The sequence below is a fragment of the Cinclus cinclus genome, chromosome 1 (genome assembly GCF_963662255.1).
Source record: "Cinclus cinclus chromosome 1, bCinCin1.1, whole genome shotgun sequence".
Lineage (NCBI taxonomy): Eukaryota > Metazoa > Chordata > Aves > Passeriformes > Cinclidae > Cinclus > Cinclus cinclus.
The window spans coordinates 58,262,781-58,314,446 of record NC_085046.1 but is presented as its reverse complement, the minus strand read 5'-3'; the positions used below and the strand labels follow the sequence as shown (position 1 = coordinate 58,314,446).

General features: G+C 38.5%; 1 protein-coding gene across 1 annotated transcript; it reads left to right on the top strand.

Annotated features, from left to right (window-relative positions):
* The first annotated feature begins 365 nt into the window (after positions 1 to 365).
* TPPP (tubulin polymerization promoting protein) lies at positions 366 to 42,214 on the top strand. The gene is made up of 3 exons (XM_062498373.1): positions 366 to 820; positions 29,966 to 30,119; positions 41,889 to 42,214. The coding sequence occupies exons 1-3, from the start codon at positions 564 to 566 to the stop codon at positions 42,081 to 42,083; spliced, it is 606 nt and encodes a 201-aa protein (XP_062354357.1). The 5' UTR covers positions 366 to 563; the 3' UTR covers positions 42,084 to 42,214.
* The last annotated feature ends 9,452 nt before the right edge of the window (positions 42,215 to 51,666 follow it).

Genomic DNA, 51,666 nt, shown 5'->3' with positions numbered 1-51,666 from the left:
TAAACTTGAGAAATAAATGGTCTGGGTATCAAGAGAGACCTGTCTTGTACTTGTTAGCCCTTACATAATGTAACATAAGGATTCTAACATTAATATTTTTGCTGCATTTCAAAAGTATTTAATTTTTCAGTAAAAAAAAATTAAAAGCTAAAGTCCAGAAAATAAAGGGATGTTTATTTTTCCTTCAGAAGTACAAGCGCATAGTAATGCCTACAGTGTAAAGGACATACTTCTGTTCAGATCGACTGAGTGACTGTGATGATTGCCATTTAAGAAAAAAAAAGAGCAAATATTAAGAGTTCTCTTGATGGCTGATGGTGAAACTAGTTTTGTGTCCCTAGTTTCTTGCCCTACCTTTTTTTTTTTTCTCAAATGTACTAGAATTTTTTTCCCAGATGGGCAGAGAGTTATATAGTTCTCTGTTTAGACTGATGTTTGATGGTGGAGGGTGGTGAGTTCTTGCTAACTTTACACACCATTTATTCTTCATATGGACTTCATATGTTGTGACATGGACTCTAGCATGTAGGTTGACAGAAAGTAATCTAGTGCCAATTAATGTAATGAGTTTACCCTCCTTTTCTTGTAGCACAATGGCTGACAAATCGGCGAAACCAACAAATTCTCACGAGGGAGCTGGGGCTGGCGAACTAAGTGCTCTGGAAGAAGCCTTTAGAAAATTTGCCGTGCATGGTGATACAAGAGCCACAGGAAAAGAAATGCATGGGAAGAACTGGTCAAAGCTATGTAAGGACTGCCATATCATAGATGGGAAGAATGTGACAACCACAGATGTTGACATTGTCTTCAGCAAAATCAAGTAGGTTTATTTTTGTCATAATATCATTGTGTCCCTCCCTCACCCTCCTCTGATGTTTTGTAGATACCATCTAAATTTACCTTCTGTTACTTTTGATGTTGTGAGACCCTGACAAAGTCAATCTCTTTCTTGTTCCTTTACAAAATTTTCTTGCTTGATCTGAAGATACAGCTTTCAGCTTCTGACCTGCTATCTTAAATTGACTTCAGTTTCACAGGTGTTATAATATACCAAGAGTATGATGTGAACAGGATAAATGCAGGCTATTCCAATAAATTGGACTGCAGTAAGTGCTGTCAGTGTTTCCTGAAAGGTATCTGAATGAAGTCATGATGATCTTGCCAAAGCTTGGCCTCAGAGGACTGAGGCTAAGGTAGAATGTGTACTAAAAGTCAATATTCTCATAACAGTCATGATGTCCAGCACAACACCAGCTCGGGTTTGAAGTGTAGGGCCATGCCAGACTGATGGTGAATAGGGGATGGTGACCCTTGGCTGTGATGAATTATGATTGTCTTGGTCATCTGATCTTATTTTTGTGACTGGAGATTTAGTGAAATTTTCTCCCTAGTTGAAAACCTAGGCAGGCTTAGCTTTGAAACTTGTCAAATCTAAGAGAAGATATTAAAGGAAATATGTTAAGGAGGAATTAGTCTGTTATGGCATATTCTGTATGAAGCTCCAATTTTTTTTTTTTTGTTTTGCTTTATGTGTAGAATTGGATTATTTTCACCTTTCATATTTCCATGGCATCTGATATGATAATCTTGTATTTTCTGCTTTTTAATCCCACAGTAGTTGTTTAAATTGCCTCACATGTTGTTGTGTTGAGGGACATGCTTTTTAAAGTGATCTCTTAATTGTACTTGGAGCTTGTGGGAACACTTATTTGGCTTGTGCACTCAACTCTGGTGTAATTCTAGGAGAACATGCAAACTACGTTGCTTACAAGGTAGTTGGAAAATCTTGCTGCAAGCACTGACAGTTTAGACTGCATCAAAGTGGAGAAAGGCAGAGAAGAAAAGATCTTTAATCTTGAAAGTTGTCCAGCGTAACACACATAAATAGAATAACCTTACTTTTTTGATTGATTTCTTTCTTTGTTTCTTTTCTCCTTTGGGATCTTATCTAGATAACTGAAAATACTACATACGCACAATCCCACCCTCCTGGCCTTGTATCAGTCCCTACTTGTATTTTCTTGAAAAGTTTATTAATGGAGTTAGATATGCCATCAGAGAACTGTTTTTATGAAATGGATGCTTAGGCTGTAGGGTTTTGTTTGTTCTTGATCTGTGATATTTTCAAAATTTCTTTGACTTTCATCAGCTTAAAAATCTGTTCTATTATTTCCTGTTGATAAATATAACCTTAGTGCCACTTTCTCAAATCAGTTCTGGGCTCTTTAGTGACAGCATGACCCCATGATATGGCATAAACAGATGTGCAGCATTAGCAGATATAAAGAAATATCAGGTTTGGTGATTGTCGGGCTGGGAGGAATCTAGTCCCATTGCTCAGGAGTGAATTGTAAGGTGGCAGGTACCTGAGGCTCCAGGAGAATGTTAGCAAATCCCCTTGGGGCTGTTGAATGTTCCCAGCTCAGCTTGGGGGTTCTTGTCTCTGTCTCTTGAGGGGGAGTGCTAGCTCAGCAGTTTCTCTGTGACTCCTGTGACTGCTGTTAAGTGTTGTCATTTCTCTTGGAAGAGGCATGCCATCATGTCCTCTATCCAGTTGTCCTGGTTTAACCCCAGCCAGCAGCAAAGCCCCATGCAGCCACTTGCTCACTCCCCCACCAGGAGCACTGGGGAGAGAATTTGGAGTAAAAATTGGAAAACTCATGGGTTGAGATAAAGACAGGTTAATAGGAAAAACAAAAGCCATGCACACAAGCACAGCAAAACAAGGAATTGATTCACTGCTTCCCGTGGGCAGGTGGGTGTTCAGCCATCCCCAGGAGAGCAGGGCCCCATCACATGTAACAAGTTGGGAATAGGAGCACCATCACTTCAAATGTCCCCTGCCTTCCTCCTTTCTCCCTCCACTTTATTTACTGACCATGATATCGTGGGGTCTGGAATATCCCTCTGGTCATGTGGGATCACTTCACCTGTCCTGGTTGGGTCTCCTCCCAACCTTCCAGGCAGCCCCACATTCCTTGCCAGTGTGGCAGTATGAAAGCAGAAAAGGCCTTGGCTCTGTGCAAGTCCTGCTCAGCAATAACAAAAGCATCTATATTATCAACCATGTGCTCAGCACAAATCCAAAACACAGTCCCATAACAGCCACTGTGAATAAAGGTAACTCTTCCCTAGCAAAAACCAGCACTCTAGTATTTAATAGCTCAGTAGATAGCTGCATCCAATGCAAAAGTATCTTAAATTGTTTAATTTTTTGTTCATTCCTCAACCTGTACATGTACTTTCAATGTGTATTTTACAAATTCTTCTTTTAAAATTATTTTATTTTAAAATTATATTGCTTGCTTAAGTGGCATATGGGAGCTGAGATTTGCTGTCTTTATTAGGAAGGTCTGTATTTTTCAAATGTATGCTTTCAGTAGGTATACTTCCACATTTTCTTAGCTGTTGGGGTTTTGTGGACTTTTTACATTTTTGTTCTTGAGTGCATGTGTCTGCAATTCTTTTTAGTCTAGATCACATTTATTTCACATATAATATTTTAGGTTTTAGGTTTTAAAGAGGGAAGATCTAATGCCTGTAGGAGCTCAAGTGTTAGTAATATACTTTATCTTAGGAGGGTTAAGCGTAAGCTGGGTATACAAGATTTCTTGAGCATGTTCAGACAGCTGTTTTTCCTTGCTTTCTCTTTTACTTCACATTTAACCCTAAGCTCTGGGATAATGACAGATTTGGTAATGCATCAAAGCAGGCATACTCACATAATAAACTCATACTCATTTTTATTTTACAAGCAGCTTTTTCCCAGCAGACCTCCATTGTTTTTTTAGTTGTTTTTTTAAAAACAAACCAAGTTTTTCCCCATCTATGTTAAATGTAAAACCTTAAGTAGCATAGAAGAATCTTCAACTCCCTACTGAAGTGCAAAGTGCAGCTTCCAAGCCTCAGTAAGAATTCTGCTTATGATTACCAGAAGGCTTTGTGCTTCACTCTTGGTTTTGGGCTCTTGAACTAAAGTGTGTCTCACAAGATTAGGCTCAGCCTGGGATTCCTATGATCAACCTAAGTGATGGTTCAGTGGGATGGGGCTGGTGAATTTTAGCAGTTAGTAGGCTAGCTGGGGAACACAACAAACATTTTAAAAAGTGTTTGCCATACCCAGCTACAATTGCCATCTAGCATTGTGTTAGAACTTCCAAACTTATTTTCTGTTGGTTCTATTACTGGGAAGCCACTGTACATAGCAGGGTTGTTTTCTAGTAAGCTGTACTTAAGAGTTCATGACAGTGGCACATGTTGTTCAGACACTAGAAAATAATTAAACTAGTAGAAATGTTCTTTGGATTTATGAGTTACTATGTATAAAGCACACATTTGTTGTCTTGCTAACTTTCCCAGCCTTCATTTATTATTCTAGTAGATACTGGCAAAATAGATAGGAACTAAACATTGCTGCTAGAGTAAAGTAACAAGGAAAATTAATGAGAGATACGTTTACCTAAGAGCTACTGAAAAGGTAATGTTTTATTCACTGATCGGCAACTTGCTCTGCTCCAGGAGAGATTTTACCTCTGAAGTAATGAACACTTTTGTGGACTTAACACCCCTTCTCCACCTCTACCAAACCAAGTGAACAAAACTTCTGAAAGTTTTAAATAGTTTGTGATACTTCTTGAAAGCTGGGACCTATATGTCTTTCAGAGATTGGTTCATTTAAAGTTAAGTTTAATGTTGTTATAAAGGTTGAAGAAATTCCATTGAGCCGTTGTTACAAATAAGAAAATAAGTGTAGAATGCATGATGATGTCAGGTAAGACTGAAATGTAATTTGTCTGTTTATCTTGCATAAAAGGCAACTGAAGGCCTTCATGCGAGCACAACATTTATATGTGCTTGAGGATAAGTAGAAGGGATAGTCTAATGCAAAGAATCTGCAGTAGTAGACATGAAAGAATTATTGTTAGAACTGCATTCTTTGGTAAGGAAACATGTGAATTGGGTGATCTCTCCCCTCTCTCCCCCAAATATTTTTGGTTTAACAGTAATTTGTAGGGTTCCACGTGTCCTTCAGATTTGGTGGATTGTAATATAAGTTTGTTTGTTAAAATTGTCAGCTCAGAAAATGCAAGAAATGAAGCAGCTGAGAATTTTGCAATGGAATTGCTTGAAAGGAAAAGCAAAACCCTGCTTATGAGAGTAGCCACATGTATGAATATTTATGATTTGCATCCCTAGAGGGCAGAGTAAAAACACCTACATTTATGCCAAATATTTGGATTGCATTAATGCAGTTGGAATAGACTGCAGTTTCTGTAATGAGTAGAAGAGTAAACTTTTATTTTTTAGGTTTATAAAGCATACAGTAAAGCAATCTCTTACAATGTTATTAACTTTCCATTCATCCTGTACCTGGAAGAGCAAAAGAAATTGTGAAGAGTGAATTACAAAAGTTCTACCATCTCTTATGGGATGAAATCTGTTAAAAAATGCAGCAAAGGCAGCAGAAGTGTAGATAACTGTAAATGCAGTTTTCTTTTTTTTGTAATTTCATGGTCAGCACCTGAGATGTTTGTAGTCCTTTCTTCATATGTTCCTTGGACTACATAAAACAGTAACACCAGTTGTAGGGTAAATTTTAATTTCAAAGCTAGCTTTAAATTACCTGCTTAAAGTTATGTAAAAAAAAAATCCCTTCTACTTATTGGTACCAGGAAAACTTTTCCTCTGTAAATGGCAAAAATGAAGCAATCTCTTCTCAGAAAAATATGACTTATGTGATTGTTAAAAATAAAAAGCCTTAAATACTTCATAGGAAGTGATTTTTTTTAAGTGGCCCATAAATTCACTGCCATACTTGAAGACAGAGAGTAAGTCACAGTCATATTCTGTGGGAAAGGAGGTTTTCGTAAATTACTGTATCTAAAGTATTTGTGACAGGACCAAAACTAGTACTCCAACTTTTTATTATGACAATATCTTCAACTTCCCTGTAGCTTAGGTTTCTGCTGAAATGTAGGAGTGTAGTATAAATATCTTAGTAATATCAGATCATTTGAAGCATTGATTTTTCACATACTATCTGAACCATATATAGACATCTTTCTTTTATATTTTTTTTAATGAAAGGTGATAATGCAATCTGGGCCTACTGAATTTAGAGACATACAATACGCAGGCATGCAATAGCATATGAAGATGGATATTTTTCATGACAATGGGAATTCCATGGGATCTTTTCAGTAGCTGAAACACTTGCCTGCTTTCTTGGAAAGTTTCTTCATTAACTGTTTATTTTCTGGTACTTTTCTGGAGTTCCAAAAAGTTTGTAGGCTGTGTGTCTTGTATTTTGCTTGCAGAGTGCAAGTGTGGATTTAGTAAATCTTGTTGCCTTGGAGAAAGAAAGGTCATTGGTGACAGAGGAGAAGGGCACTGAAGAGTTCTGCATTTGGTATGAAAAACAACATGTGGTTGCATTCTTCTTATTCCAGCAAATTGGTGAGACACAACAGTCTAAGAACTTCAGGATTTTTGTATTAAGGAAAGCAGAACACCCAAGAATAATAGATGCTACTGAGCTCTGACCAGCATTCCGGCATGTTGCCTTAGGAACTTAAATTTCTTTGTTTATTGAGGGTCAACAACTGCTCTGGGAAATTTGATATGTTAACTATGCCATACACATACTCCACTTGCTGTATGTAGTTAACGTGGTAATAGTAATAGCCCCGATATAAATACCTCTGCTCTTTTTTTAGAAGTGTTACCACTCAGCACTGCAATAATATGTTTTAAGCACTACCATAAAGCTGCTAATTCTATGACATTATTAGACAGAAAAATAAAAATATTTCTGTTTACAGTGGCATGTTACTATGGTTGCAGGCAGGCCTGGGTGACGTCAGCCCTTGGATCCATTGTGAGCATTTATTTAGGTAGTCATCTCCATGGAAACATTTGTTTGTTTTGATGTTACTATGTGTTAAATTTTAAACAATTTTTTGCGGTTCTATACTGGATTGTTATTGCAGATTAGTTAAGCTACAGAAGCTTTGTAAATATACCTTACTCCCTGCCCTCTAAAATATTCTTGGTAAAAGATCAAGTGGAAGCATAATTGTCTTCTGAAATTCCATTAGTAGCTCCTGATGTTGCTTTGACATGTTTTCTTGTTGCTGAGGAAGCCATGTGTTCTAAAGGCCATAAAACATTCCTCCATCTTTTTGAGAAAGGAAGGTTTTGTTCCCATGGAAAATCTTCACAACACGCTTTATTGTGCCCTGACTTTTGAGCAGACCCACCCGTGCGCTGTCCTCACTGTTTTGCACACTTGTCTGTTTAGCCTGATTCCCACAGCCAGGATCAGTCAGATCTCTGCAGGAGTGCTTCCACCTGAGCACAGCTGGGCCTTAGTTCACCATGGCTGCAAGACTTGAAATGGGTAATGTTTGCTCTGAGAAGCTGGCAAGAAAACTTGGCAAAAATGAGTGCATGCTTTTCCCATTTGTCAACTGTAATATAATTGTTGTCTTTTCTTTATTGAATAAGTATGATGCTTGCTTTCTTATTGTATTTGAAAGGATTAGTACTTTGTCACCTGAGCTCATTCAAACAAATATCTATCCATGAGGTTTCTCTGAAGTAAATAGTCTTTAACAAAGATTTTTACTGAAGTCTCTTTTGAATTTTTGTAGTATTTAAATAGATATGCAGTCGTCTTTATATATAAACAAAGCACCTAGTAGTTGCAAGCTGTGTTTTACATCCCTACTGGAAACATTCTTTTGATAGTGACATAGAAAAAGATTTTTGTAATCCTACTTTATGCATGAAGTAGGCATAATAGTAAACATTTGTATTTTAATTTGTCTGCATCAGGAGATAAGTTTTAAGTGGATATAGAACAATATGCAGAGCAAAATCTTTTCTGGTAAATCTCAGGCAAATTGTGAAGCTGTGCATTTTTAGGTAGAAATGTAGGTAAGTTTCAACAGAAAGTGTTCTTTTTTGCCACATCTATATTTTAATTGAAATTAAGATCCAATTACCTTTCTTGCCTAGAGAGCCAAATGTAATGTTGCCATTTGCACTTTATCCTTCAAAAGTCTTTTATTTAAAAAAAACAAAGCAGCTCTTCTTCTGCCAAGAGGCATAAATTCTAAAAGTAAAACAGTGATTGCATATGAGAAGGAAGATGGTTTTAAATTCATTTGCTGTAACACAGGCTTGTTTTATGCATGTATCATGGGTAAATTTTGTGCCTCTAATGATTTTTGCTGATTAGGATTTTAAAAACACCATTTTACAGGAGCTGACATCACATGAAAACCTACAGATATGGTGGTGAGTGATTCATTTCCCAGCTGATATGGAATGCTGCATGATGTCATACACAGTACTGTATACAGCAGCTTGCTTGGTATTTGCCACACTTTGTGGCCTATTCCACTTATGTGCTACAAGAGCTTCTACCAGCTTAGAGTGGAAGTCAATTGTTTTGTTTGCTTTTTATGCAGGTCAGTCTATTGCACCATAATTTAAAATCACCGCTTTTCAGTTATAAAAGCAGCTAGGTGAAATCTTCCTTAGTTTTACTGACTAAATAAACTAAATTACAAACAAGTATTTTCCAGATTGTTAACTATCAGTTTTGATTTCATGGATTGAAGTAGAAGATGATTAAGATGCAGAGGACAAGGCAGCCTTGTCTGCAGCAACCATTGTAAAGTTTAAGATCCTGAGAGGAATTATCAAGATTAACAATAGAATTACAAGCCTGAACTTAAGAAGGGCAGATCTTGGCCTCTTCATTTTCTCTCTGGAAAATGCTCTGCAGAGTAGAGATGTCCAGGAGAGCTGGTTGGTCTTCAAGGCAGCTTCATCAGAGCATAAGAAGGTTTCATTCCCCTGTGCAGGAAGTCGGGCAAGTATGGCAACAGGCTAGCAAGAGTAAACATGGAACTTCTGACTGGGCTGGACCATGAGAAGGAGGTACACAAGAGACGGAAGCAGGGAGAGGCTTTGTGGGAGGAGTATAGCCCATGCATGAAGAAACGGAGTGAGAAGAGTTAAAGTTCAATCAGCATAACCTCAGTCCCTGGGGAGGTTATGAAGTAAATCCTTTAGGATGTCCTTTCTCATCTCAGAAAGGACAAGAAAGTGATTTGGAGCAACCAGCATGGATTTGCCAAGGATGAGTTATGCCTGATAGACGTTATTGCTTTCTCTGATGAAATGACTGACACTGTGGATAAAGGGATGTAGTTAGTGTACGTTGGTTATGGAAGGACTTGACCCCAGTCACATCATCACCAAATTGGTGAGGCATGGACTGGAGAGTGTGCTAGCAGTCTAGGAGGCATCTCTGGAGGTGGTGATGGTGTCAGTGACCCAGTTTAACCCCAGCTGGAAAGTAAGCCACCTGGACCCACTCTTTGTTTCCACCATCAGTGGGATGGGGAAGAGAATCAGAAGGATAAGAGAAAACTCATGGATTGAGTAAAAACAGTTGAGTAGGAAAAGCAAAAACCACTCAGACAAGCAAAGCAAACCAAGGAAGTAATTTACCCCTTCCCATGGGCAGGCAGATGTTCAGTCATCCCCAAAAAAGCAGGGATCCATATGCAGAATAGTGACTTTAAAAGACCATCACTCTGAATATCCCCCACTTCCTCCTTCCCAATGCTTGTATGCTGAGCATGATGTCGTATGATATGGAATATACCATGGGTCCGTTGGGGTCAGCTGTCCTGATTTCTTGCATTCCCCCAGCTTCCTCACTAGAGAAGAAGTAGGAGAAGTGGAAAAGGCCTTGAAGCTGTTGAGTGCTGCTCAGCAATAATAAAAATATCTCTATATTATCAATACCGTTTTCAGTACAAATCCAACATACCACTTCATACTAGTTACTGTGAAGAAAATTAATTCTACTCCAGCCAAAACCAGCACAGATGGGAAACTTCTGAAGGTGAGGTGACATCAGTCCTTGCAGTGAGTGTGACTTGTGGCAGCAAGGAAGGATAGCTACATCCTGCACTGCATGAATCAGTGTGTTGTCAGCAGGTCTGGGGAACTGATTATTCCTTTCAGCTTGGACTTGTAAGACAGTATTGGGAGGGCTGTGCTCAGGCTGGGGCACCCCTATGCAGGAAGTATATTGACACACTGGAAAAAGCCTGTTGCAGGGCCACCAAGATGATCAAGGGGTCTCTTTGTGGTACATGGTGACCTGTGGAATAAATAAATTTCTTTGTGCTTCTGTATAGGCAGTAGGAATTAACTTCTAGTTCTGAAGTTAGAGTAGAAATTTCATAGGGGAAAAAGTGTGTGTGTATGGATGTTATTTACTCCTAAAAGTAGATGTGAGCTAGAAATCCTTCATCTTGGGAAGAGGATTAATATACTATATATGTTGTAATTAGATATATTTAATCTGCCTATGTAAGTAAAACTGCTAAAAAATTTAGATGTAGTCTGTTTAGGGTGTGATGATTGTGAGTGGAAGTGTGCTCCATCTGATGTGGTGTTTATCATTCTTCAACGTTTTTGTTTGTCTTTGCTTAAAAAAACAAGAGTGGCTTGATCTGGAAGACCATAATTGATGTATTCTTTCTGTTATGGAGATGTTTAGGAGGACTTTTTTACAACTGAAATGGAACAAGTCTCATTAAAGACTGGACATTAAATCCTCAGCATGATTAGTTAGAATGGTGTTACTTTCTGGGATTGCTGAAGGGGAGAGGCTTGTTGTTTTTGTGTGAGTGTGTCCGTAGACATGCTAAACTGAAGGAACACGAAAGAAATGCAAATTTTATTTCAAGCTTGATCTCTGTTTCTGACTCTTCCGCAGACTTTTAATGCATGTGTATGTATTCCCATGGATTTAAAACCAATTATTAATTAAAAACAAAAAGTAAATACAGTTTTGTTAGAGAGTTCTGCTACACACTGCCCCCCCCCCCGCAAAAAAAAAAAAAAAAAAGGCAGACTATCACTTGGAAAATTTTTTTCCACGTTACAGTAATTTTTAATTTCTCACTTTTGCAAAGTGAGAACACCAGGTCAATAATTTTCAAAACCTTGCTGAGACTATGAATGTTGGTGCTGATTCTGCAGGCTCCCAGATCATCTTAATTGCATAAAGAAATCTCTGTGGCAGCTTATGCTAGGAAGGTGTGGTGTTAGATAGTGAAGTTTTGTGGTTGAAGGAGCAAATGTGGGAAGGCATTCAGGTGTGCAGCAAGGAAAGCTGCCTGCAGCTGACAGCGTAGGCAGGAGTAGTGTGGCTAAGGTGTTGTACCTTTCAGTGAGGAGTAACAAGAGCAGCTCCCCTAGTGCCAGTCACCCTTGATTTTGGCAGCGCAGGCGCTCCCAGCATTGATTGCTGAAAAGACACAGTCAGTTCCCCAGGCAGGCAGGGACTGTTCCTGTGCTATCTGGGCATTTGTAATTCAGGAAAGAAAACCAAGCAGAAACCCCTACTGCAGGGTGCTGCATCATTAAGTTTCTGCCTAGGCTGTGGAGCAGCTCTAAATCAACCCCGAATCTTTGTGGGTAGTGGCAAGCGGTGGAAGAAACCTTGAGGCAAAGTTGTTTCAGTGGAGCCAAGAGTTCATTGTGAAAGCGAGGGCACTGGGTGTCTGTTTGGAACGTGTGATATTCCTGAAGTCCAGTGGGTTTTCTCGGTGCTTTTCCTTCCCAGGAACGGGTTCTGGAGAGCTTTTTGGGGATGGTGCCGTGCTGTGTGCAGAGGTGCCCAGCACAGAGCTCCTGCGAGCTTTGCAGGGGCTGTGGTGCTGCAGGAGTGAGCCCTGTGCAGCTGCAGGAGTGTGGTGCTGCTCTGCCCTGCTCGTGGAGCTCTTTGCAGTGTGCCAGGTGCGAAGCTTTTGTGGCATTTGCTTGGGTTTTGAGCTGGGAGCTTTGTAGAAGGGACGGTGACGTGTGCTGACAGAAAACGAGGAGCGCCACCTTGGCAGCACTGAATGGTCTTTCCTCTTCTTTGCCCCAACTTTGTTGTGGAAGGAAAAGCCCTGAAAGTGGGGGAAATCTTCCAGTCTCACACTGTTACCTAATTTGCATGATTGTGGTACTAGCTTCAGATGATGCTTCTAGCCTTTTGACACAAAAAAGTTAATTTTATGGAGTCTTTTGGGTCCATAGAACTCATACAGTTTTCCTGCTGCAAACAAGCCAAGCCAGTGCAGCTGCAGAGCTTTCAGTGGATGTGTTTTTCTTCAGCAAACTGCTGTTTACTTCTGTTACCTTGTTTTAATGATTGTGGCACTAGGATGCTCTGAACAGCAAAAAGTTTTCTAGAGTGCTCTTTTTCTAGGCAAAAATGTAGAAGACTCTAAAGAAGAGGATAAACCACCACTGTCGTCTGGTGAGCAGGAGCTAGTACATCTGTTTGTCTCTGCTGATACAGGAGAGCATTGTACCACTTGGTGCCATTTGTGATCATGGGCATCAGCAGCTGCAGCACACTACTCATCTTTGGCACCAGGCTGTGACTCTCATGACACATGACAGCACTTGCTTCATTGCCCAGATGTCTTGGGTCTTTATTATATGCCCTTAAGTTGCAAATATTGTTTAAAAATGAAATTAACAAATTGTTATTGTACTCTCAATATGAATTTTAATGGTATATAAAAGATGCAGCTGATAGCTTGTATATAATTATAATTGTGTACAAGAGAAGTTGTTTTTCTTGCAGTTTGCAACAGATAATAAATAGTGATACTGTAACATGACAGTAATTCATTACAGCAGAACTGAAAAATTTGTGTAAGAAAACAAAATGGGACTGTTCTTATTGTCTGGAATCTATCTCTGTTATACAGGATTTCCAGATACACTCATTACAACTCCCAGTACAGTACAAATTAACCCTGGCTTTAGCTGCTTTATGCTGTTTGAGGTGTTTGTTGTTCTTTGTGGGGTGGTGTTTGTTAAACTTCTGAATGGAGCCAACAGTGCTGAGAGTGGAGGGTTTATCTGACCCAGACCAGTGTGAGAGTAATTAATACAAGAAGCTGCTGATGAGAGGATCATAGAGTAGAGGGTGGGCATCTCATATGCAGTCTGTATTTCACAAAAAGGTGTTATGTGTTTGCTTCTGCTAGAACAAGCCTCTGTGATATGGGCTGCCTTAGAAGTGATGACTACAGTGTATGCCATCAGCTCTCCCATCACTTCCTCTGCACAGCAGCTACTGCTGCTGCACCCTAAGATAGTTGGTATCACTAGGGGAATACAAGAAGCCCTATTTTGTTACTCCTGTATGGCTGTCTTCCTGTGTTGCAGTTTGAAACTGGTAGTAAGTAACCTTTCTCCCAACCTTTCTCCCAAATTTAGGCTTTTTACATTTTCTTCCTGTCATGGATGCTGTATGGAAGTAGATGCCTGGGGCATTTGTAATCCAAGTGGAGATCAGCATGTGTCCAACTGTTTCCATTTTGCATGGTGCCAAGGGAAGGTTTTATAGGTTTCTAAGCAGCATACATTGATTAGTGTTTCCAGGTCTACAAGAAGGTTTCTAGGGAGAATATTTTATTTGATTCTTTTGGCACCTTTTTAATATTCAGCAAAAAATTTAACTGGTGAGCTGGTATTCTTAAAAGAGCCTATGAATAGGAAAAATAAGAAAAATGGAGTAATTTGGCATTTATAAGTTCTGTCTTTTTTTAGTCTAAAGAGCTTTGTAGGTTGAAAGATAGGTTTCAAGTCTAACAGAACAATACGAGAAGGTACAGAAAGTTAAAGAAAATACATACCTCATACGGTAGCTGATAGCCACCCTATTAGGTGATTGCCATGTATTTATCCCGAAAGAAGTAATTTTGGTTCTAGATGTCAGATGAAAATGGTGGTGAGCTAACCCTCTGAGATTTGAGTTCAGGACATTTTTAATGCTAATTATTAGAGACAATGGGTGGTGTGAATGCAAATCTAAAATTAATGACTATAATCTGATTAAGTGTTTTTTGTTCCCAGTAGGTCCTGGTACTAGTTTAAAAAGAACAGTGAAGAATATTCAATGTAGTAGTTTCTTTACAGAGCCAGTGCATTTGCCATGGGTTTGAGCAGTTCATCCTTTATTAAAAAAACATAAATAGCATGATTTTTTCTCAAGACTTCATAGTAAAATCAAATAGGATTTATTTCCTTACCTTTACGGAAAAGCTGGAGCTGTTCTGTCTCCTTCTGGAGAGGTTGCTTTTATTTCATTACTTCACCTCAGCTGAGAGTAATGGGAGAGCTGTACATTATGCTGAAGTGGATGTTGTAGCTGGAAAATCTGTTGAACTAAAATGCACAGACCTAGCTTGATCCTTTTTTTTCCCAAGACAGTAGACTTTGGCCTCTTGGGACTCCTAAAAGCAGATGGATAATGCTATAGAGAGGGTACTAGGCAGTTAAATAAGCTGCTTGGTTTTCCTGCTTTTGTACTGAATAGGATGAACTCTGTGTGCTGATTTAACATCCTGGTTTTGAATCCGACTTGCAAATCCAGCTGACTGCAGCTTCAGTCAACACTGGCCATTTTGAACAATTTTGATAATTCCTTTCCTGATGCAGTTTTGTGTTCTTTGCCCAACAGTACAGTATCTCATGGATGCTTGGAAGATTGTTCTTTTTATTTCCCTTTCAGATGCTACACTGGGTCACCCAGTCCTTGGGTTGTTCCTTTTATTTCCCTTTTAGATGCTACACTGGGTCACCCAGTCATTGACTTCCTTGTCTTGGAGTACTAATTATGAACCCCATAGTCCAGGGGGACAGTGAAGTGATGGTAATCTGAGGTAAACACCAGAGGTATATAAGAGTAGTCAGATTTAAGGATTGCCTGTGGAGAGCTGGACTCCTTCAGTGTCAGGGGCATTGACCTGATGTTATCTAACATGATATTTACTCTTTTTGGAAGTTTTTCAACTCCATTTGTCAGAGCTTTTAAATAAAGAAGATGACAGGACATGCTTACTGGAGCCAGTTACCCAAACAGCTTAGGCCAAGTGTTGATTAAATTTCTGTATGTGCTTGCCCCAGGTGTGATCTCTTAATCTTGAAAGAAGTCATTTGCTGAAGAGCGCAGCTTCTGCAATGTATATAGTGATTTTTAAAGGAGTTACAGTATTGACTGACCTGTCAACAGCGTTGTTAATTATCATATGCTGCTCTTTTAAGAAAATGAAGCATATAGAGGGTACATGATTTGCATGTACTCAGAAGATTTCTGGACAGAATTTCTGCTTGTCATCTTTGTTGAGCTCCATTTGAAAATCAGCAGGTTTTCTTGAGCTTTGAAGTCTGAGAGGATTTGCCTTCTAATGCCTCTGAAGGGGCAGGCACCCTGTAAGTGCTGCAGGTTAGAAAGACATAAAGACTTAGTAGTTTTTGTAGCTGTGATCTCAGAGCTTTGTTGACGTGTAGGTATAGGGTACTCTGTAGGTGTAGGATGACATGTTCAGGAGTGCATAAAACTTGGTTGAACACTTTGATTGTGTTCTACCCTGTCAAACTTTTAAGTAATTGAAGGAGAGCACTAGCTTGAAACATTTGCTGTTGAATTCCTACTGGTTTTGCTGTCCTTACTATATGACATCAAATAACCATAAATACATTCATTAAAAACTTAAGCTAGTTTAAATTGACTACTTGTATAAACATTCCTAATGTAGAGGTTCTGTAATAAAAAGGACCAGCATGTAAATCTGCAAAGATGTTTGTCAGGTGTGTGTTTTGGGAGGTTTCAGAGTAGACTTGCGCAGCCTGGTACATGCAACCCAAGACATAGGGCTGAACTGTGTATATATACATAGCATTGTGTTAATCTACTGGTTTTGTACCATCCTCTTTTCTTGCAAGAGCTGGTTTCCTTTGTGCTTTATAGATTGTGAGGATATACTTGACTTGTTTATGAACGACATCTACCCTACTGGTGGTGCTGATACAGAGTGAGATCCTATGTGTTGAGTTAGATCCCATGGAAATTCATCAGTGGTCTTCAGTCAGAAGATTTTGTACCACAAGTAAGTTAGTATATACCTGGAAAGTAAGACAGTTTTCTGACATGTATTGGAATAAGAGCATGAAAGTCTAATAGTAATTGCACTGTTAACTATCCACTATTTAGAAAACTTGCTCTTCTATATAAAACATTGTGGGCATAGATACATTGGATATTCTTGTACCAGCATGTCAGTGGATGACAATTTGGAACAATACTTTGTTGCTTCTGCTGGTAAAATCAAAGACTTTGAAGAAAACAGTTTCAGAATTGAGATAGTAATCCCCGAAAAAAGAACCTGAAGCTTCATTTACTGAATGGAAGTAACTGAGAGCTGCTGGAGAATCCTAATGTAAGAATGTACTAATTTGTGTTTGTAGATGAAAATACCCTTTTATATAAAGCAAAAATCAGGAGGGCAGCAAATCTTACCTAGCATTGGCTCACTACCTTCCTTCAGTAGGTGTTGGTCTAAATAAGTCACAGATTTCCAAAAGAGTACATGCTTGCTCTTTTATAGTCTCCTCTCTGCTTTCACAGTCCATTCCAGCATCTTACAGTCTTCCTAGTTGTTCCTTATTATTTTGGTTTGTGATGATGATGTCTGCAACTATGTGGGTAAACCTCCATTTATTGTTAATTTTTGCATGTTTTGAATAGAGAAGTGCCATGTAAATGAGAGAATATCTGTATTGGTATCAACTGTCATAATTTTCTGCCTTTCTTTTGGGTTGGTATCAGATGAACATGAGTCAGCAGTGTAAAGACTGATACAGAGATCTTTAATCCAGGGGAGGTGGTAGATCCCCATAGAGAATTTGGTCACTCTCTGTTTATAGCTATCACAAACTCCCAAGACATTACTGGCATGGGCTGTTCTGCAGATTCTGTGGCACAACTGAGAGTTCCATTTGGAAAATGTGTTCCCCACTCTGGACACAGAGAGAGAGAGGATCAGTCTCTCTCACCCAAGGAGTCAAAATGGCTTCTTTCTGAAGCTGGGTGTGGCTTTATTGTAACTGCTTGTTTGGCAGGCTTTCTCTTTCTCTAGAGTTGGGGTCTTTTTGTCAGGAGATGGATAAAACTCTGTGCTTTTCCTCTGTTGAATTACTATGGTCTCTGAGCCCACAGGCATGCTCTAATTACTTGTGAGGTATATTGTGGCTTCCTACAGTTGTTCTTGGTTATGATTAGTAGGGGTATCTTCATTCAGATTGAGGGTTGTATTGTCAATTGCAGCAACCTTGTGCTGAGACGAAAAGTGCCTAGAGATTGCTCTTGAGCTGTACAAAATAAGCTATTTTTTACCTGTGCAAAGGTAGATATCTATTCCCACAGGATGAGGTAAGGAGAAATGATAAAGGCATAGCAGAAAAACTTATTAAAGAATATTCTCTGCACTGGCAATAGCAGACATGGAATTGGCCTGTGGATCTGTAGTGGAAACAAGGTGCTGTCATGTGTTACAGGGGTTTTGCTGCTCTATAATTTAGCCTTAACATTTCTCATCTGCACTTTGTAAAAATAGTGTTGTTCTCTTCAAGTGGTACCTCTTCAGATACTCTCATACTCTTCATTTGTAAACTGTTTGAGAGACTGTTTTGGCCACAGTCTACCTATTCTTCTGTCTTGCTTTTTGTTTTGTAAAATGAGAATCCTGCCAATGCAGACAATTGCATCTCTAATGCTGTTTCAGAGGACATGAAGACAAGAAGGACATGGGGAGCAGGACATCATTGTGAATGTTGTCATTTTAACATGAAGGGAAATCTCCTTTGCAAGAAACAGACATAGAATGGGAAATTCTCCAAGACTGGGGGCTGTATATTTAGAGCTTTCCTGTGACCATCCAATTTTCCCTTTCATGTGGGAAGGCAATCTTCCAGTAGGGGAGAACCATGCAGTTTCTTCTTTTTTTTTTAATTTATATTTCTTGTTTTCTTTGAAAGAGAAAATGTCTGATTTCTGCTCTGTGCATAACTGCAGTCTGGTTTCTCCTTTCTTGGAGGTCATGATTTGGTCCTTGACTGTTGGTTATGGCAAACAGTTTTGTGGCTTTCTCTGCATGTGGCCTATGGATATGGACTAATACTGTAATTAGTTCCTCTTTTTTCACTTGGTGTGTCATTCTTGATTTCACACCTTCCTATCTCCAACCATGGTCAATGACTCTTACATACTGAGATTGTGCTGGCGTCAGTTAACCCAGTTGTCTATTTTTAATGCTGCCACCTTCTCATATTGCCAGTAAAAAATGTTAGCATATATACATACATCCGTGTTTTCTCTGTCATCAGGATCACTGAAGCAACCTCTCCCACAAACACGTATTTTTTTACTTGGTTCACTACCTCTGAGCTATTGCCAGGTTCAGAAACTGCTTTTGTGGTTAGATGTGATTTTACATGGAAAACAATCCAAGTCTGTGAAATCCTTTGAAAAACTGGAATGGTGCTGTTGTAAAACCATATGACAATGATACTTACTTATTGAGACAATTTGGTTTTAAATTCTGTGTAATTAAACTCTAAAGGAAAATTCCACCTTGGATTAGAGGACTGCTGCTCTGGCTTCCATAGCTGCATTTTAGTAAGCAATGAGTTGCTTACTGCTGAGCTTGTTTGCTGAGCTGGCTACAGTTCCCAACTACACGAAGCTGTATTTTGCTTTGTTTAAATTATGTTTCAGAAATAACTATGCAAAACTATTTTTGAAAAAATGTATCTAATATTTCTTATGTATAGTATTAAATGGTATTGTACCTTTCTCACAAAAAAACTCACTGAAAACCAGTCTGCAACTGGAAATATTATCTTGGAGAGTAAGGAGGGGAATTTCTTGCAGCTGGTTACTTCAGCTATCAGATGGTGCTTTCTGAATTTCTTGGCCAAGAAATACAAGTAAACTTGCTGTATCCTGGTGCAGTGTGGTGATTAACAAACAGCTGCCATGCCTAAACAGTAGAGTGAATATGCTCTATATGAATTCAGGGTTGTGTTACTCATTCCTTTTTGTTCATTTTTCTTGTCATCAGCCAGGACCTTCTTTTCTTTATATGGACTAGCGCAATTTCTGAATTAGGATGGGAGTTTTGTCAGATGCCTCACTGAAACAGTGATCCAGACATCTTTCTCCATAGGAACAAAGAATAAAGTATTCAGGTTGTACTTGTGGTTTTGCTTGAGCTTCATAGTGATTTTAAAACATGTCCCCACAATACTCAGCCTTTGCCTTGCCGACATTTTGCATTGTACTTTGCATGTAGCTCTGATCTGGATTGGCTCAGTGTCGGAAAACTGGCTAAAAAATTTGGTAGTTTTAAAATTCCTGTCTGGGAATTAAAAATCCCTCATAATATTAGACATTGTAAGAACACAGCTAGAATTTTTGCTGAAACATCACAATATCTGAGGAGGAAAACAAGAAAGAAATTCCTGGAAGGTCAGTAGCACATAAAAGTAGGGTTTTTGTTTCAATGTAATTTTAAGGAAAAACTGAGAGGAGAATAATTTTTGAGTAATATGTTGCTAGACAGAAGCTTGGATGCTCACTATTGTTCCATAATAAAGAGTTGGATTCAGTTATTATTCTATCCCTTGTGCCATGGTTTACCTTCAAAGTTCAGTTCAGTTATTAATGAAAGTATAATTTAAGCTCTAATATCTTGAGACTTAAGGAGTTAAGTTCTTACAATGTCCTGTTTAGTGCTGCCATTGTTCTTTGTCCCGAGTTTCAATTTTCTCTAAATTGAGTAGGATGTCATACCATGTAACCATTCAATATCTAGTTCTTAGATATGAAGCTTTTCTATTCTGGGTCTCATTTATTAAAACAGCAGTGTCTTATGTAACTCTGTTTTCTGTTGTAAAAATTCTGCTTTTTGTTCAGCTATCAAATGTCATGTCCTGTTCTTGGTTAACTGGTCTCATCAAAAAAGATGATGTCTCTCCTGAATGTGGACTCAGTCAAAATATTGATTCTGTATGTAGAGAGAAAGCAGTAAGGAAGGCTACTGTTCACCAAAAGCCTGAGGGTGCTAACATGAAAATTCAGTAGGTTGTGGCTTTTCCTATCTCTGAGTGCCTTGTATTTATATGAATTCAGGTCAGTAACATAAAGTCCTGAAAAATAGCTAGTGATGTGAAAGCTATCCTTAAGAATATTTTTCTAGTCATACTTATGAACAATTTTATATAGTTTCTGTGGATTAACTGCTTGGGATCAAAAGCATTCACTTCTCCATAAAGGATGTTTGGCCATGCAGCATTGACCTTACTTGTGGTCACTGCTTGTCACGATGTTCTAAAACAGTGTGTGTTGGATGTGATTTCATTGTACTTTGATTGGTCTCATTTTTAATCAAATATGTTCACAGTAGGTGTGAAATCAAGAGAGAGAATCAATCCCAAATGCTGGTTTGTTTTTTAGTTCTGGGATGTGAATGAGACTTGTCAGTTCACATGGGATTGCTTGTGAGCTGTAGAAGGATGCCTTATCTGTGTATCCTACTTTTCTTTCCCGTGGTTATCAGGCAGTGTGTCCATGTGCACTGTTTGAACTGGTGGAGAAAGTACAGGTGATGCTGGTTCTTTGCCCTGTCCTCTCAGCTGTAAAGCCTTTGCCCTAAGCCCCTGCACTTCAATAGCAGAGAGAGCTTTTGAAACTGCAGTGGTTGTATCAGCTTTTTCAGCTCTCTGAAGATAAAATGGTAAGTATTATTATATTAAAATAGCTTCTTACCTCTAGCTTGTGTGGTAAGCTCAGCCTGGGGAAGACAGACAGATGAAGTGATTAGCTTTAAGAATGCTTAGTAAATCTTCAACTATTCTTAACTGCTTTAATTTATTTGAGGCTGACTTAATGAGCACTGTGACATCATCCTCTTGGATTTTTGTGTTTTGGATGTGCTCAGCAGTGTCTCTGGCAGCTGTGCACTGTATTGGGTTATTACACTGGGGTTAGTTTCTGCTCCCTTCCGCTATGGTCTGTGTGTATGCCTAGTCTAGTGCATAACCTTAAGATGTCAAGAACCAAAGAGAACAGCAAATAAATTGAGCTTTACAGAGAAGAAGCCAGCATATATGCCAGAAGCCTGATTTTGAGGCATTGTCTTTCTGCTTCAGCACTAGTTTGTCCCATACCATTTGTGTCTAAGGCCTCTCTGCAGCCTCTTTTTTGAATTTCTCCTAATTTCCTACATATTTCTGTACTTTGGCTAATATTCCTGCTAGTTTCACTCACCCCTGCCATGTCCTTTAATGTCCTTACTTCCACCCAAATTGTTCTGTCAAACGGTATCCATCCCAAGGGATGGATTTCTGTTACTAAACAACATTATCTGCAAGTTGTATGTCACTTACTGGAGGCTTTCACAGGAGTAGACAGCATTCTAAGGAGGGATAAAATTACTGTCTTCTGTTTGTTTTGTGTGAAGTTTTTACATTCTTTGAGTAGAGTTTGCAGGATTGACAACCAGAAGATGGATATCTCTGTTCCATAGCAAGGAGAAGCTGAAGTACTCCCAGACTGCTTGGTATTACGTGTTTCTGTCTTTTTCCAAACTCTGGTCCATGTCTGTCATGCCAAATACACTTGCAAACTCCCTTAATGTAAGTTGGGGCATGTGCTTTCTTCAGGCTTCACAGAGTTTTCCTAATACTATTTCTTATCAGTAGCTAACCATTACATGAATCTTCATTATTAAATATTCAAATCTAACATTATTTTTATTCTCTTAAACTGAAGAAAACCCCAAACAAATGTGAAATAATTGGATTCTGCTACTCTATTTAGCTAATTTCATCTTTTCCTCTAAGCTGTATATAGCTATCAGACCTACTGTCTAGTTGGACTCTCTCTTTTCCTCATCCTCTGTAAATCCCATTAAATCTGTTTAACCCCTTTAACTCATTCTGGGATTTGCTTCCATTTGGAAGCTTTTACTTAGTAATGCTTTTGCCAAATCATATTCTTTCTCCAGTCCCCTTTCATTCCCTTCCCAATGCTGTTATATCTGATAGGCTCATAGCTGCTTGGTTTGTCTTTTTTTTAATTTCAGATTTTATTTTAAAGGAAACAAAATTTCACCATGAGTGAAGTGCATAGGAAGCACATAGGATAGAAGAAAATGTCAAGAGGAGAGATGTGTTAAATATCAGAAAATAGAGTTTTCATAAGGGAGGCCTAAAATATTTAAGTTGCAATGAAGTCTAATCAACTGCTGGTTTAGTAAGCTGTTGATATCCTCTTGCTTCAGATTTTCACAAGCTTAGTAGCTGTCCCAGTTTCACTTAGAATAAACTGGGTGTACTCTGCTTTACCCTTGCTTATTAATGAGACAAAAAGCACTGGGACAGAAAACTGACCGTTCCAGGTTCAGTTCCTGAGTGAAGGATCTGAGGTGTTCTGCCCTTGTGGCTCACTCCCAGAGAGATTCTGGAAGTCATGACTATTTGCAGTGATACAGTGAGAGAATTTTGTACTGCATTTTGCACTGTGCTTGTCTTGTTTTTCTTTCTTAGAAAACTGATAATGGCATTCCCTTGTGGTCAAGGGATATATGAAGGCATCTAGTCCAACTGCTATACTGTGACTTGGCCAAGATGCTATCTGTCTTAGAGAGATCAATAGTGAAGGTCATCTGGATGTTGTGGAGGTCATTTGGGTATCTTTGTTGTCAGCAATACTCTTCCCGTCAAAAGAATCCACTTGTGGTAAATAGCATTCAAAGCTGCCTGTGTTCCGAAAGTGACCACTACTTTAGCTGAAGATCTATTGTAGCTTCTTCCTAGGATCATTTTTTGCAAGTATCTTCTATGCCTCTGATATGTGAAGTTTTGTTACCTTAATTTTTTTAACCATGTCCCTTTAGAGCTGTTAGTTAGTGCAGTGCAAATACCCTGATAGAATTAAAGTAGCTTTCTTTGCTTGCTCATCTGTCTTCAGCTGTATTTTTAAAATTTATACACAAGTCTGTGCTTTGGGTTAATCATACACAGTTCAGTTTTATCCAGTAAAAGGTTCTCTTTTTCATTTTTAAGGTTTTTTCGCACTATGTATCTGAGGGCTTTTTTTATCCTGTTTTTGACTGATACATAGCAAAAAGCAGACCTTCACAGGATATCTTCAATACTCCATTGGATTGCAAGGTTCTGCCAGCCTGGTTAGCTACCTAGGGACCTACATTTAGCTTGGGACTTCTTAGCTATGAATTCTCATGCTGACAGCCTGCAGAAATTCTGAGCTGTGTAAGAGAGGAGAAAGTGAAAATAGTAAACCACAGAAAGAAAAAGATAAACCACCAGCCCCGCACCACAATCTGCTTCTTGGCTAAACAGCCTTGGACTTTGTGGTGATAATCTTACAGCAGACATTCTTGGAAAAAAAATACATCTGTTAGATGAGTGTTGTGTTTTGCAGAGACTGGCACAAACCTGTTTTGCTTCAAGGAATTTGAATTTGTCTGTGGTACCTTACAGTTGTCAAGGTGTGCAGTACAAATACCACTAGCAATTGTTACCAACATACATTATGTTTATAGACCACATCTTTTTACAAACAGCAAGGAAGAGAAATTGTCCATTCCACTAAACAGAGGTGTGAATGCTCTGGGCTGTAATAGTAATAATAATAAAGTTGCTGCTATAAAGTGTTAAATAAGAAAAGCGTTGTATGAAAATCAGTAAGTTTCAGCTGTAGTGAGTTTTTAGTATGACTTGTTAAGATATAAGAGAAACAGCTGAAGTTTGAAGTCAGGCCTGAATGTCATTAGGAAATAGACCTTTGGTTAGCCCTTAGGATAAAACGCCTGACTAATGGTTTTGTTCTCACTGGTGATGCCTTTATATGATTAATTTGAATAATTTTCAATGTTTGCTTCTGATAATTTAGGAATGTTTCTTAGTATTAGTTAGAAGTTGCCTACATAGATGTGGGAGCAATTGTGGCAAATCAGAAATAACCTGATCAGGCTTATTGTGCCAGTAAGTCAGAAACTGTGACAAATAAGCTGCTCATGTGTCGTCTTGCCAGCGTGGTCCTTCATTCTGTTTTCTGAATGAATGAGACTGCCTTGGGAAGGGAATAAATATAGGAAGTACCCAAAGTCCTGTTCTAATTTATAAGAAAATATGCTGTTGAGTTTTACTTGACTGCTCGGTTGATCAGACACCCAAGTCCCTGGTGAATTTAGAACTGCAGACAAAACTCCTTCTGGTAGAGTTTATGCAAGAACATTTGTTGGGCTCCCACATTTAGTTGTGGTGTTTTTAGACCCTTGTCAGACCTGCTATGCTCCTTAGACTGTAGATGACAATTTCCACAGCAGAACAGTCCTGGTTATTGTATCCTGCTGTAAATCTCTCTGACATTCTAACAAAAATAGAAGCTTCTCTCAGTAATTCTGCATCTTCTTTCCTATCTTCAATGTAAGAAAATAGAAAAGTGTCCTATTGTGATGGGAATTTGGGATGACTTTTGGTAGCTTCAGGATTACAGCAGGGCCTATTAAGTTGTAGACTTTGTTGTATTAACACTGAACTGTTTTAGTGTTGTGGAGATCAAGATCTCTAATATACAACATAGATTTTGTGTATTGGGTATGTGGAGTGTAATTGTGTAGCTTTTCAGCTGATATTGTGGACAACTGTTAATCCAAATAATATTCAGGTCCGCAGTATCCATTTGCAGCAGTACACTTTCACATTAAGAACTTTGGGGCACTGTGAGTAGTAATATTTGCAAATGAAAACTGCATCACTTGCAGTTCAAATCTACTTTGCACTTTGTTTACCTTGCTAATATCCAGACACAGAACTGATGCTTTTATGTAGGTGAACTTGGGCTCCCAGGAGCAAACTGAGGATTTCAAACTTCAGTTCAGGATCTCCCAATATGTAGTTGGTCACATGTGGAGAGACAGATCAAGGAAAGAGAAGTGATGGGGAGCTTCCTAAAATTCTTCTGAGTATGATCATTCTGTTCCCAAATGTAGGCATAGGTACAGGAGGCTGTCATTATTGTACCAAGAACACGGTTTCCACCACTGAAGGATGATGCATTAGAGTAATTCTGTTTGTTGTAAGAAGCAAAGCTTAAAATAGAATGGTATGTAAGAACGTATCCTTTCTAAACATGAAGGTTTCTTTGTGTCATAATGAGGTATAGGGCTTTAAAAATTTTATTATTAATGCCCCTCATATGTTTTGTTGTTTTCATTGAAGTGGCCAACCTTCTGGCCACTAGTTTTGTAAAAACCTTTTTCCCCTCCTACCTTCCTTTTTTGTTGCTATTTTCAATTTTGTCTTATTTTCTGGTCTGTTTTAATTTTCATTCTGATGCCTTGAATTTTTAGTTTTATTTTTTTAACACACAGTTTTTTATCTTCTTTCTGTATGAACTATCTGGAATGCTAAACATAAGAGATGAGTGTAAAGAGCTGAGTGATCACCCTTGGCATACTTAATTGTAGACAAGTTGTTTGAACTTGTAACACTTGGAAAATAGAAGTGAATATATTTGTTTTGTTATTCCCATGGAAACGAGATATTTATAATGAGCTTCTAAAAACAAGCTACAAATATACACAAAGAAGCTGATTCTTTGTAGCAGTTGCTTAATAGAAAGGAATTAGTTTATTTGGGGGGGGTTTTGGGTTGGGGTTTTTGCCTAAATTAATGAGGTCTGAAAAGCTGGTACAATGAAAAGCTGATACAAGGAAGGGATTTCCTGAACAGGAACAGGGTATTAAAAATGTTGAAAATAAACTGGGGGTATGACAGCCTTGTGTGTTACTCTGTGTTCATAGTATTATAATTTTTCATACAGTTTGAGTTGGAGGGAACCTTTTATATCATCTAGGTAAACACCACCACCTCACCCTTCCCCCAGTGAGCAGGGATATATTGCATGAGATCAGGTTGCTCATAGCCCCATCCAACCTGACCAGGGACGGGCCGTCTACCATTTCTCTGGACAACCTCTTGCAGTGTTTTACCACCCTCCTAAAAATCCTTGTATCTGGTCTGAATCTACCCTATTTTACTTTACAATCATTCCCTTGTCCTATCACAACAGCTCTGCTAAAAAGCCTGCCCCCATCCTTCCTTGTAAGCTCTCTAAAAGCTGCAGTAAGGTCTCCTGGAGCCATATCTCCACCAGACTGAATCCCGGCTCTCCCACCTTTTCTTCATGGCAGAGGTGTTCCTTCTCTCTGATCAGCTCTGTGGCCCTTCTCTGGACTCATTCCAGCAGCTCAGTGTCTTTCCTGTGCTGAGGACCCCAGAGCTGGATGCAGTGTTCCAAGTGGGCTCTCACCAGAGCAGAGTCCTCTTCCTCACCCTGTTCCTGCGCTGCTTTTGGTGCAGCCCAGGACACAGTTGTTGGTTTTCTGGGCTGGGAGTGCATGTTGCTGGGTCGTGTCCAATTTTCCATCCAGTAGTGCTCACAAGTCATTATCCCTAGGGCGCTTTTGTGGGCCTGGATTGGAGAGAGTGTAAATCAAGGTTTGTTGAAAAACTTCTCTGTCATTTCTACCTACTCCATCAGTGGTCTCCTATACATTCAACCCGTGACTGTACAGACAGAGGAGAGGGGAGCATGCTGTTCTCATTAGTAATCATGATGGCAGCAGCTGCTCAGAGCTCTTGGAGACCTGTCTCTAGAGATGGGAGGGGTGTAGGACTGCTGCTTGGTAGTTTAGATGCTGGTACATGTCATATGTGTACCATACCTCACATACCAAAAGTGCAAGAGCATGTTGTGTTCCTAGGGTTTTCCACAAGACTTGACACATGTTGCAGATACGGAGTTTTGGAGTTAATTATGATGCTTTACAACTGGATTTGATAATATTGTCATAGATGGCAGAGCAAGAGGGGATATTTTTGGAGTATTGAAAAAGATAACAAATTTCAAAATTAAAGCTGTTTTATTTAGGAAACTTGTGATATAGTCGCAAAACTCCCTTAATTCCCTATCCTATTTTTAACATCACTTCAATTAATGTTGTTTGCTGGTGAAGAATATCAGCTACAATGTGCATTTGTTTCTCTTTCGGGGTCCCGCTGCAGTACTACATTGGTCGTATATATGTCCAGTTTGTGGTTATACCTTAAGCTGAAGGGGAAAAATCCACTCATTTCCTTGCCCCATGTAAGTGGCAGGGAAAAGACCAAATGTGAGAGGTGGGTATACCTGTGTCTTAGACCAAGTGTTCTTTGTTCCTTTTGGCAGCCATATTTATATATTTTTCCTTTTAATTCACACACACAAAAACATACGCTCTTCTGCTTAATGAGTATGCAACCAAATATTCTCCATGTGTTAATAAAACCCTGGGATCAGTTCATTTGTTTAGAGTGTGGCGCTAATAGCGACAAGGTCATGGGTTTGATGACTTTAGAGTTGAACTCAATGATCCTTGTTGGTCCCTTCCAGCTCAGAATATTTAGTGAAGAATAAACAAGTCAACATGAATTTCTGGTGGTGGTTTTGCTGAAAGTGATCATTCTTGTTCCCATTCTGATGATCCTGACTGATGATCCAAGCTAAACCTATGTGCTACAGAAAACTGCCTTTGGCAAGGCCTGTATGCTAAACTTGGCTGTGAGTCTGTAGAAAATTTAGGGCCTTAGGGTGTTGTTATGGTGAAGCCTTGCAGTGATTGCCAGTGCTTTCTTTTTCTAAACGAGAGGCAAAACAAATTGAAGTCTTGACCTCTTGCGCTACTAAAAAGTTCTTGGACAAGTTTCATCAGAAGAGGGATGTTAATCCTATTAATGAGAATCCTGGAGAAATTCCAGGTAGTTAATTGCAGTTTATTCCACCTGTCCTTCTGATTAATGAAATGCTGGATTATATCTTTATTTCTACTGTCATGATGTTCTTTTACCAGCTAATTCTGTGAGATACTCCAGCACATGTGTTACCTAAGGCAGACAAGTAGTTGCAAACAGCAATGCTTGGTCAAAAAACACACAAAGTTTTTTTTTGTGGGTGTTGCTGATGTTGGCTACATATGTTGGGCTGCATTGAAAATAAAGAATGCTAGTAATGAGCAATTATGTAAAGGGTTCCCTTAGTGTTGAATTTTGTTGTGAATAGCCAATTTCTCTTTGTTTTAAAAGCTGGGGATAAAATTTCATTTTTATGTTTAGTTAATTGAAGTAGGAGTTACTTTCTAACTGTTGGTTGCTAAACCAGAAACCTCACTTCCCCTTTTCATTAGTGGAGGCATCCCCCAGCTGAGAGGGATTTGACCCTGAAGGTGTCTAAGAGAAGATCAAACATAAATCCATGCCATATAGCTGAATTGCTCTTCACAAAGGTCTTTTTGACACTTGAATTAAAATTAGATTTCCATGTACTGCTTTTCTAGCCCAAGATTTCTGTTGCCAGTGCTCACTTTGTCTATCCTAGCATCTATTGTTTATTCCTATATAAACAGCTGTCTCTGTTGAAAGGACTGGTCTGGGTTGTGTGGTGGTGCTTGGTTATTTTTTCCCCCTGATTTGCTTGAAATGGTCTCTAAATTGGCATAAAAAGAAACGCTCAAGGAGCAAACAAAACTTGTGTAGTAGCATGTTTCCTGGCAACATGGACTCTCAAATATTACTTTAACTTTGAGAGTTTTGTAATGTTGTAAACATTTTTTGCTTTTGAAGATGGTACTGTTTAAGATTATATCAGCATAGGTATCAAAACATCTTCTAAAAATGGTTCTATGTGATCTGCTAAATTTTAGTTCAGAATATATGTCAGAATTTTGGGGTGTAAATTCTTATTCAAAAGATCAGAGAATCTATAGTTTACTAATACAGGAAAAAGTGTGGCTTGTGTCTGCTGTAATTCATAACAACTAAAAATAGTTGGTTTTTGTTTAATGGTGAGTAAACTCACTAATGCTGTTGCTTCATACCTGAATTTTTAAATGAGGAGCACTAAAACTAGGTTAATATTAGGGGATTGAGTGGAACAGTGCATACTCTGCAATGTTATCTCCTGCCTAAACTGAATATTTTAAAATGGTAGAAACCAGACATGCATTAACCTTCTTTTAATTAAGCATATCACTGTAGTGAATGCTTTGTAAGATTCTATCAAGTGAAACCTTTGCTATGATGGACCACAAAAGGTCTGCAGGAATGACAGTATAAACTGGTGTTTGTGAAGTGTGAATTTCCCATTCATCAGAATTTGCACTGCACAGTTGTGCAGCAAAATACTTTCAATTAAAAGTAAATATAAATAATTTACTAATGTGAAAATATGATCTTCCTATTACTGAAAACTACAGCAAGTATTCCGCTCCAAATCTCTGGGAGGTTTATGAGTTTACCAGACTACTATATTTTGTTTTCTGTTACCTTTAAAAGTTTTCTGAAGATGATGGTCTACAAAGGAAAGCAGGTATTGAATTTAAATGTGTCATTTAAAAACTTGTCAGTCTTCAATTGAGGAGGAATTTCAAGTTTTTGAGTGCTTTTCAATAGTTTGCTTTATGCAATAGCAGAATAATTCTTATTTGTGAATACATTAATAGTGACTTACAAATAACATGATAACCAGTTACTCAAAGTAGAATAAAAAATAATAAAAAGACTCACTTAAGATGCTTCAGTTCTTGTCTTCTACATGCAGGCTTTATAAGTGATCAATCAAATGAGACTATATTTAATTTGGTGAGCTGAAGGCATTTTGACAGTAGACCCAGTCCCTTTATTTCCTCTTTATTATTAAACATTCATTAAGGGAAGTCTGTAAAGTGCTATCCTACTGATGTGCGTATAAAAAGAAAGTATTTTTACTTTAGTAAAGTAAAGTATTTTTACCTTACTCCTGGGATATGTTTTATTTGACACCATAAATGGGCTGCATGGGCCTTCCTGTTCTGTTGCAATTTTCTGTTGTTCACTGTGTTAAACTGAAACCATTCTGCTACTCTTGAATTGCTTTTTGTGCTCTCTTGTAATTTGTTTCAATTGCTGTGTGTTTCAACAGGGGAAAGTCTGTAAGAACTATTACTTTTGAGCAGTTTAAGGAAGCTCTTCAAGAACTCTCCAAGAAGCGGTTTAAAGGCAAAAGTGATGAGGAAGCACTTCAAGAAATGTATAAACTAATTGAAGGAAAAGGCCCAGGTTTAACTGGAGTAACGGTATGTTACTGATCTAATGGACAGATTGTTTCTACCTGTCCTTTGTTCTGCTGCAGTGTTGTTATGTTCACCACTTCCCTCTACAACCCACAAATCCAATTTCTCTGTGAGCCTGAAGGCAGCAATTGCTAAGCAGAATGGGAGCAAAGACCTTGCAACAGCTGAATATTGTGCTACTGTGTGTGTTCTTGTGTGACACTGTCATTGCTCCTTCTAGAAATTGTACTGCCACCTAGTAGCACCTCAGGAATATCCTGAGCTCTTGTGTATGCTTAGAACAATAAATGTTAATGGAGAGTGGTGTATCTAAATCAAAAAGAGTAGAATGACATTAGAGCCTCAATAAAAAGTTGTTAAGATATTTTGTGAAATACCAAAAAGCAAAGGCATCTTAAAATACATTTAATTACACCATGTGAGTCCCAGAACACTGGAAATCTGGAAATAATTATAATTATTATAATAGGTCCAGTCTTTGTTTCTTGTTTGTTCCAAGTCTGTCAGAGCTATAATGTTCTTTCTTTTTTAATTTTAAAATACTGGTATTAAGCTTTGTATGTGAAAAGGAGCTATAAAGCATACTGTACGTAAGCTTGGTTGTCCTTTTAGATGCCCAGGCTAGGCAAGCTTTTATCCAGTATTTTAGGAGATACTGGAGTGTTTACCATCAGCTTGAATAGTTCTGTCGGTTTAGTTAATCTGCTTAAAATTTGTGATCCTCCTGAATTTTGTCTGTAAAACTGTGAATGAAAATATAATAATTTCAGAAACTGGTTCTCTGCAAATGATCAGTGTAAATATCAAGTGTAATATCAGTGTAAATACCTTTTGAGTTGTAAAATAATTCATCTTTTTGCAAGATTTTATTTTAGTACTTTTCTACTCTCATTTAAAACAAGTGGTAATTTTGATACAGACTTAAAATATTGAACCTTCCTTTTTGTTCTTCACTTACCTTAATAAATTTGAATAACTTCTTCATCTGTTCAGGGATTCCTACTTCAAATTGTGTACATTCTTCTAGGCCTCGCTCCAGATTCCATTTTTGGTATTTCAGCAGGCAGACATTGAAATCATCATTGTCTGCTAGTAAGGGAACAGTCTTTTCCTGTAAGGGGGATACAGATGAGAGAGAGCTTTGCAGATGCAAGTAGTATCATGTAAGTTCTGCAGAGGTATAGGAGTGTGCCAGCAGCAGGGGGAGGAGAGTGGAGAGGGGATATGAGCCAGCAATGTGAGGCTTGACTCTTCAATATGTGCAGTTCTGGGGAATGATGAAGAAGTGAAGAAAGGGGGATCAGACTAGTTTTGTCTGTTACCTGGAAAAGTAAGGGGCAGGAGGTAGAGATTAAAAGGAGGGAGATTGCAGGCTGGGAGCATGTATGTGTATATGTAAAACCAAATTTCATGTTTGTTTTCTCATGCTAATTTAGTTCCTGGATGGTAAAAAAGACCCACAAACTTGGCAATTAAAGACATTAAAATAAATTAATTAATACATGGCCACTCTCCTCCTGCAACCCAGGAGTGCAGATATTAAATGTCTCTACAAGCTTGTAATGTTTTGTTTACTTTGGGAAGTCAATATTGTGGAAATTTCAAGTTGTACTGCTTTTTGTATAGTTAGATAAAGTTACACTAAGCTTTTCTTAAAAGTTCTAGGGTAAGTCAGTCATGCCATGTAGTGTGCGCCCTGCTCTGTGAAACTCTGCTATATGTCATGTAGATTTAGTTCAGGTTTCAGACAGAAAACTTTATGTGACTACTGACACATTACTCTAAACGTATTAGGGAAAGAGTTGAAAGCATTATTAAGTGAAGCTTATGGATAAGAATATTTCAGCAGCATGTGGGGAATTTTGTGTCATGGCTTCTTATGTTCTGTACTGGGTATTTTGGGGAGATAGGTGGTGGGGCCAGTATGTCTGGACTAAATGGCAGCCTGGGGGAAGCACTCCTTCAGCAGGACAGTTGGAAAGTTTGCCTTCACATCAGACAATGAGGATTTTAGTGCACATTGTGATAGAAGTGCTGGAAGATTTTTTATCTTTTTCTGTTTATTTTTTCTTCTCCTTCAGAACGTTATACAATTACAAAAATCCCTGCTTGTGGTTGATGTGGTTGAGAAGGCTCAGCAGCCAGATATCCAGACATTGAAACCAAGTGAATTTTGGGCTGCTTTCTAATCTTGGAGCAGAACATGTACGATTGGCTTTGTCCCACAAGAAGAAAAACACAGGAAAGTGATAAGGGTTAATGAAGCCAGTGGCTTTATTAGCTTGCTTGGTAGTGATCTGTCACTAGAATATACAGTGCAGGTTGTGTAACTTGGACAGCTTGTAAACAGACATGTAAATGAAGTCTAGGGCCCTTTAATTGTCTTCATTCCTACACAAAGGTTACCAAGAGCAAAACTTAGGTTCTTTCTTTTCCTGTACCAAGAGCTGTGTGCCATAACAATGCTGAATGCATTTCTGCACCTCCTGGGGAATAGAACCTTGCTTTGGTCATTGCTTGCTGTTAAAATAAAACCAGCTGAATTTCAGTGTACATTCATCAGGGTCCTTGGTATAGAAATGCAGAACAATTTCAAGTGCAAGGCATCTTGGATGATTTCATTCAAACCTTCTGCTCACAAGAGGGCTAACTTAAAGCCAGATCAGGTTGTTCAGGGCTCAGTCCAGTCAGATTCACAGTGAGGGGAGTATGGGTGGCAGTACAGTACCGCAGCAACAGCATTTTAAAAGCAGGATAATGGGTTCTCAGGGAGATGTTGATGTGGGCAAGATCATATTCTTACCAAAATGTACCTGCTAGGGAAAGAGCAAGAAAGTCAGTGCAGCCCATAGAGTGTGATAAATGAGACAAAACAGTTGTTGTGACAGAAGTGCAAAGAGGCCTAGGAAGTCCACTTAAGATTTTGTGGATCTTCCTGAAGATTTTACAGTGGTAGTCTGAAAAAGCTGCAGGACATACTGTCCAGCACATGGACATCCATTAAGATGTAGAAGAAATCTGCAGAACTGCCATTAGCACATCAGAGTCCTTGGCTCTGTTAGGAGGAAGTCCTGTAGCCTGTTGCATGCTTCAGAGAGCTCCTGTGTCTTCCCAGAGGTCAGGGCGGGTGGTGGTGGTCAGATGAGGAGGATGAAGGAGAGGATGAGGAGAAGATGAAGTGATATTTGTGGAAAACCCAAGATACACAAGATGAGGAGGGAGTGACAGCCGGAGGCCAAGTGGACAGAGACTATTGAGGTAGAGAAGGCTGAAAGCTTGTGGTTTCTGGCAACAAAAAGTCACAGATCTGCTCCCCCTGCAGTTCTTCAGTTTCAGAATACGTGTAGTATCCTGAACACTGGTGAGGATCAACAAGACCCACCAGAGTTGCTGAGCCTGAACTTGATGTTGACACAAAAGGGGGAAAATGAGTGGTAATGTTGACCAGCACTCTCTCACACTGTGGAGACAGAAAGGTTTTTTTTAAGGATCCTTGGTTGAATGAGAGCTGGCTGCAGATTTATAATTATATCAGGCCTTAGTATGAGCTGTGTGTTAGTGAAAATCTGGAAAGAAGTTGAGTGAACAGTCACAGAAGATTGTACCATCCCGAATATCTCATGTGCTATTATACTTCCCTGTTCTGTAATGGGTGACACTATACTCTAGCAACAGTGCTGTACCATGAGTCAGGAGTAATGGGTACCAGTCACAGAAAATGACTGATGATTCTTCTCATGGATGATCAAGGCATGCATTTTCTGATCTCACCAGATGTCTCAGGAGTTTTATTGCTTGGTAGGTGCCAAGATCTGGGATTGTTGCAGATGCACAGCCAAGATTTGTTCAGCCTCCTTTTCTTCCTCTTCTTGTAGGTACTCAGAGTACTACTCTGGAGATAACCTGGAGCATATAAAGGGGAGCTACAGAGGTATAGGGGTGAGGCTGAAGGTTATGGATCTCAGATCTTGCCTTGCCAATCCTGGGAGGAGGAAAGATTGGGTAGCAGTGGACTGTATAGCTTCTGTTGAAGATGGGGCCTTGGCATCTAGGACCAGAGAAATGAGGGCTACTCTGCAGGGGTGGAATAAATCTAACAATGTGGAACAAGAGTATCTTTACAAACTAGGCTTTCTGATCTGCTGAGGAAACTATTAGACTGGGTATGAAAGGTTACCATAACCTGAAGATGAAAGATCATAAGGGGCAGAGTAGATATGTCTAGGTGACAAGCCTGACATGGGAGGTTCTTGCCCTTCTGTAAGTGCAGCAGGACATGGGGTCTGTCTCAAACACTTGGACACAAAAGCATGTAGTATGGGAAGGCAGGGCAAATTATCTGGAGAGATGTGATTCCCTGGGATTGTGCAGGTGTTTTGACTTGAGTGCTGCACTGGATGAATAGAGAACCTTATAGAAATACATGAAAAAATGAGGAAGAGAGACTGTAGCCTGTGTAAAGGCTTGTGTTGACAGCATCTAGCTTTGGAACCAGTCTCATTAAAGAAGTATTCAGCAACACCCTCACTGGAAAGAAAAAAAAAAAAAAAGCCTTGTAATATATTTCCTTTTCTGTTTTGTCTTCACCACCAACAAGAATGAAAAACTCCTCCTCAGATAAATGCTGGCACACTGTTTTTTTGGAAGGTCATATTATTCAGGCTGCTATATCCCATCAGTTGGAACCATGTAGTGACTTGGACTGTTGAAATGCTGGAGAACTGGAGTTAAGGGGCTAATCTTAAAGAGGAGGAAAGGAAGGGGTCTCCTGCAGGTGCCAAGTGGGCAACAACTGATCTGCCCGTATGGCTGGACATTACATGGTCTTCTCTTGATGAAGCTAGACCTGGGTCAGGCAAATTTAGGAAATAAATGTGAATTTGTTGCTGGAAGTGATGTCAAATATAAGGCACCTTTTTGATGTCTTGTGCTCCAGCTCTGGCTGGACTCCTAGTTAGTGAAAAGGTTTAGATACTGTGTATAGAACTACAACTTGCAGTGCTCCGTCATCTTAGTGGCAACCACTCCATTGAAAGTCCTCACAGGATTAGTTAAAATGATGTTAATTTCTGGGATTATTGAAGGGGAGTGGTTTATCATTTTCTTTTGTTTGGGTGTGTTTGTGCACATCCTAAACTGAAGGAACATGAATGAAATCCAATTTTTCTTTTTGAAGCTTGACCTCTACTTCTGACTCTTCCGCAGACTTTTAATGCATGCGTATGTATTCCCATGAACTTAAAACCAAAGTAAATGCAATTTTGGTAGGGAGTTCTGGTACACACACACACCCCCCACCCAAAAAAAGAAAAGGGCAGACTCCCTTTGAAATATATATTTTTCCATGTTACAGTAATTTTTAATTTCTCACTTTTGCAAAGTGAGAACACCAGGTCAATAATTTTCAAAACCTTGCTGAGACTATGAATGTTGGTGCTGATTCTGCAGGCTCCCAGATCATCTTAATTGCATAAAGAAATCTCTGTGGCAGCTTATGCTAGGAAGGTGTGGTGTTAGATAGTGAAGTTTTGTGGTTGAAGGAGCAAATGTGGGAAGGCATTCAGGTGTGCAGCAAGGAAAGCTGCCTGCAGCTGACAGCGTAGGCAGGAGTAGTGTGGCTAAGGTGTTGTACCTTTCAGTGAGGAGTAACAAGAGCAGCTCCCCTAGTGCCAGTCACCCTTGATTTTGGCAGCGCAGGCGCTCCCAGCATTGATTGCTGAAAAGACACAGTCAGTTCCCCAGGCAGGCAGGGACTGTTCCTGTGCTATCTGGGCATTTGTAATTCAGGAAAGAAAACCAAGCAGAAACCCCCTACTGCAAGGTGCTGCATCATTAAGTTTCTGCCTAGGCTGTGGAGCAGCTCTAAATCAACCCCGAATCTTTGTGGGTAGTGGCAAGCGGTGGAAGAAACCTTGAGGCAAAGTTGTTTCAGTGGAGCCAAGAGTTCATTGTGAAAGCGAGGGCACTGGGTGTCTGTTTGGAACGTGTGATATTCCTGAAGTCCAGTGGGTTTTCTCGGTGCTTTTCCTTCCCAGGAACGGGTTCTGGAGAGCTTTTTGGGGATGGTGCTGTGCTGTGTGCAGAGGTGCCCAGCACAGAGCTCCTGCGAGCTTTGCAGGGGCTGTGGTGCTGCAGGAGTGAGCCCTGTGCAGCTGCAGGAGTGTGGTGCTGCTCTGCCCTGCTCGTGGAGCTCTTTGCAGTGTGCCAGGTGCGAAGCTTTTGTGGCATTTGCTTGGGTTTTGAGCTGGGAGCTTTGTAGAAGGGACGGTGACGTGTGCTGACAGAAAACGAGGAGCGCCACCTTGGCAGCACTGAATGGTCTTTCCTCTTCTTTGCCCCAACTTTGTTGTGGAAGGAAAAGCCCTGAAAGTGGGGGAAATCTTCCAGTCTCACACTGTTACCTAATTTGCATGATTGTGGTACTAGCTTCAGATGATGCTTCTAGCCTTTTGACACAAAAAAGTTAATTTTATGGAGTCTTTTGGGTCCATAGAACTCATACAGTTTTCCTGCTGCAAACAAGCCAAGCCAGTGCAGCTGCAGAGCTTTCAGTGGATGTGTTTTTCTTCAGCAAACTGCTATATTGTTCTGTACTACAGTAGACAAAATACATGTTCTTGACTTCTGTGCTCTCACTTCCTTTTTAATGTAGTTCATTTCAGTTTCCTAAGGGCTGATAATACATTTCTGGAACTAATTCAAATTCTCAAAAGTAATGAAATGGATTGTGTTGCTTCCTCTGTTAACTGCTTCTTGATTTATTAGTTAGCTTGAGGCAGCAGGCAAAATCTGTATAAGTTTGCAGAGTTATCTTTTCTGAGAAAGGACAAGGGAGACATTTGTTAAGGCATTTGTTAAGGCTTCTGGAGTTTAAAGACCACTGCTTTCACTTCCTCTCTTTGGTAAGAGGGCTGTTTCAGACCGACAGAAGTTGGACTATTGGTAATACAGTATTTGGATGAGATGTTGGATTGTTTTGTTTACTTACCTGCACTGTGGTCAAACACTGGAATAAGTTGCCTATGGAGGCTGTGGAACTTTACAGGTGTTCAGGACTTGACTAGAGAAATTTCTGTGTAAGCCTATTTGAGCCTTGCTGAGAGCAGTGCTTTATGCTCTATGAAGACTAATATTCCAAGGTTCTTTCCAACTTAAATTGTTCTGTGACTTAGTAATTTTAAGTTTTGATAATCCTTAGGGACAGAGAATGCCCCACACTTTCCAGGCTTGACCAACCACAGTGGTGAAAAATTCTCATGTGTCTACTTGGAATTTCCTATCTTCCAAATCATGCCCATTATTGTTTACTTCTGAACTGTCTCTGTTTCTAATATAACCCGTCTGTTGAGGACAGGAATAAGATTTGGTTTTCCCTTTTTTATTCTGTGTCTTGATAAACACACTCTCTTTTCCATCTTTTCCATGTATGTCACATGCTCCAAGCCCCTTGCTGTCTTAGCAGCACTTCTTTGTAGACACTAACACAAGGCAAGGAAAATTACTGTATTGTTAGGAAAAAATGCACAAAAAATGAAGAATCTTGATTTGGAACACTAATTATGTTTGATTCTGTTGTGCTAAGTAAAACTTTCTTCCTAAGAGAAAGTTTTTTAAAAATAAAAAATTGACTTTCATGGGGCACCTTCTGTGATATGCAAACTTTGTGCTTAACTGTGTGTGCAGATAAGAGATGGAAAATGAAAGCTTTTGTGGTCTCACATTAAAAAAGAAAAAGAAGGATATTGGCCCCAAGGAATTTATTGCCTGTATAATGTAACTAAAGAGATTATGTAACTTACTCTAGGTAGTAACCACTTCAAGCAGAATTGCTATATGACAAGGCAGAATCATTTGTATGTGATTCATTGTGAAAAAGAAGGGAGAGTAGTAACTTGCTAATGTGAAAACTGTTCTCATCCAGCCCTTTGTGCTCGTCACTGTATTTCTTCCTATATTTTTCTTCACTTAAGAAGGATGGTCACCTTTCTCCCCCCACCCCCCACTTTTTGTTTGCCTCCCCATACCCTTGTGCCATTAATAATGAACAGATGGATTGTAGAGAAGAATGAGCTTGTGACCACCCTTTCAATTGGTTTTGCCTTTTGCTCAATATCCAGTTTAATCTGCATACTTGGTTTTGTTGTTCAGAAATAGAATAAACCATTTTGATAAAAACAGTCAGTTGCACATCCAGTTCATAAAGACTGTTCACTAAAAATAAGTCATCAGCTCACAGAGGAATCTTTATGGGTAAATTTTTCATGTTAAGACACTAAAAGTAATGGTACAGCTAATTCTAGAAATCATATGCAGGTACATGAAGGACAAGAAAGTCATCAGTACTGGTCAGCACAGCTCATCACCATGGCGGAGCTGTGCTTGACTGACCTGTAAACTTCTACAATTAAATGACTGCCTGAGTACATAGGGGAAGAAGAGAGTAGTGCAGCATCTACCTGGGCTTCAGTAAGACCTTTGATGTGGTCTCTTTTAAGAGTCTCAGAACCCCTCAAGCTATTGCTGTAGAAGCTGATGGGCAGACTCTGATGTGGACTGAAAACAGGCTGCATGGTTCAGCCCTGAGGGTGGTGATGAACAGTGCCTCCAACACCCCTAGTTGGAGGGTGAAAACAGTGGTTTTCTGTATGGAGAGGGGTCCATGCTGAGTTGTCTTGTTTAACATCTTCATTAATCATCTTCATGATAGGGTGTGGTATACTCTCAGTGAGTTTTGTGATGACACAGAGCTGGGAGGAGTGTCTGATAGATGGGATGATTGCCATCCAGAGGGACATGACGGGCTGGAGATAGGGGCTGACAGGAACTTCAGCAAGCTCAGCAAGCACTGCAAAGTCCTGCAACTGATGAGGAAGAGCCCCACGCACCAGTACGTTCAGGGGTCCATGCGGATGGAAAGGAGATTGGTTGAAATGGACCTCAGAATGCTCGCAGACACCAAGCAGAACAGGAACCAGAGAGGTGTTCTTGCTGTACGGAATGTCACTGGTATCTCAGCTGCATTAGAAGTATTGCCAAGCAAATACTTCCTGTATTTGGGTATTCCTTCCCCTCTGCTCAGCACTGGTGAAATCTCACCTGAAGTCCTGCATTCAGCTCCAGACTCCCCAGGAGAAGACTGATAAGCTTCTGGAGAGAGTCCAGAAAAGGACCATTACGATGATAGAGGGACTGGAACGTCTCTACTATGAGGAAAAGCTGAGGGAGCTGGCATTGTGTAAACTGGAAAAGAGAAGGCTCAAGGGTGAATCCCATCCATGTATATAAATACCTGAAGGGAGGGTGCAAAGATGATGGAGCAAGGCTTTTCTCAGTAGTGCTCAGTCGCAGGGCTTTTCTATGATTCTGTGATACATAGTACCACTAGCTGCTTGTGGTTGAGGAGCCCAGGATGGATATGAAGATGTTGTATATGAAAGCATCTTAGCACAACCTTAAGAATATTTACACAACCTTAAAAAGAAAGAGGCATTTTCTTTTTAATGTATACACGTTCATCATAAGAATGATGGAAAGGAAGAAGAAAATGGAGAACTGAGGCGTTCTGCATAGCCTTGTAGTGGCATCTCATCTCTGATCTTTTATGCAGATATATCAGTTCGGGGAGTGAGAGCTTAACATACAAGGAATTAACATTGCTTGGATTTTGTATTGTTGGAAAAAAGGTGAGCCTCCCATTTCACAAAAATTTTGCCAACAGCAAATCACCAGTATTTCAGTTGAATAGTCTTGTCACATGTGGGAAAGGGCACATCAGTGACTTGACATACAACTTAGGAAAAGACTGCAGTTCTTACTGAAAAACAATTTGGAGGGAAAAAATGTTTGCGTTGCAGGTACCGCCTTCAATATTATTTTCACATGAGCATTAAATGTGATGCAGGAAGCCTTCTGATCCATTTTGGGCTGAAAAACCACCAAATGTGGAATTGCTGTTGTTCTTGCTCTGAATTTGTGCTGTCCCTTGTCCAGGGGTTTTAGGTTTTGATTGTTTTTCAGGACAAAAAGATCGTATTTTTTAACCTGCCAAGCTGTTGCCCATCCTCAGTTTTCTTCATTGGTTTGAAACATGTTACTGTTTTCCCTACAGATTAGTAGGAAAAGGAAGGACTTGTGTGGCACGCTGCTATCATCTTGTTGCGGAAATGCACCTTATAAGTCATGTGTGTTGTGGTCTTATCAGAATGCAGATGTCTTGATATAAATACCACATTTCTCAAGTTTACCACTGGGAATAGTTTCCTGGGAACATCCTTCATTCTTTACATGAGCCATTCTATTAATCCTCGTTTTACTGTTTCTTCTTGCATGTTAATATGTGTGCATTTCCATCCACTCACACAAGTTTTAGTATGTAAGTTACTAAATGTGTTACTGTACAGAAATTCTCATGTTTTTATTGTAGTTTGTGTATTGAAGAAAATTTCATACATTTCATGCCACACCTTTGAAACAGAGGAGCAGAAGCTGTAGTCTTTTATTTTTCAAATAGTGATTAAGTTTACCATTACAAGTTCTCAGAATAGCAGTCTGTCCTGAGAATGAATTTGGTAAAGGAAAAGGCAGTCAGCTAGATTTTCTGGGACTTCCCTACATGTGACATGTAGAGTGTATGCACATGTAGGTAAACTGATTTTCTGTAAAGTAGTAGTTTTTAAATACAAGGAAAGCAAATATGTTTTAAGTGTAGTTAACTATATATTGAATATATTGCTCTTGTCTTGCATTTGGAGTTTTCCTGGTTATAAGGTGTAACCAGGTCAATGTGAACAAGTAAACTGTGTATATTGGACCAGTACTTCTTCCTTAGCATTGTCGTGATACCTACTTTTTCAGTATAGAAAAATAACTACTTCTGCAAATAGTACTCTTAAGATTGTGAGACAGAAGTCCCTAAAGGTCATTTAGCAATGCTCCAGTGGACATTTTCTTTCACATAGTGGCAAGTGGTGCACATACAAAAGATGCCCAGATTTTAGCACTCTGTTCATTTTAGCTCAAAAGTCTTGTGTGTATTTTCCTGCCCTGATTTTAAAATATAAATTTAAGGATCAAAGAGGCTGTTCCTAGTCTGAGCACACAGGTTATCATGCTTCAATATTGTTATGTGAAATTTTTTTTTTTTCTGTTTCTGTAGTCAATTTTTTTTTTGTCTTGATGACAACAAAACTGGTTTTTGAGGAGCCTGATATGACTCGGTGGAAGGAAAGTCTTTGCTCAGTGCCATTTCATAGACTGCTAATTTGCTAACATTAGAAATCACTTTCAGTCCTTCCAGTTTGTTACTTCTCTTGTGAATCCTAGAGTTTAGAATGAAATTGTCTTTAGAAGCAATGAATTCTAGTTGTATTGGAGTACTTTTTCTGTATTGGTGGAGCCAGACTTTTATGCTTTCATGTTGACATAATGGATTTCGAACACGGTTCAAAATGTGAAGTCAAGATACAACTTCTGCATATCTTTGGTGTTTAGAACTTGATTATTAATCAAAAGTATCTCATACTGGAAGTCTTCCAAAAGTTTTTTATATAATTTGTTCTATTTCCTTTTTTGCTGTATTATTATTGTCATTGTATGTAATGGCAAGAAACAAACATCTTTGTATCCTGTTGCTGGGAATGAGTAGGTATTTGCATAGTCCTTGTCATAAGCAAAGATTTGAATCTTGGAAGCATGTAAAGGTGTCTGTATTAAGAATGGCTGATTTCTGATGTGTCTTTTTTGTTTTGTTTCTTTTTTTTTTTCTTCCAATAGAAAACTGTTGCATCTCCAACTGTTTCACGCCTTACAGATACTTCAAAATTCACTGGTTCTCACAAAGAGAGGTTTGATGCCAGTGGGAAAGGAAAAGGCAGAGCCGGCCGAGAAGATCTGGTGGATAACTCAGGATATGTATCTGGTTATAAGCATGCAGGCACATATGATCATAAAGTACAAGGAAACAAGTAAGGCTGAGGGTTTACAACACAGAGGGGGATAGAGTATATATTTGTAAGGATGATGTTATGAATCCCACATGTTTCAGTTATTGTGAATGTTGAGACTATGTTGTCAAGAAGTTGTCTTCAGGAACTGGAACTGATTTCAACATCTGCTGAGCTACTTGCAGCACAATGCCACTTCATTACATTCCTCATGCATATATTGGCAAAAATAAATAAATATGTAGGTATGAAAAATACAGCATTTTGTTGAGCTTTAGGGAAAAAAAACACAAAACAACAAACAACAAAGCCAAAGTCAAGAGCAGTTATACTACACTTCGTCAATTCAAGCAAAAATATCTCAAACATTCCTAGATGTTCAGTTGCCCTGATGATGTCAAAGAGAACCTCTTGAAAAAGGATCTTTTGTAGCAGTCTTTCTGAAGAGTATCCCATTACTTACTGAGTTTCATTTGACTACTTTTTTAGGGTTTTTTTAAAAATGTCTTATATGGGATCTAGCACTTTCCTCAAAACATTCAACAATATACTATTGGGAAGTAAGTGGTAATAATATACTAGGTTCTAGCCTGTGATTGTCATATACCACCCATAGAAAAATGGGAAAAAACCCTATTTCTAGGCCAATATAGGCTCTGAAGTATTTTATGTCAACAGAAATAGTTGGAAAATACCAGCCCTTACTTTCCTCCTCTCTATACTTTGTGCTTGTTCTTGTGTGTACTGTAGCATGGTTCTGACTGGCTGGATTTGGATGGAACTATTGTACTAATCTGAGAGGTGAGGAATGAAACATTACTAAGAAAGTCTAGTTAAGGATTTTCACAGCCTGTTTTCAAGTTTGCACTGCCTTGCATTGGAATTGAAGGGGGCATTAAGCTAATAATGCTTTAAAATATTGTTTATGACTAAACACTGCCAATCAGATTGCTATTAAATGAACATTATTTTGCACATGTGTTGTCACATAGTCCCTTCAAGCTCTAACATATGTAAGGAAAGCTTATGGCCCCTTGGAGTAAGGACATTTACAATTAATATATATGTAATTAGGTGCAATTTACCCACAAATAAACTCCAAAGCATTGTAACTTAGCTACATTTTATGATAGATTCATTTGAAGCCAAGGGATTTGATTCCCTGTTCACTCTTGCTGCCAAACTTGGGAGTAATAGTATTGCTGGGAATGGCTTTCCAATGTTACCAGTCCCAGAGGTTTAAGGTATAGGCAGCTGAGTGTGACCTAGCTGGGTTCCAGAATGCCAAAAGAAATTAATTGGAATAAAAATAACTTATTTTTTAAATATTGGCTGAAAAGGAGAGAAAACACCATTCTGATTTTCTGCAACAGCTGAACAAGTATCTGGATGTATTACTCTGATTTTCTAAAGTTAGGAGAGATAGGATGTTCAGTATTCAAAACCAGCTCTTTGTAGTTCTGCCTTGTTTTCTTTCAAAAAGAGCTTGTAGACTGATTTTCATGTCCAAGTCTGAATAAAGGTTAATAGATGTATTGTTCTCCCCCTGCCCTGCCCATATCAGTATCCAATTCAGAGTACATAAACATAGGTGAGAGTGTGTGCTGTCATGTGCCATGCAGGTGAAAAGTCTGTATTTGGCCAATGTATGGAAAGGGAGCACTGGTTTTCAGCCCTTAAACTGTTTATGTTTTGTTCTGCTGACATTGTGTGGTAGCCTGTCTTGTAACTTTGCCTTCAGTGACCCTTTGAGCCCATACTTCAGCCTAAAACCAAAACAACAATAACAAACAAAAGGCAAGGGCTTCCTTCTGGACTTGGATATCCTTTTGTTTGTTTATAATTTATTTTGCTGTTTGTTTGTAAGTGGGAGGGAAGTTTGCCAAAACACAGCACATGCTCTTGTATAGATTTAAATGGATTTTCCCACAGATGGCTTTGGTTACCTGGGAAGATTTTAGATGTATATAAAGATGCTCAGGATACAAAGTGTTCGGCTTTGTGAACCCTTTCCAAGAGTTACCCAGTGTTCTTGAAGAGTGAATGGTTATCCACTCCTGTGATGCACTGGGGACCTATCACACTCCAAAGCAGAAAACAGGATACTTGATACCAACAGTGGCTATTCTGGCATGGTAGTAAGCTGTCTAAATGTAAAGAACCTTCTTCATCACTGGTGCCTGTGTATGTGAAAATGGCTCCAGGGTAGTCCTGTTTTTTTTTAATGAATAAAAAGACTGAGCCTACAATCCTTGATGAATCCTTCAGCTGAGTTACAAGCAAAATCAGTGTCCCTGTTTTTTCCTCTTGACTTTAAGACTTGAGTAATAACTCAGTGGTAAGTGAGAAGTTCTGGACCCAGCCTCACTAAAAGGTGAAGTCCAGCCTACTGCAGAGTCCAAGACACACTGTTGACCTGGGAGTTTGTTTGTTGCTAGCTATCTGCCTTGTCTGGCACATCAGGTGACACTTTTAGATACACAAAGGACAGGCTTTTTTTGTACCCAAGTACAGAGTGTCTGTAATGCCAGAATCTTTCCATACAGGAGGACTGATTGGTTAGGAAGATTTTAAAATATAATTAGGTTTTAAGTTGTTAGTTCAAAGTGAGAGAGATCAGCACACTCATAAGATAGAAGGTATGCAAGGGAATTGAGTGTGGACAGATCCAAGCTGACACTGTCTAGAAATTGAGTTATAAGAGGCTGAGGGAACGAGTTGAGGTTCTGCCAGAGTTTACTTTGCATTGCTTGTGCAGTATAAAATCCCTGCTGTGAACCAAAGCTCTTTATTTGGACCTGATGGAAACTTTGAAATTCTTTCAGTGGCCCAGTAAGCTTGGGATCAGAACCTGAGAGGATGGTTCAGGTAGCAGTATTTTATTTTGAGAAACACACTTTTGTTTTTCTTTGTTTCTACAGACTGATAGTTTTAAACCTCAAAGTGATGCATGAAAAGAAGTCATTCTGATGTGACAGTTACAAAGGAAAGTTGTTGCTGGGAAGATAGTACTTGGTAAAGGTTTTTCTCTTTTACTGTGCTTGGTGTGAAAGATAATGGCTATGAATAAAAGCATCTTATGCAGCTGTGTGTTAGGGGTTCACTATCTACTTAAGTTCTTACTCTTCCACTAATATTGGTAGGAAATTAAAAGCCTAAGTACTTGCTTGATTATTAGCTCTTAAGTTCCAGGCCTGCTTGGGAATGAGGCAAAGTACATTTTCTTACTCATCTGCTATTCCCTCAACTCTCAGGACAGTAAGTACAGCTTATACCTCAAGGATGACAGGAAAGTTTAGCTGAGGAGGTGCCCCATTTTCAGGCCTTAGAGTGTTGCAGAGCATATTGTCTTCTGATGCACCATGCTACAGACTGTAACTAAATGTCATGTATGAAGTAAGGATGTGGGAACCTAATAAGGTTTACTGTCCTCTCTCTTTTGGGGGGCATCTCAGTTCATTCCATCTAAATTTCCAGCTTGATTTTCAGCATCTTCCACTATGTAGCACTGGTCTTATGTGACATCTATAAAATCCTGTTGTTCCTAGTTATCTTTGCTTTCATTACTACAGTAGATGCTACCAAAAGAAATGTCATCAGAAAGTTCAGATAGCTTTTAGAAGTAACTGCCTTAAAGAACAAACTCAAGTTTTATTTAAATACTGTGGCAGTACACAATCCTTACATGTATGTCTACTGAAGCTTAACCTGACCATCAAAACCTTTACAAGACCAAGGACAAGAAATGAAAATCTTTACTGAGGCAAATGAATAGTCATTGCAAGTAATTTTCTAACATAACATCATTTTAAAATAAAATACGCAGCAGTAAAAAGGGGAAATTCTTATTATGGCTTGCATACTAATTCCATTTAGTTACTCCATGAGCTTTGGTTGAGTTTTGCTGGGAGTTTTGTAACCATCAGTATGGAAATACCAAAACCAAATTGTCCTGCTCTTTGTGGTTATCAAAGCTATCACAATAGCATTACTAAGAAGCAGACATTAAAAAGCACACACAGTTTCATGAGTCCTATATAAACAGTTGTAATTAATTGAAATTAAATATTTAGAATCCCAAGGGAAATGTTGTATACTAGACTATAGGCAAAATTTGGCCCCTATTTTTTTAAACCTATAAATCATCTTGCCTCCTTTTCATCTGGGGAAGAGGATTTCAAAACTACTCACCTGTCACAGCTTGTGTTTTTCATCAGCACAGAGTTTCTCTTTAGAAGATACTTTGAATTGAAGTATGTACTTTACTGACCTTATCTAAACTAAAAATTCTGACAAATTAAAAAGTCTGACAATTGTTTAGCATTATACAAAGATTTGTTCACAAATTACCATTTCAGTCATCTGTATTTTCCCTCTCTTGGCTCAGTTAATATTTTTATAGTAGCTGGAATTAGGCAGAACAAAAAGGCAAATGACTACTATGGGTTTGACTTGCAAGTGATAGGTATCCCAGCCATCTGTAATCATCTGTAGAGAAAATCCTCATGTATATTCCTCCAAAACCAAAACTTTAAATTTGTAATTGATAGGCTTTTTTCTTAAGGCTTTTCATAGTTAATGAAATGAATTTTAATTCTTTGTGCCTGCATGTATGATAGTCAAGACATAACCCTGCCTTCAGGGATGCATGTATTCTGAAGGCACGTGCCTGTCATCTGTGAATAAGAATTCTCTGCAAACCTTTGGTTTGCAAACCAAGAGCAAACCTTTTACCTTCATGATAGAGCAGATATAACGTTGCAGTGGTATGTGTCCTCTTAACGGACTGCCAACCTTGCGTGTGTGCCAAAATAACTACACCTTTGTGTATGTTGTTTGTAGTGTGAATATTAAGTTCTTCTCTTGTCACTTAGTTGGTATTAAGTAACATAATGCACAAGACTTGTGTGGGTTTGTGTGTGTGTGTACACATGCTCTTTGGATCCAGCTTAAGTAATTAAACTGTGTAAATGTTGATGAAAAACTTATATTTTACTAGGGCCAAGCTCTAGTCCCGCAGCCGATGCTGTTCAGCTTGGCTGGTTGGGGACGTTGTCATTCTCCCATCATAGCATGAAAGTAAAGATCTAAGGAGGCTTTTATGGTTTTACCTGTCTACCCTATTCTGAGAGAAATCATTCTTCAGCAATTCTAACATAGACTTAGTGTGACAAGAGGAGTTTCTCCATGGAGAGGAAGTAGGATAAAGAGAGTTAGGGTGAAAGCAAGCTTTCCTCTGAGTTGCTCTTAAGAAACCATTTAAAACTATGCTCTGCATGGGCCCTATATTTTCCTTTGCCCCAGCTTTGTGAAGCAAGTTGGCACTCACTGTATAAACACACAGTTGTTCACCATCTGTTAGTAAGTATAAAGCTGTGGTACAGTGAGATGGGAACAGGAAACAGGAGTGTCATACATTGCCTAGGGACTCAAGTCTTGCTTGGACCTTTATACAAGTAAATACCAGAAGCATAATGACATATCTTAAACTTGTGTGAGATTCTTAAAATCTGGAGTACCTCAAATTAATACATGTGTACCTCCTGTATTTGGAGTGTTTGCCTATGAAATACCATTTAACATTCAGTTGCTCATTTTGTGCAACCCCAAAGTTCCCATTTGGCTTACTTAATATAAGCTGGAAATGATGGTCAGGGTTGTTCTTTTCAAGTCTTCAGAATCCTAGAACTACTAAGAAACCTGTAGTAGCATTCATGATTGCTCACTAAACTCAAAAGTAATGCTTTCAGTGATGTCCCAGCTAAGAATAATTCTTCTGGAGGTTAAAGAATAGTGCAGATAGAACCTCCACGTCTTAATTGTCAAAGTAATTTATTTTTGCAGGGAGAAATATCTGTTAATATATTTGTTATTTTTTTAATGTTTTTCAGTGTATTAATCTTGGTATATTGCTTCAAAAACCCTATGGAGAAGGTAGATTTGAAAACATGTTTAAGATACAACTCTTGACTTTGTTGTCAGAAAACATTTGAATTGGTTTATTTCATTCAAGCTAATTGATCATTCACTCGAGGTAGACTTTGGCAAGAGTAAGTCTGATCATAAATAAAAGGGGGAAGAAGTCCAGCCTCTTGGCTGAGCATTCTTGACAGACATTTGCCGTTCTGGTCGTCTGAAACAATTTTTAAAAAAATAAGTTATCTTTTGTATTCATGCACACAGGCACTCTTTGGGGCATGGATGCACATGAGGGCAAAGCTACAGAAGAGACTTTTTTTTCTCTTTAAACCTTGCATTTAGAAATTGACATTGAAATGCCCAACTGACTAACATGTTTTGGAAAAGTGATAAGCTACTATCATATTCCATTGCAGCTAAATAGCCAATGAATTAATTTCAAATACAGTTATACAGCATCTCTTTTTTGTGAATTACTGTAAAGCTTATGGCACTATACAAAGTGGGTTTTGATGTAAACATTTGGAAAGGTCTCAAAGATAATGCACATGATAATTTACCCTTACCTCCAGTTATCTTTATGCAAGATTTTTCTACTACTTTGCACATTTTTCAGAAAATATCAGAAACATGAATAAAGTTAGACTCAACCAAATTAAAAATGTGGCCCTAAAAGTACACTCAGTTCATCCATCTTTGCATTTTGATGAGGAGCTACATTTAGAGAGGAACAAAAAATAAGGAAAAAAGATGGCAGTATGAATCATCACGGTGATGAATTATTTGAAGTTCCAGTTTACATCAGATGAGTTTCTGTATGCTTGCATTTGTTCAAATGCTATTTTTAAACAAAATAATCAAATAATGTGAAATAATGCAGCCTGGGTTCTGTTAAATAGGATTATATTAATGCAACTGAAATGCTGTGTATGTCTGTAATCAAGCTAAATATGTACTAGATCTTTAAAAAGGCTTTGTGTAAAGTTAGTTAACCTACAAACTGATGTCCTGTATAAAATTGTGTTGGCAAACTACTTTTGTTAGCACTGTAGTGTATGAAAAGGTAAGATTATAGGCAAAAAACAAGTTATAGGGTGCCAAAAAGTGTGTTTGTTTTTAATCTTTGTGCTGGGTTCAGAATATATCAGCTTTGACAAATTCTTGCAGCAGGGAAACTTTTTTGTACAATGCTTGTAATACAAAGTAATTTGTCTTTACATACAACCAGAGAAATGGTCAATGTTGGATAAGTATATTGAAATTTATTCTTAGCAAGGTGTTATGTTTCACAGATTTAAATATTAGAGGATAAATATATATTTATACAGAAGTATAATTTTTGAATGAGATTTTTTTTTTCAGTCATGAACCATTTATTTATCCACATTATGCTTTATTCCTTTGCTAGCTTGTTTATCAGTCCATGCTGTTCCAACATCCATATCTAATTCGATTTAGATGTTTTGATACTTAATTTGTACAAATCTGGATGTGCATGCTGTCAGGACTTGATCATAAAGGATGGAGGCAAAACTGTTTTGTCTTTGATTACCTAGAGCACTAATTAAAATTTAATCATTAAGCAGTTGGGATATGGAGATAGGTCTTGACATAGTCCTCCTTGGAGCATTGTACACTATGATAAAAACCTTCAGTGAAGCTTACTAGTTTTTGTTCTTATTTTCATTTGTCTTTCATTAACCAGGAAGCTGCTGTGTGCTAATAATTACCTGCAATATAAATTGCAGGCATTGCAAACGTTAACATGCAGCTGTACTAGCCTACTGTGTTCACTGTGAAATTTTCAATGCAGTAAAATTTTTACATGATCATTTAACCTTACAAGTTTACTTTTTCTCACTAATTTAACACTGAATCTTATTTTCATTTCTGCAAAAGGACAACTTGAGCATAGCATTTCTAAATCTTAACTATAGTAGATAAACATGTCCTAAGCAAAGATTTTTAACCACTTGATGAAGGGGGCCAGGCACCATCCAGTGCAAAGCACACTGGGCAAAATCTTATCCCCACTGCAGCCAGTTCCAAAATTCTAGCTGGTGTTAGCAAAAATAGAACCACCATTACCAAGGGGTTAATAAGCTTAATAATAACCATGACAAGAGGTTATGGGGGAGCACAACAGTGATTCTCTATTTCCATGTCTTTCTTTCTGTTAATTTAAAACTACTACTCTTCAATCTTTAAAATAAGTAAAAGAAACTTGAAGGGGGGAATCATATACTACTAGTTTGTACTAGGTTTTTTCAGGAAAAGGAAACAAATTTATATATATATATATATATATATGCAATATATTTTTACACTGTTTATTAATGCTAGAAAGTATTAAATGTATCACTTTATCTGTGTGAATGTTAAAGTAATGACAATGTTATGGATGTTTTAAACCTTTTGAAGCTGTCTTGTTAAATTCTAAACCCACATTAACAATGGAAAAACTACTTTGTCTGCAACATTATTGTTGATGTTATGGGGAAAATGTTCAAATGCAGCAGTTGTTTTAATTAGCACTGTAAAAGCTTGGCTTGACAAGTTATAGTGAAATCCATATTTTAAACACCATTTTGTTAAAGCATAGCTTCTCATAAAGTACATTACTGCTGTTGGACTGTATAAAATTGTATTTTTAGTTGGTAAAGTGATCAATAAATATGTTACTACATCAGTTCTGGGATTTATTGAAGTAAATGGTATTTGCTTATAAACTTTGTAAGCAACAGTTATTTTACAGTTGAGATGTTAATTTAGTTGCTGATGAATTTATAAATTACATCAAAATACTCTCTGAACATCCACCTGTCTGGTTCTGAGCAGAATCTAGGGGGTTTTTTACCATTTATTTTCCTAGTTTGAATAATGACTAAAGCTGACCATTAATATTTTGAGGATTTTAGTATGATGCTTGAATAGCCATCATAATGGTGATCCACCAAATGAGATCTTTCAGGGATGAAGCCATTTATTCTTAACTAGCTACCTAACATAAATTAATCCTCAGTGCAAAAGCCAAAGTTACTTCTCTCCGTTTCTTTAAGTGGTGTTGAAAATACTTTACTTGTAAGGAAAGATAGTCATCTGCTACATAGAACATTGTTTTAATGATATTATATCCAAAAGTAAGTATGGACCTTTTGTTTAAATAAATGACATAAATAATAAATAACATCACTCAGCTTTCCAGTAGCAAAAATACCATCATTTTATTCAAGAAGCAGAAGACTGAAGTATTTAATTCACAACATTGTAATAGCATAATTAATAATGTGACCAAAAAAAAAGTCAGTGTTGCTCTAGAAATGTAGCAGTGTCAATTGACAGTTTGTCAATTGCTAACCCAGTGATTAGCAACAGCAAGGAAACATAACTACAGCTACCCTGTCTCTTCTCCAGTTGTTCTCAAAGTGGAAATGGTATTCCTTGTTCTCACACATTAGGCAACCTTCTTTAGAACTGCCTTTTAAGTGAAATCTAATACAGCTGTGTCCTGAGACAACTTTTCTTCCTGCACGGAGACTATCCCCTCCTGTACTCCTTTTAACTCTTAGCATGTATGGTTACTGAAACTGTAAAAAATGTAAAAAAACCCCATTAAAAAACAGTGAAGCAGAACTTATGGGTAAAATCAAATTCTTTGCCATTCAAAAAGCCTTTAAGATTGGGGAGGA

Coding starts and splice junctions, on each gene's coding strand:
- TPPP (XM_062498373.1), top strand. CDS start 564: ATGAGTTTACCCTCCTTTTCTTGTAGCACAATGGCTGACAAATCGGCG. Junction 821..29,965: donor ATTGTCTTCAGCAAAATCAA/GTAGGTTTATTT, acceptor GTGTTTCAACAG/GGGAAAGTCTGTAAGAACTA. Junction 30,120..41,888: donor CAGGTTTAACTGGAGTAACG/GTATGTTACTGA, acceptor TTCTTCCAATAG/AAAACTGTTGCATCTCCAAC.